Source organism: Aegilops tauschii, chromosome 7 (genome assembly GCF_002575655.3).
Source record: "Aegilops tauschii subsp. strangulata cultivar AL8/78 chromosome 7, Aet v6.0, whole genome shotgun sequence".
Taxonomy (NCBI): Eukaryota; Viridiplantae; Streptophyta; class Magnoliopsida; order Poales; family Poaceae; genus Aegilops; species Aegilops tauschii.
In genome coordinates, this window is record NC_053041.3 from 370,879,570 (window position 1) to 370,951,658 (window position 72,089).

Here is a 72,089-nt window from a genome sequence, read left to right on the forward strand (position 1 = left end):
AGATATGATCAACATAGTGATGTTCACCATTGAAAACTACTCCATCTCACGTGATGATCGGACATGGTTTAGTTGATATGGATCACGTGATCATTTAGATGACTAGAGGGATGTCTATATAAGTGGGAGTTCTTAAGTAATATGATTAATTGAACTTAAATTTATCATGAACTTAGTCATGATAGTATTTACATATCTATGTTGTAGATCAATAGCTCGTGTATAGCTCCCCTATTTTATTTTTGATATGTTCCTAGAGAAAACTAAGTTGAAAGATGATAGTAGCAATGATGTGGACTGGGTCCGTGATCTGACGATTATCCTCATTGCTGCACAGAAGAATTATGTCCTTGATGCACCGCTAGGTGACAGACCTATTGCAGGAGTAGATGCAGACGTTATGAACGTTTGACAAGCTCGGTATGATGACTACTTGATAGTTTAGTGCACCATGCTTTACGGCTTAGAACCGGGACTTCAAAAACGTTTTGAAACGCCAAGGAGCATATAATATGTTCCAAGAGCTGAAATTGGTATTTCAGACTCATGCCCAAGTCAAGAGGTATGAGACCTCTGACAAGTATTTTGCCTACAAGATGGAGGAGAATAGCTCAACCAATGAGCATGTGCTCAGAATGTCTGAGTACTACAATCGCTTGAATCAAGTGGGAGTTAATCTTCCAGATAAGATAGTGATTAACAGAGTTCTCTAGTCACTATCACCAGGTTACTGGAACTTCGTGATGAACTATAATATGCAAGGGATGACGAAAACGATTCCACGAGCTCTTCGCGATGCTAAAATCGGCGAAGGTAGAAATCAAGAAAAGCATCAAGTGTTGATGGTTGACAAGACCACTAGTTTCAAGTAAAAGGGCAAGGGAAAGAAAGGGAACTTCAAGAAGAATGGCAAGCAAGTTGCCACTCCCATGAAGAAGCCCAAAGCTAGACCTAAGCCTGAAACTGAGTGCTTCTACTGCAAAGGAAATGGTCACTGGAAGCAAAACTGCCCCCAAATACTTGGCGGATAAGAAGGATGGCAAAGTGAACAAAATTATATATGATATACATGTTATTGATGTGTACTTTACTAGTATTTATAGTAGCCCCTGGGTATTTGATACTAGTTCAGTTGCTATGATTAGTAACTTGAAACAGGAGTTACAAAATGAACAGAGACTAGTTGAGGGCAAGGTGACGATGTGTGTTGGAAGTAATTCCAAGGTTGATAAGATCACCATCGCACACTCCCTTTACCTTCGGGATTAGTGGTGAACCTAAAATAAATGTTATTTGGTGTTTGCGTTGAGCATAATATGATTGGATCATGTTTATTGCAATACTGTTATTCATTTAAGTCAAAGAATAATTGTTATTCTGTTTACATGAATAAAACCTTTTGTAGTCATACACCCAAGGTGAATGGTTTATTGAATCTCGATCGTAGTGATACACATATTCATAATACTGATGCCAAAAGATGAAAAGTTGATAATGATAGTGCAACATACTAGTGGCACTGCCGTTTAGGTCATATTGGTGTAAAGCGCATGAAGAAACTCCATGTAGATGGACTTTTGGAATCACTTGATTATGAATCACTTGATGCTTGCGAACCATGCCTCATGGGCATGATGATTAAGACTCCGTTCTCCGGAACAATGGAGCGAGCCACTGACTTATTGGAAATAATACATACCGATGTATGCGGTCCGATGAGTGTTGAGGCTCGCGGCGGGTATCACTATTTTCTGACCTTCACACATGATTTGAGCAGATATGTGTATATCAACTTAATGAAACATAAGTCTGAAACATTTGAAAAGTTCAAAGAACTTCAGAGTGAAGTAGAAAATCATCGTAACAAGAAAATAAAGTTTCTACGATCTGATCGCGGAGGCGAATATTTGAGTTACGAGTTTGGCCTTCATTTAAAAACAATGTGGAATAGTTTCACAACTCATGCCACCTGGAACACCACATCGTAATGGTGTGTTTGAACGTCGTAACCATACTTTATTAGATATGGTGCGATCTATGATGTCTCTTACCGATTTACCACTATTGTTTTGGGGTTATGCATTAGAGACAAGTGCATTCACGTTAAATAGGGCACCTTCTAAATCCGTTGGGACGACACCGTATGAACTATGGTATGGCAAGAAACCTAAGCTGTCATTTCTTAAAGTTTGGGGCTGCAATGCTTATGTGAAAAAGCTTCAACCTGATAAGCTCGAACCCAAATCGGAGAAATGCGTCTTCATAGGATACCCAAAGGAGACTGTTGGGTACACCTTCTATCACAGATCCGAAGGCAAGATATTCATTGCTAAGAATGGATCCTTTCTAGAGAAGGAGTTTCTCTCGAAAGAAGTGAGTGAGAGGAAAGTAGAACTTGATGAGGTAATTGTACCTTCTCCCGAATTGGAAAGTAGTACATCACAGAAATCAGTTCCAGTGATTCCTACACCAATTAGTGCGGAAACTAATGATGATGATCATGAAACTTCAGATCAAGTTACTACTGAACCTCATAGGTCAACCAGAATACGATCCGCACCAGAATGGTATGGTAATTCTGTTCTGGAAGTCATGTTACTAGACCATGACGAACCTACGGACTATGAGGAAGCGATGATGAGCCCAGATTCCGCGAAATGGCTTGAAGCCATGAAATCTGAGATGGGATCCATGTATGAGCACAAAGTATGGACTTTGATTGACTTGCCCGATGATCGGCGATCCATTGAGAATAAATGGATCTTCAAGAGGAAGACGGACACTGATAGTAGTGTTACTATCTACAAAGCTCGAATTGTCGCAAAAAGTTCTCGACAAGTTCAAGGTGTTGACTACGATGAGAATTTCTCACTCGTATCTATGCTTAAAGTCTGTCCGAATCATGTAAGCAATTGCCGTATTTTATGAAATTTGGCAAATGGCTGTCAAAACTGCATTCCTTAGTGGATTTCTTAAAGAAGAGTTGTATATGATGCAACCAGAAGGTTTTGTCAATCCGAAAGGTGCTAACAAAGTGTGTGTGAGCTCCAGTGATCCATTTATGGACTGGTGCAAGCATCTCGGAGTTGGAATATACGCTTTGATGAGTTGATCAAAGCATATAGTTTTATACAGACTTGCGGTGAAGCCTGTATTTACAAGAAAGTGAGTGGGAGCACTACAGCATTTCTGATAAGTATATGTGAATGACATATTGTTGATCGGAAATAATGTAGAATTTTCTGGAAAGCATAAACGAGTGTTTGAAAGGAGTTTTTCAAAGAAAGACCTCGGTGAAGCTGCTTACATATTGAGCATCAAGATCTATAGAGATAGATCAAGACGCTTGATAAGTTTTTTCAATGAGTACATACCTTAACAAGATTTTGAAGTAGTTCAAAATGGAACAGTCAAAGAAAGAGTTATTGCCTGTGTTGCAAGGTGTGAAGTTGAGTAAAGACTCAAAACTCGACCATGGCAGAAAATAGAACGAGAATGAAAAGTCATTCCCTATGCCTCAGTCATAGGTTCTATAAAGTATGTTATGCTGTGTACCAGACCTATTGTGTACCTCACCATGAGTTTGGCAAGAGGGTACAATAGTGATCCAGGAGTGGATCACTGGATGGCGGTCAAAATTATCCTTGGTGGAATAAGGATATGTTTCTCGGTTATGGAGGTGACAAAAAGTTCATCGTAAAGGGTTACGTCGATGTAAGCTTTGACACCAATCCAGATGACTCTAAGTCTCAATCTGGATACATATTGAAAGTGGGAGCAATTAGCTAGAGTAGCTCCGTGCAGAGCATTGTAGACATAGAAATTTGCAAAATACATACGGATTTGAATGTGGCAAACCCGTTGACTAAACTTCTCTCACAAGCAAAACATGATCACACCTTAGTACTCTTTGGGTGTTAATCACATGGCGATGTGAACTAGATTATTGACTCTAGTAAACCCTTTGGGTATTGGTCACATGGCGATGTGAGCTATAGAGTGTTAAATCACATGACGATGTGAACTATTGGTGTTAAATCACATGGCGATGTGAACTAGATTATTGACTCTAGTGCAAGTGGGAGACTGAAGGAAATATGCCCTAGAGGCAATAATAAAGATGTTATTTATATTTCCTTATATCATGATAAATGTTTATTATTCATGCTAGAATTGTATTAACCGGAAACTTGATACATGTGTGAATACATAGACAAAACAAAGTGTCTCTAGTAGGCCTCTACTTGACTAGCTCGTTAATCAAAGATGGTTAAGTTTCCTATTCATAGACATGTGTTGTCATTTGATGAACGGGATCACATCATTAGGAGAATGATGTGATGGACAAGACCCATCCGTTAGCTTAGCATGTTGATCATTCAGTTTTATTGCTATTGCTTTCTTCATGACTTATACATATTCCTTTGACTATGATATTATGCAACTCCCGAATACCGGAGGAACACCTTGTGTTCTATCAAACGTCACAACGTAACTAGGTGATTATAAAGATGCTCTACAGGTGTCTCCGAAGGTGTTTGTTGGGTTGGCATAGATCGAGATTAGGATTTGTCACTCCGAATATCGGAGAGGTATCTCTGGGCCCTCTCGGTAATGCACGTCACTATAAGCCTTGCAAGCAATGTGACTAATTAGTTAGTTGCGTGATGATGCATTACAGAACGAGTAAAGAGACTTGACGGTAAATGAGATTCAACTAGGTGTGATGATACCGACGATTGAATCTCGGGCAAGTAACATACCGATGACAAAGGGAATAACGTATGTTGTTATGTGGTTTGACCGATAAAGATCTTCATAGAATATGTAGGAACCAATATGAGCATCCAGGTTCCGCTATTGGTTATTGACTGGAGATGTGTCTCGGTCATGTCTACATAGTTCTCGAACCCGTAGGGTCCCCACGCTTAACGTTCGATGATGATTTGTATTATGAGTTATGTGATTTGATGACCGAAGTTTGTTCGGAATCCCGGATGAGATCACGGACATGACTAGGAGTCTCGAAATGGTTGAGAGGTAAAGATTCATATATTGGAAGGCTATATTCGGACATCGGAAAGGTTCCAAGTGATTCGGGTGTTTTTCGGAGTACCGGGGACTTACGGGAATTCACCGGGAGAAGTAATGGGCCTTATTGGGCCATACGGGAAAAGAGGAGGCAGGCCAAGGGGAGGTGGCGCCCCCCCCCCATGGGTCCGAATTGGACTAGGGGAAGGGGGCGGCGCCCCCCTTGCCTTTTCGTACTCCCTCTCTCTTTCCCTCTTTTCTTTTCTCCTACTCCAAAAAAGGAAAGGGATTCCTACTAGGACTTGCAAGTCCTAGTAGGACTCCATACTCTTGGCGCGCCCCTAGGGCGCCGGCCTCTCTCCCTCCCTCCTTTATATACGTGGGTGGGGGCACCCCAAAGACACACCAAGTCTTCTCTTAGCCGTGTGCGGTGCCCCCCTCCACAGTTACACACCTCGGTCATATCGTCGTAGTGCTTAGGCGAAGCCCTGCGCTGGTAACTTCATCATCACCATCGCCACCCGTCGTACTAAGAAACTCTCCCTCGTCCTCAACTGGATCAAGAGCTCGAGGGATGTCATTGAGCTGAACATGTGCTGAATGCGGAGGTGCCGTACGTTCGGTGCTTGGATCGGTTGGATCGCGAAGACGTTCGACTACATCAACCGCGTTATTAAACGCTTCCGCTTTCAGTCTACGAGGGTACGTGGACACACTCTCCCCGCTCGTTGCTATGCATCTCCTAGATAGATCTTGCGTGATGATGGTAATTTTTTTGAAATACTGCGTTCTCCAACACGTGACTCCACCGACCTATTTCTTTCGCCTATATGTTCTCAAATATCCCAAAACCTTCCAGGGGAGCCACGAAACCACTTTTCCACTGCCACAACCTTCTGTACCCGTGAGATCCCATCTAGGGGCCTTTTCTGACATCCTTCCGGAGGGGGATACGATCACGGAGGACTTCTATATCAACACCATTGCCTCTCCGATGAAGCGTGAGTAGTTTACCACAGACCTATGGGTCCATAGCTAGTAGCTAGATGGCTTCTTCTCTCTTTTTGATTCTCAATACAAAGTTCTCCTTGATGTTCTTGGAGATCTATTCGATGTAATATTCTTTTGAGGTGTGTTTGCCGAGATCCGATGAATTGTGGATTTATGATCAACTTATCTATGAATATTACTTGAATCTCCTCTGAATTCTTATATACATGATTTGATATCTTTGCAAGTCTCTTTGAACTATCAATTTGGTTTGGCCAACTATATTGGTTTTTCTTGCAATGGCAGAAGTGCTTAGTTTTGGGTTCAATCTTTGCGGTGCTCGATCTTAGTGACAGAAGGAGAACCGACACGTATTGTATTGTTGCCATCGAGGATAACAAGATGGGGTTTTCATCATATTGCTTGAGTTTATCCCGCTACATCATGTCATCTTACTTAATGCATTACCCTGTTCTATGAACTTAATACTCTAGATGCAGGCAGGAGTCGGTCGTTGTGTGGAGTAATAGTAGTAGATGCAGGCAGGAGTCGGTCTACTTGATACGGACGTGATGCCTATATTCATGATCATTGTCTTAGATATCATCATAATTATGCGCTTTTCTATCAATTGCTCAGCAGTAATTTATTCACCCACCGTAATATTTTCTATCTTGAGAGAAGCCTCTAGTGAAACCTATGGCCCCCGGGTCTACTTTCCATCATATAAGTTTCCGATCTACAAATTTAGTTTCCTATTTACTTTCTTTGCAATCTTTTACTTTCCGTTCCATAAACCAAAATACCAAAAATATTACTTTACCGTTTATCCATCTATATCAGATCTCACTTTGCAAATAACCGTGAAGGGGTTGACAACCCCTTTATCGCGTTGGGTGCAAGTTGGTGTTTATTTGTGCAGGTATTCGGTGGCTTGTGCGTTGTCTCCTTGGTTCTCAAAACTGAGGGAAATACTTACTCTACTTTGCTGCATCACCCTTTCCTCTTCAAGGGAAAAACCAACGCAAGCTCAAGAGGTAGCAGAGAAAATCTCAGAAAAAGGCAGATCATTAAACCTTTGGATTGTGTTTTTTGCTCTGAAGATGAAACCGTTCATCATCTCCTTTTTGATTGTGTGGTCGCTAAGTTTGTGTGGGCAATCATTAGAGAACATTTCAAAGTAGATGTAGGCACGGATTATTTGTCTGTTGCCAGATTTTGGCTCTCAAACAAAAAGAGATCCTCCCTTAATGTAGCATGTGCAGTAACCATGTGGTGCATATGGAAACTTAGAAATTCCATTATCTTTAACAACGCCATATGGATTTCTCTCAAGCAAGTTTTAGGGAAGATGCTGAGTTTGACCAAGATCTCGATACTGGTCGAAACTTTGGGGGGCTTCTTGAGGTACTTAAAGGAAGTGAAGGCGCCTCTAACCATCAAGAGTGGCTGAGCTGGGACAAGTTACACACCGCGAGCAGGGATTCGGAGCCGGGATCACCCTCATCCACTCCAAACAAGCTTGCTCTAAATGCTGGGATATTCAGCCCTTCATCAGTGCTTCAGCTGACGTGGTCCCCACAACCAGCTACAGCCCCTCCTCTGAAGGCCAGGAGGGCTCTCAGCATCTTCGAGTTATTCACCACCTGATGTGGATCTTCCCCCTCCTTATGATTTAAGATGTAATGTTGTAGTAAACTTTGTCGCTGGTTCCTAATAATGGCTTATTGTAAAACATTGATCTCGTAGTAGCTCTCTGGCAGCTTTGTGCCAGGAAAGGTGTAGCCTTTCTAGGAGTAGTTCTCTTTTGCTACTTTTTGAACATGTGGTTTTCGTTATATTCAATATAATAGAGTCGGGGATTTGGTCCATTTTCTTCAAAAAAAACTATACTCTTCATCGCCGGTGGTTGTTGTTCCGTTACGCCGGTCTTATGGGGCCTTAGCACGATGACTTCCCGACCGTCTACTACAACAAGTTTTGCCCGGCTCCGGCGAGGAAGGGGCGATGACAACATTGCGCCTTCTGCTCGCTTCAGTGTTTGTAGTCGTTGCTAGGTGGTCTACATATCTGGATGTAATTTTCATTATTTCTAGTGTTCGTTGTACTATCATGATTGAAAATGAATATATCAAAAGTTTCTTGAAAATAAAAGGAAAGTATTTCACATCTACTAGTAGATGTGACATACCAATTCCGTTTCTGTTAATCTTGCACGGCACGTCCGCACGACGCACGGAAGGCATGTCGAAATCACCTCTGGTTGTTAGGCAAGTTATATACGCGATAACTTCTTTTTTTCTTGAAGAAAATCCCCCCTCGTACACGAGTTCTAAAACTGCTGACGTGATTTATTCTAGTACTATTTGAAAGGACGCCGATAACGCCCACACGTGTGGGCGTTAAGGGGTCTGCCCACACGTTTTGTGTGGTGTCTAAGAGAATCAGCCCACACGCCTACGTGTGGGCAAAACAAGTAATGCACATACGTCTTTTTTTCCTCGCGGTCCCTCTCACACGCCTACGTGTGGGCAAAATAGATAACGCCCACACGCCCGTAAGTCAGGCCTCCTACCTCATGGTCCCGCATGCCCCGCATGACAGTCACCACGTGCCCCGCAGTTACCATGGTGCGGACCCTCTTCCATGTTCGTTTAACTGCAGTTGCCATGTCGGACAACTACAGTTGCCATGTCGGACAACTACAGTTGCCATGTCGGACAACTACAGTTGCCATGTCGGACAACTACAGTTGCCATGGTTGCTCAACTACAGTTGCCATGGTTGCTCAACTGCAGTTGCCATCTCAGATCAAGTGCCAGATGCCATTTTTGGACAACTGCAGCTGTTGCCATGTATGGTCTGGTTTACTATAGTTGCCATGATTTGAAAACTTTAGGGGTTGCCACCTACTAACACTAGGCAGTTGCCATGTATGCTCTGGTTTACTACAGTTGTCATGATTTGAAAACTTTAGGAGTTGCCACCTACTAACACTAGGCAGTTGTCGTGTAGCGCTACAAAGAGACATGGCAAAATAACATGTTTGGGTAAACAGAGAGTTGCCATCTGCTTACAAGCACACTAGGGCAGTTGCCATGTACCCTGCAAAACACATGGCAACTAACATGTTCGGGTAAAAGAGAGAGTTGCCATATGCTTACAAGCACACTAGGGCAGTTGCCATGTACCCTGCAAAACACATGGAAACTGACAGCTTTGGGTGTGGGAGAGGACACGGGCGTGTGGGCGAACTGATAAATGCCCACACACCAGCCCCTGTGCGTGAGTGAAAACTGACGTGTGGGCGAACTGCTAAACGCCCACACACCGGTCCCTTCGTGTGGTGAAAACGGACGTGTGGGCGACCAGATGAATGCCCACACACCAACCCAGTCCTACGTGGAACCACAAACATGCCAAGATTCGTGCAACCACAAACGGACGTAGATCCATGCGTGTGGGCGAGATGCAAACACCCACATGTGTGGGCGTTAGTATTTCTGATTTGGAAACGAGTTTTTTTATGGACTATTTGAAAACAAGTTGGTCCTACACAGTGCACACTCTCTGTCTCGCCGGCCGCGCTCTATCCCTAAATCCCCTCCCCACCCCCTACCCTTCTTCTTGCCGGCGGCGCTCTTCCCCGAATTCCACCCCTTCTTCTCTACGGCTGTCCTCGCATCTTTCGGAGTACTGAATCGACTCACACATTTTTCTCCATCTCAGTTCAAGAATCGGAGAGGTTCAGTGTCGATGCTAACGGCTCTATTTAAGGCGACTGCTACGAATAAGTCAAATGATTTCTTGGAGAAATCATCCGGCTAGGCAGCCGTCCGATTAGCGCTCTGGTGGCCGTTGGATTACAGCAATGCCATGACAGTATTAGGCGCACGACTGCTTCAACGCAGCGCTGCTGCACCCGGCAAGAGCTCCACTGCAGCTCTCATGGCGCACCGCCGGCGTCCGGCGAAGCTCCATTGCAGCACTGGCAGAGCTCCAACGCAGCACCGACGCGTCTAGCGAAGCTCCATTGCAACTCCGGTGAGGCTTCATTCCAGCTCCGACTATGCTTCCGGCAGCCCGGCGTTGCTTCACTGCAACTGCGACGATGCTCCCAATAGTTACAAGGCAACACCGCCGGAGTTGCAGCGCCCCTCGTGGGCCACTCGCCGCGATCACCGCCGCAGCGCTGCGCCACTCCATTGCAGCTCAGGCTCAAACATCACAGCTCCGACGCCATGCGCAGATGCTCCCCGTCGCAGCAGCAACAACTCCGACGGCCATGGCAGGCAGTGGTCGGCGTCGAAGCTTCTGCCGATTCGTCGCAGCACGGCGGTGCCCCCTTGCAGCAGTAACAACTCCGCCATAGAAGAGAAGGGCCAGCGTGGCCATGGAAGAGAAGGGCCAACGCGGCCATGGAAGTGGGCAGCAAGAGAGATCCCGGCCATGGGAGTGGGCAGCAGAGGAAAGAGGGGATCTGCAGATTGCGAGTCGAAGACGACAATGCGGTAGACAAATGAGTGGTCGTGGGCTTTTGCGTGGGATAAGGCAGGTCGTGGAGCGGCGCGTGGGGCCGAGCGAGGGGACGCGTGTCGATCGCTGGAGGAGGCTTGCGTTTTGTTCTTTTCATCCGGCTTAAAACAACGGAAAAACTAACGCCCACACGTGTGGGCGTTTGCACATCGCCCACACGCCTCCATCATCACTCATTTTGCCTCGTATGAACGGATGACATCAGCAAAAATCTTTTTGATTTTTGGCTTAAAAATATTTTATCTCCTAATTAAAAATCAAATTAAAAATCCGTTTTCACCATTAAATCCGTCTCGACGAGATCTTCAAAACTAGATCTCATGTTGATATGTTTCGACGAAATTTTTTTTGCCCAAAAGTTGCCATAATGTTTACACTGTAGTTGTCATAGTGCTTAAACTAAAGTTGCCATGTGGCAATTTTAGTTTGTAGAGCATGTCAATTTTAATTTTTTGATGATGACAATTCCAGTACTTTGACCATAAAAATATTTTTTTATGAACCATGACAATTTTAAGTGCATGTATGATGGCAATTTTGTTTATGGTGCATGGCAAGTCTAGTTTCTTAATTCTCCGTTTTATAATATGTCAAAATTTACTTTTCAATGTAGAAGAAAATAGTTGAAACATATCATGGCAACTTCAGTGTAAACATCATGACAATTCATGTGCAATAGACATGGCAACTTTTAATAAAAATAAAATTCATCGAAATATATTGATATGACATCTAGTTTCGAAGATCTCGTCGCGGGGGATTTAATGGTGAAAACAGATATTCAATCGGATTTTTCATTTAAGAGATAAAACATTTTGTAAACTGAAAATCAAAAAAGATTTCCACATGAATGCATGCGGTGATATGGCATAGTCTGTGTGTTATAGGACGTGTGGACGGATTTGACTCCCAGCACACGATATGGGCGTTAGCGTTGTCCTAAAGAACCTTGCTATGTGTACGACGAGTTTTCTGCCCAACACTGTATGATTAGAGATAATTATAAATAATTCAGTTTGTGGGCCATAGCATCTACAGATGATTTGCTTTTTGGTCATACCGTTCGGACGAGAAAAGCATCGTATGCAAAGCAGTTTCATGTCATAAAACAAACGTTTTCCCTCTATTTAATCGCAACCGCGGCCGTGAGTCGGCAACATCTACTGGCTACTCGATTCGTCACGCGGGTGGAGGTAGCTCACTCATGGCCAGGGCCAGGACCGCGATGGGTCGATGCCTTCGCCGCCGCCGGCCGCAGGCGTCCTGCCGCGACGACCGGATCAGCGCCCTCCCCGACGATCTCCTTCTTTCGGTCCTGCGCCGCCTCGACATCCGGACGGCGCTCGGCACCGCCGCCCTCTCCAGGCGCTGGGCCCGCCTCAACCGTGAGCTCCCTGTCCTCAGCTTCAGCGTCGACGGCATGCTCCCGCCGCGCTACCACCTATGGGTCCAGCTCTGCCGCAACATTGGGGGAGCTATTTTTTTCCAGTACGAAAGGCACGCAATGACACGGGAGCTCATGCCCAACATCACAAGGTACGAGCACCGCGCCATGCGCGCCATGACCAGGTCCGTCGAGAGCTTCTTGGGCACCGTCGCTCGCCGGAGGAGGGTCAGCAGGCTCAGGGTGGAGTTCTTCGTCACCCACAACACCGGCTGCCTGAACCAGCTCATCGCGGAGGCCGTCGACGCTTGGGGGGTGGACGACCTCGAAGCTGTTGCCAAGCCAATCTACAATCAACCAGGAGCAGTCCACAGCTTTGGGGGCCATGGCCTGTGCAAGGAGCACGGCGCGGCACGCCTGCAAAGCCTCAAGCTTGGAGGCTGCGTGCTCCCGCCGCTGCACGAGTACGGCGCGCTCACCATGCTCGTCCTGCAGGACATACCGGATTCGGCGCCCGAGGCGACCTACGAGGGCGTCTTCACCTCGTGCCTGCAGCTGCAGGTCCTGCACCTCATCTCCTGCAGGTGCAGCGGGAGCAGGGGCGTTGTCGTGGACGCCCCCATGTCGAAGATCAGGGAGCTCGTTGTGGACAGGTGCAGGTTCAGACGGATGCGCCTGAGGGCTCTTCCTAGCCTCGAGAGCCTTGCCTCCGAGGGGATCATAGTGCACTTGGAGGAGTCCACCTCGTTTCCCCGCCTCGGGAAATATAACCTCACCTTGTGCCTCGGGATGACACTGCAAAGGTTTCGCCAAGCTCTATCGCAGCACCTGAAGATAGAGCCTGAAACGTTCCTTCGACGCATGCCGGGCATCAGGCTCACTGGGCCTGACAGATGGATCGTGCCGTCGAGCCCCCCATCGCCGCCATTGTTGCCGAACCTGAGGAGGCTGCTGGTCGCCGACGTGCCTTCATCCTGGGATGTCTCGTGGCCCCGTCTCCTCCTCGAGGCGGCGCCTTCCCTGGAGACCCTCCACATCCACATCGCAGCTTGCCTAGAAGAGAAGCCCGGTGATGAGATACCCTGGCGACCCACCATGCTCCGGCACCATCACCTGGAGGAGTTTGTGATGGTTGGTTATGAGGGAACAAAGAGGCAGGCCTAGTTCGTCAAGTTTCTCATGGGAGCGTGCACGGTGTTGCGCAATGTCACAATGTTCAGGAACGGGCATGCTGGGAACAAGGGGCACTGGGACTGGGAGTTGGTGACACATCAACATTTGTGAACCGACGAGGAGAAGGACGACGCACTGAAGCACATCATGGATGGGGTTTCTCCCTGAGCTGCCCAAGTTCGACTAGTTTTAGGCTGAGTTTTCTCATGTTTGTGCCTTCCCTGAAACCGTCTAGTAATGCACATGCTTCTTTGTAATCTATATTTAATTCGATGGAATTTGTAATCTCTTCACCTTGCTACCCCTGCTACAACCATCTACAGTACGCAGACCATTTTGGTTCTATATGCTGATTTGGGACCTTGAGGGCCCTCATATATTCAACTAAATGAACTAAAGTTTCAGAATCAACATCACTTTTGAACTTTTAGTTCCTTTGATTGAAGTAAGGAGTGCATTCCAAATTTGCATCCCTAAGACAAACAAGATTAAGACTCTGGGATCCACAAGACAAGCAACTAGTACGAAATTAAACCCAAACCAAAAGAGCTAGTAGGTATTAATGACAAGAACTTTGCAGTTCCACAAATTTGTCATTTCACATTTCCTACTGTTTCACCTAAAAAAAGGTCAGATAATTCCACACAGAAACAATTGTAGCGACTTCCAAACTAGAAAGAAGAGGCTGATGCACCTGCCCGGCGGTGTGTGGGTTCAGCTCGATCAACTGGGATAGGAGTTTTTTCTCTATCTTGCTCCATGGTGTTCAAGCAGTGCGTCCAGAAAGCTGTGATTCATGGGAGGGAGCAGCTTCAATAGCTTTGGCAGTCAAAACTCTTGGTCTTGGAGCATCAGTGTCATCAGTTCACCCAAGATCAGCAGGAATTCAAGGATTTCAATCACAGTCATACAATTTAATTTGCAAGTGTTAATCTGATATTTTTCTTCAGTACGAAACACAAACTTGAAATGTACACAACTATGCATCAGACACATTTCAGTCACACTAAACAACTTTTCACAGTAGAGCACGGCAAATAAACAATGATGATAACGATATTAAGCTTACCAGATGCACACAAGGCAAACAAAACTAAAATATAGCCAGCTCGCACAAAAAGAAGTCTCGACTAGCATTTACCCTCCAGCAATTTGTACCAAATACTAAAGGTGCTTTGTAAGCAGGTACATATTTAACAAGCACCAACAATCACCACATAGTATATATATCCCGTAGTATCTCTTCTATGAACACATTTTCCTGAAGAAAGATCCTCTGCTGTTGCGGATACTGCTAGAATTATCTACAATAGGAGGGGGGGGGGGGGGGGGGGGGGGGGGGGAGACTCCTGTGATGATGGTTTGTTTAGGGTTCTCATTCCTCCAATGACAGCTCCTGCGCTCCAGCCTGCGTGTACAAGGATAATCATGTTAAAACAGAGGGTAATGTCAAATAAGCTACCAGCATACTGACGGAAGATCACACGCTGAAGCCATCATCAGAGTTCAGAGTGCAAGAGACGGCCAACTTCTTTTAAGGTATACAAGCAGATTAGCAGAACGGTGATCGGCACGAATGGGTAGTTACTTCATTGTTTACAGCCTTTACAATTTCAGTAATACGTTTAATGTGACATGCAGCGCACTTGTACTACAGCTAGTGAAATGAATGCTCGACCACAGTAAATTGTAGAAGGTAATTTTTCCACGGTTAAAATTCCTATTACATAAGCCACATAAGCTCTCACAGTTAAACTACTGCAGTGTAGAATGAAACATGTCCCTAGTACATCCCAATGAAGGCGTGGAGGCACATTCACTGATTCACATACCTCTTCCAGAGCAGGTTGCAGAATTTGCTCAATCCGAATCCGACTCCGACGAAACAGACAGAGATGCCCTGAAACAGCAGGGCAAAGAATCATCAATGCTTCCCTAAAACCTTTCACAGGGAAATTATTTTCACACATACCCGCCAGATCGGGTCCGTGTTTTCAACATTCTTGCTTCCTTCTCAAGTTGCTGCTCATGCTGTTCTTCAAGAGCATCAATTTCAGACTCAAGGTTATCGAATGCGGTACTAATATCCTCTCCATTGTACTCCCTCCGTTCGGAATTACTTGTCTCGGAAATGGATGTATGTAGAACTAAAATACGTCTAGATACATCCATTTCCGCGACAAGTAATTCCGAACGAAGGGGGTATATAATTGGTTGACCCTTAACACTTATCTTCTTCACATGATTCATCGCCAATTCCTTGAGATCTGCACAACAAAAATGAACTATGAAACAGAAGGAATAAAAACAAATGCATTTCTACAAAACAAATGGAATACCCCTTATTTTGGGTGTCGGAAGTTTGTTTTGAGCAATGGCCATTTGGACCCTTTCCATTCGGTAGACCATCTCCTTTCGGCTGACAGATAGCTCTCGAATCTTTTCAATCTGCTTCAGAACCTTGCATGTCTCCTGATAATAGTTCTTAGGGTCCACTGAATAGGAACACAATCAAATTACTGTACCGCAAGATGTGCAACTGTGCACAAAAGCATATGCATTGTAAAGGCATATATGTCAGGCCTATATAATATTACCTTTTTCTTTGGGATTGAATCCCACAAAATCATAGGTTAGGCGACTTTCATGAATCATTCCCTTCAGCTTCTCCTTCTGCTTCTGGTATTCCTTCTTCGCATCCTTTCTCCTGTCATCTAGCTCTGTCCGGGCCTTTTTGACCCACAAGGTATCAAGGAAATGAGGTTCGTCAATCTCAGCAGGTGTGGTGGAATCATGGACAGATATAACATAGGAGAACTTCAACATGTTCTTGAGCAGGGTATCTGCACGCCCCCACTCCAGAAACAACTCGCTACCGACATCTTTGAGCTGCAAACAAACAATGCATAATAGCGTAAATATAAGGCCAGTAAACTACCCGAAAGAGCAGAAAAAACAAAATATGCTGCTGTACCATAAAAAATCTCCTGATATATGTAGATGAAATACCATTTACTACTGAGACTAAAAGATCCCCCCCCCCCCCCCCCCCCCAAATATAGTGCATAATGAAGGCGTTCCTAAATTAACTGGATGAAATCCCGACTTTGTCAACGGTAGCAATGAAAGACTCACAGTGCTTCCAAATTTCAGCTAGATAACACAAATTCTTTACTGGGAGATATTAATCTCGTTCATTCGAATTTCAGCCATAAATAGGTTACTGAAGGTCAGAATTGTCACTGTTACACACCACAATCACCTGATTTGAAGAGACACCTAGCTAGATAACATCTATTGACCAACTATATAGATAAGGTGTACTAACACCTACAAAAGTAGATCAGTATCAATCGATCCACCAAGTTTCCAGAACACAATTGTTGTAGAAATTGGTATAATTTTTTACAAACTTAAAGATTACCTTCTTGTAGTTGGAATTGATGGTCACATCCAGAAGATCCATTTCTTTGTATAGTCGGTCCATGTCAACATCGTCATCAGACATGCAACCCATCTCAGATAACCTCTTCTTGTAGTCAGCACCGAGTACTCTGCACATTCTCCTGAATCTCTCCAGAGCTGGGATCAAGGGATCAATCAAGTAAGATACGGAGGAGAGTGTGTGTGTGTGTGTGTGTGTGTGTGTGAGAGAGAGAGAGAGAGAGGAGATGCAGGAGGGGTTCGGGTTGTTACCAAGCTTTCTCCCTTGAGCCTGAAGATCACGAAGAAGAGAATCCGCATTGGAGGTGGTGCGTTGGCTCCCATTCCCCGCTGCATTATCGTCAGAATCCTCCTCCTCAAGCACCTCCAATCTGCCAGTACTGAACGAATACACATTAAGAACAACATGATTTGGGATAAACAAAATCACTAATCAGGTACGCGAAATCACTAGGAGCACGAAGTACCTGCGGACGACAGGAACCGTGTCTGACGAGTTCGGCGCTGTGTTCTTGCCCGCCCTCACCTCCACACTGCCAGTACTGAACGAATACACATCAAGAACAGCATGATTCGGGTAAACAAAGCACAAATCGGCTACGCCGAATCACTAAGAGTGCGAAGTACCTGCGATTGGACTCCTAATCCACGACTGTAGCCTTGTGTGACGAGTTCGGCGCTGCCATCTTGCCCGCCCCCACGTCCACACTGCCGGTACGGAACGAATACACCTCAAGATTCAAGAACAGCATGATTCGGATAAACAAAGCATAAATCGCCTACGCCAAATCACTACGAGCGCGAAGTACCTGCGATGGGACCCCTGCTCGATGACTGGAGCCTTGTCTGACGAGTTCGGGGCTGTCGACTTCCCCGCCCCCGCGTCCACATTGCGAGAACTAGAACGAATGTACAGCATGATTCAGGTAAAGAGAGCACAAATCGCCTAAGCCAAATCACCAGGAGCGCGATGTACCTGCGAGTGTGACGGGACTCCTCCTGCTCCACGACTGGACCCGTATCCGACGACTTCGAGGCTGGCTTCTTCGCCGGCCCCAATGATGGGAGTCGAGGCGACCAGATGAGCTAGGAGAGCCGACGACTGGAAGGGAGGTTACGGCGGCGAGGGGCGGCGAGGGGCTTGCCAACTGGACAGGTGGAGAAGAAACGAGGGGAGGGCAATTGGGGAAGGAAAGGGGGAGAGTTTTCTGTGTGAGCGAACCAGTCCAAGTGCCGGTCTAACCCAGGTGCGAGGTGGGTTTGTGCTCTCTGACATGTGGGTCAGATCCGAAGATGGCCCACATGTCAGCGTCTCAAATTTACTTGACTAAGTCTCAGAATATGTATTTCTGTTCCGAGTACAACTGTCTCCAAACGGAACTCTTACCAACTTGCCTTCCTTACTTTCTTGCACAGTAAGTTGATCGGTAAGGTCCTGCGAAAGAAAAAGTTAAGGCCTAGTTTGGCAGCACTGTCTTTTTAAAACTGTGGTAATCCAAAACCTCAGTTTCTCAACACGAGGGCAATGAATACCTCGGTTTGTTTAAACCATGGTTTTTCTCTGTTTTGCCGAAACCACCTGTCCGTTTGGCAAATGTTGTTTTCTCGTAATTTTTGGCTGACTGCAACTAACTCAGCTATACTTAAGGAGCAGATCAACATGTAAAAGCAGCCGTCCAATGCATGCAGCCATGCCATGCAAGCCAAGTCCTCTCGCACTCTTCTAGATGCTAGCGTGACTCAATAGATGCATGCTAGATCACTGATCGAACGGAGGAATCACTGGCAACAACCGCCAGAAGAACATGGACTCGAGAGACCAATGGGACACAAATTAATCACCTAACTAAAAAAGCCTAATAAACAGGGTATAAATTACACTACGATTAACAGATAATGATGAGGAGTCGGAATCGCTTACTTTTTGCTCCGTTCAGTTTTTAAAAAAGGGGTCGGGGCCTCTTTTTTAGATACCGCAAGAAAACTATGGTATGAGCAATACCAAAACATCTTAAACTACGGTATTTCTTTCATCCAAACACCTTAAAGTATTTAATACCAAGGTTTTTTTTTTCCTGAAACCACGGTATTCCTAAAAAACTGCAAAAATACTTTACATTCAAACACACCCTAATCGGTTAGGTACTCCAATAAGGTGAGTGAATAAAATGGAAGAAGTTTGTAAACAAAAGGAAATTACGTATCCACCATGTCAGTCAAAAAAGAAAAACAGTATTACCCACGCTGTTTTTCGACGGACAGAAATACACACACTGCCACACGAGTCACATACCAAAGGCACCGCAAAAGAAAGTTACACGGATAGTCTTCTAATTTGTTTGGGGGCATGACTAATACTGTAGCGACCCGACCTCAGACGGTCAAGCCTCTGTGTTTCTGTGCCATCCCTGGATCAGTATGCTGGCACACACAGTACATCAATGTATATATCAAAGTGCAATCACATGTATAAATAACGTAAAACTGATATATACCTCATAATACTCAGCGGAAACAATTAAACGGGGGTGGAGTCCCATCAACGCCATCGGCAAGTTGAGTGTAGACCGTAACCCTGTATCATAACTCTTACTCGTCGAAGAAAATCCTGCAACATGATACGTTGCAGCCGTGTAGGTCAGTACATTGAATGTACCGGCAAGATCACAACATGAGAAAACAGATGATAAAACTATACTATATGCAATATGGCTTTGTGGCTCTGTATCTGAGTTTTGTTTGCGTAAAAGCTGGTTTTATTTTCCCTACATCAAAGGAATTAACCGGAGTCTGTACTACGGAGTTTACTATCATGACATGGTTCCGCCAACCGATGTCTCATCTCCCAAAACATCATAAGTTGCCCACAATTATGTTATCAGTCCGGTGTTGAGAGTTCCGAGATAGATCCAAGTCCAGAGGCTCAAGTTGTCCGTAACCGGGGACACGGCTAATCGATTAGGTTTTAACCCTCTGCAGAGGTTTGTACACTTTACCCGCAATATTCGACCCCTCTTTTACGTTCTCGCACTTCAGGGTGTTTGAGAACAAGATGACCGAAACATGCTCTCCCGAAGAGTTCCCCTGACCACTGTCCGGTGCTCATCCAATCCTACCGTAGTTCTACATCTGCTAGCACCGTCCCAGCCAGAGTCACAACTAAGGTCAACCAAGCCAGAGCCCATAGTGACTTGCGGTTGCACAGGTAAGCTTCCGGGCATGAAGTATTCTTCCGTCTCTTTGAGTCTGGGTGAAGCTTTCCACAAGATGTCATGGCACTTCTCCATGCATCCCGGCCATCCACTGGTTTCTCCAGGGTGCCCGTCAACCATCCTTCACCCAGTAGTGTGTATTGAATTCTTGTCTCGAGTCTTGAAGTCTTGACGCCTTGAAGATGCAGTCCTTGCAGATGCCATCATGGAGTTGTCGTCATTGACGTAGAGTCCTCCTTCTTCACACCACTCTCGTGCACTCATACCAAACCCCGTCTATTATAGCGTAGCATTAAAATAAATAACGTCCCAGGCTTGGTAACAGGGTGATGGGTTCCTACCTCATGCATACTACTCAACTACAAGAATTCAATATCACTACTGGAGGGTGGTTGCAAAGATGCCACTAAATGCAATAAAAACATAGGTATGAAAGCATGGTCAAAGTGAACTTGCCTGGTATTACTTGATGAAGATAATAAAACTCTCAGAATAATGACTTGGTAGAACTATTCGTCACTCCGTTGAAAATCTATATAGTCAAACATAGCATTCATATAAGCAAACATACTAGCAAGCAATTCTAACACTCATAATAAAACCCACAAATAAAATGCAAATCAACAAGGGACACCAAATAAAAACAAAGGAAAACTACACCACGAAACTACTAAAGAAAACTCTAAGACATAACACAAATTAGTTGTCCTAAGTAAAACTTAACAACAAATAAAACACTAAACTAATAAGTTAACAGAAAATAAAAAAACAAAACAACTAAGTTAATAGAAAGTATTTTTCATAAAATTTTATTTGTAAAAGGAAACAAATAAAAAGCTTTTATGAAACACTAACTATGACCTAAACAAGTTTTCATACAAAACTAAGTAAAATAAATTTTTAAAATAAAAACAAAATTTTCTTTTCTTGACTAACAGAAACAAAACTAAATTTTTCAAGAGTGACAAAATGAAATAATTTAAAACTAATAAAAACAATAAACAAAAGACTAAAACAAAACTATAACTAAAACAGTACTGTTTTGCTAAAAACTTAATTTAAAATAAACTAAAAATAAATCACTATATGACTCTGGATAGAAAAAACAATAACAAAACCGTAGCAAAAAGAATCAATCAAAAATATTTTATAAAACTCAAGATACGGCCAAATTAGTGATTTGAACAAATTTCATTAAACTCAAGTTTAAACTACTCAAATTTGAAACCTAAGTACAAAAACAGAAACTTAAACAAATTTGTGACACAGCACAAAAAGAATCACTCAATTTGGTTATAAAACATAAAAGTTATAAGCAATCTAAAATTGAAACTATTTCTGTTTCTAAAACAGAAACGAAAATAAACTGAAAAAAAAACAAACGGGCAGGAGCTACGCGTCGGGCTGCAATTGGGCCTAAGCAGTGGGCGCTCTGAACTAAACAACGCTCGGTTGTAACTTAACGAAACCGTGACTGTGCGGCTAAAGCAGAAAACCGGAGGAGGCCCGGTTCGATCTGAACCAATCTAAACCGTAAATAAAACCGCATAAAAACCGATCTAATACATAAAACCTACCTATTCGTTTGCATCTAATCTAGGCCGTATAATGAAGATCTAACGGCGGGGAGGGTCGTCGGAGCTTACAGCGGTGGTGGTTGCCGGCGATGCGGCTCGGACGTCGTCGTCGGCGGCGCTCCGGTCGTCGGAGAGCTCCGGCGAGGGCACGGGCAGACGAGGCGTTCGACGGCGAGTCCAGCGGTGGTCGAGGCGGTGTCGTAGGTTGACGGAGGAGGTCGGCGGCGAGGTTGAGGTGGCGGTGGCGGCGCTCCGGTCGGTTTCGGGCTCGCGCGAGCGCACGGGGAGGTGCGGACGAGCGAGGGGGTTACGGTGGTGATCCCAAGTGGCGGCTAGGTGGTCAGCGTGGTGAGGTAAGGCAACAATGGTGCGGCGGCGGCGCTCGGATCCGGCGAGAAATCGGGGAGGCAGCGGAGGTCCTTGGTGCAGGGAAAGGAGTGGAACGGGTCGAGGGGGAGAGTATATATAGGGGGGCGATTCTTGGAGGAGGGGGTCAGTCGGGGAGAGGATCCCGAGGATCACGGGATTCGGCGGCGCGGCCGGTGCGATCTGGCTCGGGCGGGGCTTGCGGAGGAAGAAGACGACGACGGGTCCCACGTGTCAGCGAGAGAAAAGAGAGGGGAAAGGGATCGGGCGACCGAGGGAGAGGGGATTCGGGTGCGGCGCGGGTGGAGCAGGCCGGTTCGGCTTGCTGGTGGGCCGCGTCGGGTGGCTGGCTGGTCCGGTTGGCCTGGTCGTGCCTGGGGTTTCCCCCTTTTTTTTAGTAGAGACTATTAGAAAAAATAAAAGAACTAAAATTATACATAGACATATAATATATCGAAATTTTCAGAATTTTTTTCCTATAGCATGGACTATTTCTAAAGTTCAAACAAAATTCACAAAATCGGAAAAAAATTCAAACAACACTTCTATTGCAATAAAACTCAATAAAATCATTTTTAAAATACCAAAATGATTTCAAATTTATTTTCTCCTAATTTTCCATTTAATGGAATCATTTTACCCTGGTTTCCATTTATTTATTTTTAGGAGAAAAATAATTTGAATAAAATCCAAATAATTCCAAATTGAAAGGGAGTTTCAAAATACTTCCAAATGACTTTCAATTTGATTCTTTGTAACTTCCAACTCGTATTGCATATAATTGAAGAAGTCATTTTATCTTCCCTCAAGAAAATCATTGAGTTGCATAAAGTTTTATAATTTGAAATATTTCCAAATAGAATTCAAATCTTTTCAAAAACCCTTTTGATTTCAAATGGAAGAAGTCATGTCATCTTTACTCTAGGGTTTTGTGTTGAAATGAATTTGAATTCATGATCATCAAATTGCAAAGATGAAAGTTTTGGGAAAGTCCTTTTATTCCCTCTCATTCAACTTTCAAAAGTTTCAAATTCCACTCACTTTCAGTCAATCAATCAAACAAACAATCATATAATTTATTTAATATAACATTCCAAAATTTAGAATTTTGGGATGTTACAAATACGTACTCGAACTTGAGAAATACTACAATACTGTTGGGGATATGACTATTAGGTATGACCCGCCCAGGAGGGTCCGGGTTATACCTATGGCGGTTCATCAAGACAAGCCCATGACGATATTGAAGATGGCGGTTCATGAAGCAGACTTACTAAGGGCCCGGAGCCCAGGAGGCGTTCTAAGGCCCATAGGTGTAAACCGCCATATATGTATGTAACACCCCAGATGTAACTTTCCATATTTGTAACTCCAACTCTTGCCATTTCCGGCTATGTGTTATGATATTCCCTTCGTGGTCGGGTTTTGTTTTCCGTTTTGCATTTTGTTCATGTCATGCATCTCATATCATGTCATCATGTGCATCTCATTTGCATACGTGTTCATCTCTTGCATCCGAGCATTTTCCCCGTTGTTCATTTTCCAATCCGGTACTCCCACCTCCTCCGGCGCACCCCTCTTGTTTCTTTTCGTGAGCGGGTGTTAAACGTTCTCGGAATGGACCGAGTCTTGTCAAGTGGCCTTGGTATACCACCGGTAGACCACCGGTCAAGTTTCGTTCCATTTGGAGGTCGTTTGGTACTCCAACGGTTGACCGGGCAACCGCAAAGTCCGTTTGTGTGTTGCAGCAAAACCCCTCTCTAAGCAGCCCAAAACCCCTCTAAGTCTCTTCCATGCTCTAGGTCGTTCGATCACGATCGTGTGGGCGAAAACCGCACTCCATTTGGAGTCTCCTAGCTACCTCTAGCTATATATATGTGAGTCCCCCTCAAATTTTTCGCAGATCAAACCCTAACCTCGTCCACTCCGCACCGCCAGACAAAACTCCCTCGCCGACGGACATGTCCGGCCGCTGCCCCGACCAGTAGCGCGCCGCCACGTCACCGACCCGTACGCCGGCCGCCGCCAAAGCCCGCGAGCCCGGGGCCGGCCCCCGCGGCCCGCAACGCCCGCCGCCCGGGTCCCCGATCCCCGCCGCCCGAGCGCCCTCTCCGCGCCCCTCCGCCGTCCGGTCGCCGCCCCGCCCTCGGTGCCCGCCGGCGCCGCCCGTCGCTGCCCCTCGGCTCCGACGCGCGCCGACGCCCGTCCTCTCGCCGGCGCCGCCGCGCCCTCGCCGCCGGGTCGCCGTCCCCTCGCCGTCCGGGAGCTCCTCCTCCTCGCCGCCTCCTTCTTCCCCTCCGTCGCCGGCTGCCGTCCCCGCCACTTCTCCGGCAGCCTCGTCCCCGAGCTCGGCCCGATCCGATCTTAGAGATCCGGTTGACTTTTTCCCCCTGTCAAAATTTCTCTTAGTCTTTTATTTCTTACAGTACATGCCCATGTTCATCGCATCATAACTCTCTGCATATAGCTCCGTTTCGCACGTGTAATATATCGAAATGTTCATCTTGTGATGCTCTTCATTTTATTCCATTGCACCATGTTCATTTGAGTCCAACTTGATGCCCAAATCTCTGGTGCAAGAGTGCTAGTTGCTGTTATCTGCTGTTACTTATCAGAACTTGAGGATTTGTTATTTTTGTTGCATTTAATCTGTACATCTTATGAGTATGAGCTCTACATGTGTTTTGTTGTATGCCATGCCATCTTTACAGAGGTGTATGCCATGTATTTTTATGATCTCTGTGGTGACTAGCACAAGCATGCAAACTAGGCTCCGTAATGTTTCTGATTTCAGGGACTGTGTTCTCTAAGTCTGTGACTGCTGTTATTTTGTTGCTTTGTATCCATGTGTCTACAGAGAGATCCATGCTTATTTTGGTGATGTTCAGTAAGGATATTTTGTAGATACTGTTGTAATTGATCCATATATTCCCTTGTTTGCAATTATGGAGTGCCATAGCATGACGCAATCTTGCTCTACTTTTGCTATAAAATATTTCTGGCAGATTCTTAACATGATATTCAAATTTGCCAAGCTTGTTGTAGTTGTTTCATACATGCTATGTACTTGCTCTTGCCATGGATAGCTTCATAAACATGCCATCTTTCCGTAGGTATTCTTGTTTGGTCATGAATTGCTTTGTTATGAGTACATCAAGCTCACCAACATGCCTTCATATTATTGTTTCTGCCATGCTCTGTTTTCTGCTAAGTCTGAAACCTGTTAACGAAACTTGCTATGTTTACATGGTTGCCATCATATCTTCTGTTCCTTTTTGGATTATATTCAGTAAGGGACTTTTGTCATATGCATTTAGTAGATTACTTCTTTTCCTTGTTTTGCTATGTTAAGTTCCTTTATCATGCTGATTTTGTGCTCTGAACATTGCTACCTGATACTGTTTCTGCCATGTCCAGTAATTTCACCAAGTCTGTGAACCTGATATCTTTTGCACTTTTGCCATGCTTGTTTGAACCTGTTATGTTGTGATCTAGACGTAGGTCAGTGTTCATCTTTTGTCAAGCATCACCTGTAGATTACTGTCATATGCTTTGTTGCTACGTTGGAGTGCTGTAGCATAGTTCTTGATGTATTCTAAGTGCTATCATGCTGTTAATCGCAGATTCGTGTCATTCTTGTTTTGCTTGCCATTTGCAAACCGTGCATCCGTTTCCGGTGATCTTTATATCGATTTCGACCGAAATCATCTCACCTTTCCAGTGGCATGCTTGGTTTGCCAAGTTACTGCCTTGTTCATCATTTTTCTTTCGGAGCACGCATATGCATCGCATATCATATCTTGCATATCATTCATGTATTGCATCATGTTGTTCGAGCATTTCCGTGATTGATTGTGGTTCCATTGCTTGTGTTCTTGTTTTGGGTAGAGCCGGGAGACGAGTTCGTGAACGAGGAACCTGTTGAGTACGCTTACGAGGATCAAGCTTTCGACAACTCTGAGAACCTTGCAGGCAAGATGACCATACCCTCGAAATCACTTCTATCTTTGCTTTGCTAGTTGTTCGCTCTATTGCCATGCTGCGCTACCTACCACTTGCTATATCATGCCTCCCATATTGCCACGTCAGCCCCTAACCATCCTTTCCTAGCAAACCGTTGTTTGGCTAAGTTACCGCTTTTGTTCAGCCCTTCTTATAGCGTTGCTAGTTGCAGGTGAAGTTGAAGTTGGTTCCATGTTGGAACATGGATATTTTGGGATATCACAATATCTCTTATTTAATTAATGTGTCTATATATTTGGTAAAGGGTGGAAGGCTCGGCCCTATGCCTGGTGTTTTGTTCCACTCTTGCCGCCCTAGCTTCCGTCTTACCGGTATTATGTTCCTTGAGTTTGCGTTCCTTACGCGGTTGGGTGATTTATGGGACCCCCTTGACAGTTCGCCTTGAATAAAAATCCTCCAGCAAGGCCAACCTTGGTTTTACTATTTGCCACCTAAGCCTTTTCCCCCGGGTTTTCGCGAGCCCGAGGGTCATCTTATTTTAACCCCCCCCGGGCCAGTGCTCCTTCGAGTGTTGGTCCGAACTGAGTAGACTGCGGGGCCCCCTCATGGAAACTCGAGGTCTGGTTTTTACTCATAGGATGTCTCATCCGGTGTGCCCTGAGAACGAGATATGTGCAGCTCCTATCGGGATTTGTCGGCACATTCGGGTGGCTTTGCTGGTCTTGTTTTACCATTGTCGAAATGTCTTGTAAACCGGGATTCCGAGACTGATCGGGTTTTTCCGGGAGAAGGTTTATCCTTCGTTGACCGTGAGAGCTTATAATGGGCTAAGTTGGGACATGCGGGGTATTATCTTTCGAAAGCCGTGCCCGCGGTTATGAGGCAGATGGGAATTTGTTAATGTCCGGTTGTAGAGAACTTGTCACTTGATTCTTTTAAAATACATCAACCGTGTGTGTAGCCGTGGTGGTCTCTTCTCGGCGGAGTCCGGGAAGTGAACACGGTTTGAGTTATGAATGACGTAAGTAGTTTCAGGATCACTTCTTGATCATTGCTAGTTGACGACCGTTCCGTTGCTTCTCTTCTCGCTCTCTTTTGCGTATGTTAGCCACCATATATGCTTAGTGCCTGCTGCAGCTCCACCTCATTACACCATCTTTTCCTATAAGCTTAAATAGTCTTGATCTCGCGGGTGTGAGATTGCTGAGTCCTCGTGACTCATAGATACTTCCAAAACAGTTGCAGGTGCCGACGATGCCAGTGCAGATGACGAAATCGACCTCAAGTGGGAGTTCGACGAGGAACATGGTCGTTACGATGTGTCTTTTCCTGATGATCAGTAGTGGAGCCCAGTTGGGACGATCGGGGATCTAGCATTTGGGGTTATCTTATTTTCATTTGGATTTGACCGTAGTCGGTCTATATGTGTGGATTTTGGATGATGTATGAATTATATTTATGTATTGTGTGAAGTGGCGATTGTAAGCCAACTCTCGTTATCCCATTCTTGTTCATTACATGGGATTGTGTGAAGATGACCCTTCTTGCGACAAAACCACAATGCGGTTATGCCTCTAAGTCGTGCCTCGACACGTGGGAGATATAGCCGCATCGTGGGCGTTACAATGTATGACTTGTGTTGTAAGGCAAGGGTAATTAGTCACCAAGCCGGACACGTTGTTTATGAGCCGGCCAGGACTCCGTGAGCCGCTGGGTGTCAACCTGTGTATATAAAGGGGCAACCCGGCGACGGTTTAGGGCAAGAGAGAACAGATCGAAAGCTAGGTCAAGCGTATTCGCTCCCTGGTAATAGAAGCATAACTAATACCACCTCAAACTTGATTAGGCCTTTACCTTCACCGCAAGGGGCCGAACCAGTATAAACTCCCATGTCATTTGTCCCGTTTAACCCCTTTAAGCTAACCTAGTGCGATGGCTCCACGACTAAGTCCTCACACTAGGACATCTGCCATGACAATTCCACGAAAGTTGGCGCCCACCGTGGGGCCAGCGCACGGTGGTTTCGAGTTCTTGAAGGGCAACTTTGAAGGGATCAAAGGATACGTTGTGTGCCGGATGACCAAGAGTCGTCGCGGCAAGCTCTACATCGACGATGCAGGCTGGGGCCCCGAGGCCGGCTCAATTGAGTACGGGTACCGGGTCCCCTTCGGCGGAATCCACGTCTTCATCGGCAAAATCGGCGAACCGGGCCCTGAGCTGGACATCTGCACCGACATCATCGAGATGGCTCAGCGTGCGAGACCCGCCCGAGTTTAGCCTGCCGTGAAACGTGCCTTCGTGGGATTTATCCATGGGGCAGAATTTGAGGAAGGATCCATGTCTGTCGATGAGACGGCCATCTATTCTGACGGTGAGTCGTCCACGGGCGAGACTACCTCGTTGTATCAACTGCAGGACGGCAGGCTTGGAGCTGTTCCGATGGCGACAGTATTCCGGACCCCTATGAGCCGCCGAACCGGGTCGCAATCTTCATGGCCGGTACAGAGCCATCGCAGAACTCTACGACTGCAGCGGCGATGATTTCCGGGTCAGCAGCAGCAACGGCAGCTGGGGCAGGATGTCCTGTGCGCCCACCAGCTCAGGTTTTGGCTGATTTGCTGGATAGTTTGACAACATTGTTAGCAGCAAATGTTAACCCGGCGAATCAAGATCAGCACAACGCGGAGGTTGCAAAATTACGTGACGAGATAGCGCAAGCCAAGGAAGACCTGCGGCGGAGGACGCGAGGATGATTGCGGAACGAGCCGCTTTGGATGCTCAGGCGCAACGGATCCAGGCTGATTCCTTCTGGCTTTCGTTGGATCAAAACGCTTCAAATGAAGTTTTGAGGAGAAGGCACCGAAGTCATCTGCCTCCGGTTTACGAGGCGAGGAACCTTTTCAACACACCTGGTGCAGGGACCAATGACCCGCCAAGGGGAAACCGGTAGGTAGCCGCGCCTCGAACTGGAGCGTCAGCTCAACCACGCACGACGGACCCGCCCCGTCAGAATAATATCCCACCACAGCACGTGCCAACACCACCGGGTCATTACTCTTACCCTTTGGACAACATGATCGTTGCGGCGTCGCGATTGGCGGCTTTCCCAGTTGAAGGCGAGTCTCCAGCTGCAGTTGAAACGCGGAGGGCTAGAGAGCTTCTTCAGACAGCATTGGTTCAGCAGGAGGCTTACTCTTACAGTCGTGATAGGATCCATTCAACCCCTCGCCCAAGCCGGAGTTATAGCAGACACATGGACTCCCCAGCGGTGTCAAGCAGTGAGCAGCGTCGTAACCCGCCCCGTGGACATGACCCGCCCCGTAATACTCAGTCCCTGATGGATCAGGATAGAGCTCGGGAGGCTGAGCTGGCGGCTCAATACACGGCTCATCAACCATCTCCGGTTCATCCGACAACTTCGGTGGAGGCAGGCGTGACCTCTCGAAGCACGGGTGTATTTAGTGCCGGCTCTATGTAATGAGCGTCTGCCCAAGGATTTTAAAGGACCTCGTAAGGTGCCCAACTACATAGCCGACTTACCCCCTGAGGCGTGGATTGAGAGTTACGAGATGGCCATGGACCTGCTGGAGGTCAGCGATGCCGCGTGTGCTAAATACTTCACCATGATGCTGGATGGGACGGCCCGTACTTGGCTAAAGGGACTACCTGCCAATTCCATTGGATGGTGGGCTGAGTTAAAGGCCCAGTTCATCCAGAATTTCAAAGATACATGCAAACAGCCCATGTTTATTGTGGATTTAGATGCCTGTGCCCAAGAGGAGGGCGATTCAATGACCCATTGGGTGCGCCGGGTCAAAGCCATCCTACATTCGTCGGATAACATCAATGCCGGCTCAGCAGTCCTCATGTTAGAGAAGAATTGCCGCTTTTTGCCTCTTAAGCAGAAGTTAGGGCGGCTCAAGCGCCACTGCAATGATATGGGGGAGCTGATGGCGGCTCTAATTAAATATGCCGACTCTGATAGTACCAAGGACCCCGAGTCTGATGATGAAAAGCTGGGAAAGGGAAAAAAGAGTGGCAACACCAAGGGCCAGCATCATAACCCGGCGAGTCAGGGGGGCAACGGTAAACGCAAGGCTGGTAATAATTCAGATTTTGTGGCCAATACCAACACGTAGAACAATGGTCAGCGTCGTAAAGGAAAGCCACCTCCCCGGGCAGGAGGGTCAGGTATAAATCTGGAGCAGCTGTTGAATCAGCCTTGCCCAAAGCATGGTTCGCGGGAAAGGCCGTCTACGCACCTTTGGAAGGACTGCTACATTATGAAGGAGTTCAAAAATTCGGATTTGTTCCAGAACAATCATGGACCAGGCGGCGGCTCAGGTTCCGGTTCTCATGGCCCGGGTTACGGTGGTGGCGGTTCTAATTCCGGTTTTCAGGGTCACCTAAGCAATCAAAGCAGTTAGGGCGGCTATCATCAACAGTCCGGTCAGGGGAATCAGGAACAGCAATCTGGATATCAAAGTAACCCAAAGCAATTGAATAGTGGGCAGTACCACGTCTTCACCACAAGTTTATGCAAGCAGGATCAGAAGCTCCATAAAAGGGTTGTGAACACCGTTGAGCCGGCAGTTCCCCATTACTTGTGATGGTCTGAAGAGCCCATTGTGTGGAGTCGTGAGGATCACCCACCCCAGGTTGACAATCCGGGTCACTTGGCTTTGGTGGTAGCGTCTCAGGTTGGAGGATATAAATTCACTAAGGTACTCATGGACGGAGGTAGCAGCATCAATATCCTTTATTATAGAAACCTTCCGTCGCATGGGGTTGACCGATAAAAATCTTAAGCCATCAAACACTGTCTTTCACGGCGTGGTGCCTGGTAAGTCGGCATACCCAGTTGGTAAAATAGCTCTGGAGGTTGCATTTGGGGATGATTATGATTCCAGGTCTGAGACGTTGACCTTTGAAGTAGTGAAGATCAAGAGCCCTTATCATGCTCTGTTTGGACGGCCGGCTTATGCTAAGTTCATGGCAAGGCCTTGTTACGTCTATCTGAAGCTCAAATGCCGGGTCACAAGGGGACCATCACGGTGCATGGAAGCTGGAAGATAGCTTTGGAGTGTGAAGAAGGTGACGCGGCTTACGCTGAGTCGGTCTGCGCAACAGAGGAGTTGAAGTTTTATAAAGACAATGTTGACCCGGCAGATATGACATCTTTGAAAAGCCAACCACGGAGCATGACCCGGTCTTGAAGTTTAAGTCGGCAGACAACACCAAGCTGATTGACTTCGTTCCTGGTGATTCATCCAAGCAGTTCAGCATTAGTGCTGATCTGGATCCGAAATAGGAAAGCGCGCTCATCGAGTTCATCCGTGAGAACCGGGACATCTTTGCATGGAAACCTTCTGACATGCCGGGTGTACCGAGAGAACTCGCTGAGCACACTCTTAATATTGATCCAAAGTTTAAGCCGGTCAAGCAGTTTCTTCGTCGTTTTAATGAAGAGAGGCACAAGGCCATTGGTGAAGAAGTGGCCCGGCTCTTGGCGGCTGGGTTCATTGTTGAAGTGTTTCATCCTGAGTGGTTGGCTAACCCGGTGCTGGTGCTTAAGAAGAACGGCACTTGGCGTATGCGTGTGGACTACACGGATTTAAACAAGGCTTGTCCGGCTGATCCTTTCACTCTCCCTCGTATCGACCAAATTATTGATGCTACGGCGGGTTGTGAGCGTTTGAGTTTTTTGGATGCTTATTCTGGTTATCATCAGATCAAGATGGCGGTTAAGGACCAGGAGAAGACATCTTTTATCACTCCCTTTGGAGCCTTCTGCTATGTGTCTATGCCTTTTGGGGCTCAAAAGTGCCCAGGTGACTTACCAACGGTGTGTGCAAAACTGTCTTCATAATCAAATCGGGCGTAATGTTCATGCTTATGTGGATAACATTGTGGTGAAATCCAGAAAGAAGGAGACCCTGATTGATGATTTGAAGGAGACTTTTGACAATCTCCAGGTTTATAAGATGATGCTTAACCCGGCCAAGTGTGTTTTTGGTGTGCCAGCTGGTAAGCTTTTGGGTTTTCTGGTTTCTAACAGAGGCATTGAAGCTAACCCGGAGAAGATCAAGGCCAACACTTCTTTGGCTAAACCGGCGTGTGTCAATGATGTTCAATGTCTGGCAGGTCGTATTGCGGCCTTAAGCCAGTTCATAAGTCGGCTGGGTGAAAAGGCTATACCGCTGTACCAGATGATGAAGAAAACAGATCACTTTGTCTGGAGTGATGCTGCTAATCAAGCATTTGAGGACTTGAAGAAACAGTTAGCTGAGCCGCCCTTTCTTGCTGCTCCCATCGATAAAGAGCCTTTGCTGTTATATGTGTCTGCCAATTGCCGAGCTGCTAGTGTTGCCATTGTAGTGGAAAGGAAGGAAGCAGGCAAGGAATATCCGGTTCAGAGGCCGGTTTACTACATCAGTGAGGTGCTTATTGAGTCCAAGCAGCGGTATTCGCACTGGCAGAAACTTGTATATGGGGTGTTTATGGCCAGTCGGAAGCTTAAGCAGTATTTTTTCGGTCATCCCATCACTGTGGTCAGTTCTCCTCCTTTAGGAGATATTATTCAAAACAGAGAAGCCACAGGTCGGGTAGCCAAGTGGGCCATTGATCTTGGACCTCATGGTTTGAAGTATATGCCTCGCACGGCCATCAAGTCTCAAGCGCTTGTGGATTTCATCAATGACTGGACAGAGCTGCAGATGCCTGAAGAGAAGCCGAATAATACATATTGGACAATTAACTTTGATGGGTCCAGGCAATTGGAGGGCTCGAGGGCTCGAGTTGTCTTAGCTTCCCCTCATGGTGACAAGTTTTGTTATGTGTTAAGGTTGATGTTTCCCTGTACTAACAATGCAATTGAGTATGAAGCCTTGCTTCATGGTCTTCGGATGGCTAAGGAGATGAATTTAAGCCGGGTGAGATGTTTCGGCGACTCGGACTTAGTGGCTCAGCAAGTTTCAGGCAAATGGGATTCTAAGGATCCACTCATGGCGGCTTACCACCGCGAGGATGATGCTATTGCTGGGCACTTTAAGGGTTATCAAGTGGAACATGTTGATCGCAGGAAAAATGAGGCGACTGATGCCTTAAGCCGGTTAGGATCCCAACGTAAGCCGGTGCCGCCTAACACTTTCCTAGATATTCTGCATAACCCTTCTATCAAGTTGCCTACAGAGGAGGATCTTGCTATTCCTGACCTGGAAGCACAATTGGTGGCAGCTCTTCATGCTATTCCTGATTGGACAGTGCCTTACTTGGCTTATATGACCCGGGGCGAGTTACCTGGAGATGAAATTTTAGCCAGGCAGATAACCCGGCGGTCTAAGTCGATGACAATTGTCAATGGAGAGCTACAACATTGCAGTGTCACAGGCGCGTTTCAATGTTGTGTTTCTCCAGAAGAGGGCCGTGAGATTCTTCGAGAGATTCATGAAGGAGATTGTGGTCATCATGCCGGCTCTAAATCTCTCGTGGCTAAAGCCGTTCGTCATGGGTTTTATTGGCTGACGGCTCATGCTAATGCGGAGGATCTGGTCAGTAAATGTGATGGTTGTCAAAAAAATTCACGGCGAGCTCATGTGCCGGCTCAAGAATTGAGGATGATTCCAATTACTTGGCCGTTTGTAGTCTGGGGGCTTGATATGATTGGGCCTTTCAAAAGGTCCAAAGATAAAAAGACACACCTCTTGGTGGCGGTTGACAAATTTACAAAGTGGGGTGAGGCAGAGCCGGTCAGCAAATGTGACGCGGCGATGACAGTTCAATTCATCAAGAAGGTGATTTTCCGTTTTGGTTTTCCCCACAGTATCATAACTGATAATGGCACTAATCTATCCAAGGGTGCTATGAAAGAATTTTGTCAATTTGAGCATATCACGCTTGATGTATCATCAGTGGCTCACCCCCAGTCTAATGGTCAAGCCGAGAGAGCCAATCAGGAGATTCTGAGAGGCATCAAGCCCCGGCTTATGGTTCCCCTACAGAGGACGCCGGGTTGTTGGGTGGAGGAGTTACCCTCAGTGTTATGGAGTATCAATACCACCCCCAACAAATCCACGGGCTACACGCCTTTCTTCATGGTTTACGGAGTAGAGGCGGTTCTCCCTAGTGACGTCCGTCATGATTCTCCTCGTGTGGCGGCTTATGTTGAAGCTGATAATGAAAGGGCACGTCAGGATGCACTTGACTTATTGGATGAGGAGCGTAACCTTGCAGCGGCTCGTTTGGTGATTTACCAGCAAGATCTGCGTTTTTATCACAGCCGCCGGGTTAAAACCAGAACTTTTCAAGAAGGTGACGTGGTGCTCCGGTTTATCCAGGATCAAACTGATATGCACAAGCTATCCCCACCTTGGGAAGGACCCTTTGTGGTCAGCAAAAATCTGAACGATGGATCGTACTACCTTATCGACGTTCGAGAACACAAGGATTCACGTAAGTCGGAGGAGGAGACCCACCGGCCATGGAATATTGCTCATCTTCGGCCTTACTATACTTGAGCCACCGGCTCTTACAATGTACATATTTTGACAATGTATATATTGTGATGATTATAATAAAGCCGGCATCCCTGATAAAGCAGGGCCTCTGTCGTTTCATTTCTAAGAGTAATGAGTCTTCGTCATTTCCAATGGTCACTTGGGGGCTTCCTGTTCAAACATAGGTGTATTCACCAAAGAGAACATAGCGTTACTACCCTCTTGATCCGGCGCAACACCGTTCTTATAAATCACTTGGGGGCTTCCTGTTCAAACATAGGTGTATTCACCAAAGAGAACATAGCGTTACTACCCTCTTGATTACCTTGGTAATTGGGCTATCAAGCCAATATGATAAATTCATAAGAGCACAGCTCTGGTTATCTTGGTAATTCAGCTATCAAGCCAATATGATAATTTCATAAGAGCACAGCTCTGGTTATCTTGGCAATTCGGCTATCAAGCCAATCTGATAATTTCATAAGAGCACGGCTCTGATTACCTTGATAATTCGGCTATCAAGCCAACATGAAAATTTCATAAGAGCACAGCTCTGATTACCTTGATAATTCGACTATCAAGCCAATATGATAATGTCATAAGAGCACAGCTCTGATTACCTTGGGATTTCAGCTATCAAGCCAGTATTATCACTTCATATGAGCATAGCTCTGACCTCCTTGGCAGGTTAATGACCGGGTTACACAGATCAAAGAGAGTCTGTTGCACAGCACAGCTCAAACATAGGTCTATGGTGAACCGGCAGCATATGATAACATTAAGTACTTGGTAGTATTATCTTCTAAGTTTTGGGTCATCACCCTAACTGCTTTGGCATGGTAATCCAGCAGTGTTCAATCACATATCACAGGTATGATATTATATATATATATATTTACTCATGGTTAACTGGCCCTGGTTATGACCTATTTTAGTTGCCAGTGGTTTATATAGGGTATCATGACCCGCCCTGCGGTAAACCGTCGGGGCTCTTGTGATTTACTTGTGTGCATGATAATGATAAAACTCCTCTGCATATATTGATGTTATCATAAGTGTCAAAATATAGCTTTTCAAATGGCGGGTCAAGCATTGTTGCACAAGACTAAAACGTGCACGATGGCACGGCAGATCAAAGTTTTGCTAGCCTATTACATGACTCAATGAGCCCAAAGGATCAAGTGTGTTCATAAGTTCAAATATTCAAGCCGCCCGGTGGATCAATCTTCCTGGTCTTGATGACTTGAAGCTTCTGGATCATCCTTCTCCAGTTCTTCGTCCTCCGCCATCTGGAAGTCGGGTGATGACCAATCAATGCCACACAAAGCTTGGAATTCAGCTTCATCATCTATAAGGTTGGACGGATCAACTTCAGGGGCGAAAGTATGCTTACGGATTGGGGGAATCAGATCCATCACTTTATAAGCCAGCGTGGACATCTTCTGGTTTTTTGCATCATACGCCGGCTGATATTTTGATAGAGTCGTTTCATCAGGAATCAGAGTCGCTAGAGGGCGTATCTCTTTAACACAAGCAGCGAAGTCTTTCTGGTCAAAGGAAGTGCCATCCTCTTTCAAGCTTGGGTACCCAGTGGCTATCTCAGCCGGGTCTAGTTCTGGTAACCATGCCTTAGCACGGCTCAAGGCCGTCACTCTACCGGCTCTTGCACAAGACCGTTTTATCTCTTGAATCCTCGCAGGCAGAATTGACAATTTCTTCAAGACGTCACTCAGCAGATTGGATCCTTGATTTGTTGGAGACATCGTGGCTAGCGTGCGCTGAGTTCCGGTATATAACTGTTCAACATGCGTATATACGGCTTTAAGTTTCACCAGCATGTCTTGACTAAGATTGCTGCTCCTTGGATCTGTATAACAATTGTGGGATGGTCAGTGGCGGTTTATGATATAAAAAGAAGAGATTCAATTTTCATGGTGATGAGGTGGCTCACCAAAGATAGCAGAAACCATCTGGGATACACGGTGTTTTAAACCGGTCAGCTCAGCTGTCACCTCTTGAAGAGCCGCCTCCGCCTTTTCAGCCCGTTGCGTTAAAGTAGTTTTTTCTTCAGCCCAGGCGTTCTTTTCAGCCTCAAAATCGGTCTTCAGCTTCTCCGTTTCAGCCACACTAAATTGGAATTTTGAATCGGCTTTCCGGGTCTCAGATTCTTGATTCTTTAGCCGGGTCTTGGCATCATCCAGTTGAGATTGCAGTTGAGCAGTGGCGTTCTGTACAAGCACAGATTTGGAATCACATTCATATCCGGGTATAAGAATATAAGTCCCAAGCCTTTTGCAAGCAATAACACTTGGCACTTGGGGGCTAATGCATGCCAAAACAAAAATACTTCCTACAACGGATTATCTGGTTAAGTCCCAAGCACTTTGCAAGCAAGAGTACTTAGCACTTGGGGGCTAATGCATATTTGCTCGTGTTTTATTAACTACTTTATGATGACCCGGTTGTGCTACAGACAACCACAGCCGGCTCATGGGGGCTACACAAGTTGATGCGGAGCATCCCACGTTCATCCCCATGTACACTCCGACTACTCTCCAAGCCCCAAGGATACATATGACGAGACCTCGAATATACGCCATTGGACACAAGGTGAACTCGCTCCTCTCCGAACCTTCACTTTCTACATGTGAGACATGGCTACTACCTCAAACATATGTGCTGTGCATGACTAGGAACCAAGAGGGAGACCATGGACAAGACGGCGAGTACACCAAGCGCGAGGAGCAAGAGAAGGAGCTTCTCAGAAGCTTCAGCCACCGGACGACCGGACAATGCCGGACGTCCGACGCCTGGACACTCAGCCAGCCAGAAGGGCTAGCCGACGAAAGCTATAGCGGCCGGACGACCGACAAGTACCGGACGTCCGACACACCCCAGGCCCCGGACGACCGGTGCCACGGTGACAGAACGCTATTTACGGAAGTCTGAAGACTTCCGGACGTCCGGACCGTCCCGAGCCTCCGGATGTCCGACACCCACCGGACATTCGACGCCTGTCTGCGCACAGAGATCGGGCCCGAGGCCCATGTACCCCTTCACCCCTCACTTACCCCTTCGTGGATCTAGACTATAAATAGACGCCCCCCTCATCCTTTCTAGGGTTAGCATTGGTTTAGCTCATATGTGAGATAGAGCTGTGCTCATCCATTACGGATCTACTCCACGAGAGAGACCGCGACCCCTCTACGGAGAAGATCCCCTTGGATTCAAGACCCCCTCTTGGGTGGCCCCATCAAGACCTCCTCACGGAGAAGAACCGGTTACCCTTTGTATCGTCCTTTGTTGATCGTGAATCTTGTATCTTCTCTCGTGTTTCAAGGATCTAGCATATGTGTGACCTAATCTCGTTGGTTTGAGTGTTTCTCTTGTGTTTTCCCTTGTGTTTCCCCGTGTGTTCTTAGTCGGGATCCGCTCCTTTCGTGAAAGATCAGCCGTATAGGGTTCCACCCTACATCATCTTGGTATCACAAGCCATGTTTATCACGATTTCGGAGCCCCCCGTTGTGTTTTCTAGCTTGATTTTGTTGTGTTCTTCCCTAATTCGAAAATTCCCACCAAAAATAGCCCCAATTGTTTTTGTGATTTGTTGGTATGATGAAGTTTTGTTGATTTTGATCCATGGATTTGCTTGGTTTCGAGTGGATCTAGCATTTCCCCAAGTTTCCGCACTTTCCATCCACAAAATCGCCTCAATTTTGACCCCCAAATCCCCATTTTCCGCCCAAAATCGCATCCCGAAACTCGCATTTCGCGTTGACCCCGACCCACCGGACGACCAGCGTTTTACGGACGTCCAGACACCCCACGAAGCACTGGACGTCCGTCATCCAACGGACGACCGGAACCAACCAACAGAACAGAATTTATGAATTTCCGAGCCCAACCGGACGTCCGGCGACCGGACATCCGTCCATTTACGGGTGTCCGTAACCTCTAGTTTCAGACTTCGGCTGATTTTTTGTTTTGTCCATAACTAATTCATCCGAACTCTGATTTTGACGTTCTTTAGCTCATTTTGTAGCTATTGACACCCCCCTTCCCAAAACAAATACCACCAACATCATTTGACTCCATCAAATTTGGTGAATTTTGGCATCTTTGCCTAGGGCTTCCACCACATCAATCCGCTACACCACCACCGACTTCCGCAACCTAACCCATTTTGTTCCATATCGAATTAGTGGTTGTTTGAGTTGTGGATTGAGTCTCCTAAGGTGTTTCAGCTACTTAGGGACGGTTGCTTCTTCATCAACCACCACCACCACTACCGCATAGGCTTGCCCACCATACACTTCCGCCACCCCAACTTAACCCGAATTTGTTTGAGCTTGTTTGAGTTGTGGCTTGCGTCTCCTAAGGTGTTTTGGCTACTTAGGGACGGTCACTTCAACATTGACTCGCATAACCCTTCATTCCACGTCCGCATTGCCAAGTGCAAAACTACCACCGCATTCCGCTACCGCCATTTGACTTTTGTCCTTGAGATTTTGAGTTTGCGGTTTTTCCGTTTCCTAAGGTGTTTCGGCTACTTAGGTACGAGTCTCCATCATCTTGATATCTATATCAAGAACACCGCCACTCATCATCGACACGGACGGTAACCTCGACGACATCATTGTAGATTACCCTTGCAATTGCATTGATAACCCCTAGCCCATTTTGCGTCACTTGCCTATCGAGACTAGCCATTTGAGTATTGCCGGCAACGTTACTTGTGCACATTAGTGATCATCGATACACCTTCCAATGCATACTTACCATATCATCTTGGTATCATCATATCATCTCTTGTGTCACAAGTTTGTTCCCGCATATACACTATTGCTATCTTCGTTTGTGCATTGTGCAAAAGTGGCCATACCAAAAAAAAGAATAAGCTTTTAAGCAAAAGGAGAGAGCAAAGAAGCTTGTAAGTAAGTGCCATAGCATCATACCACATTGCATATAAGATTGTCATATCTGACCATCTTGGATCAAACACTGGGAACAATACATATATAGCATACTTGGGATAGAAAGTTTATCCTTTTGCATCTTATAGGTTGTGCACAAGTGTCGTACCCGCCTATAGAGCAATCGTGCTAGCGTCTCTCTTGAGTTGTGCAACATGAGCGTTTTCCGTGGATTCCACATTTTGAGCTCATTCCTTGGTTGCACGACCCCATTTATCTATCCGTGTGTGTGTTTCCGTGTGCCACAATTTGCTATTGGTCTACTTGTTGCACTTGCGAATTTGTGAATCTCTTTCAACATTATTGACTCTTGCTAACACTTTGCATCAAATTTTTGTGCCACTATCCTCACCGAGCTCCACCATAAGCCTTATTTGTGTAGGTGTGAGAAATCGACGAGATCGGTACCAATTGTGCTATTTCCTTGTTACATCATTGAGTGATCATTGATCCATTTTCAACATCGGTCAAGGTACATTTGGTATAGTTCTTCTCTTTCTCCCACTCATATTTGCTCTAGTCTTGTGATGGATAGGCAAGGCATTTCATCTCCGGTCTTCGACAACAACGATGGCGCGAACAACTACATCACCAAAGCGTCCATCTTCGATCTACAACGACAAATGCAAGGCGCACATTCTACCTTGCGAAAGCGCATCGAGAACCTTTCCATCGACATTCGTCACTCCGAAGCAAGGAAAAGGGACTACATCGACAACAAGCTTTCCGCACAAAAAGAGGAGCAAGATGCAAGGATGGAGGAGATTCGGACCTTGTTGATCAACCGTTCTTCCCCTTCATCATCCTCAAGGCGGCGACGTTCAAGTCACAAGTCTTCGGAGCACAAACAAGATGCAAGCGCAAGTCGTCCACGTCCACATCTCCATGGCGACCACCATCACGTTCATGATCCACATCGTCATGAAGGGCAAGTCACCTCCAAGCATCATGTGCACGACGACGACGAACGACATCTACTACGAGCTCAAGCACGACAACGACATCATCAACATGAAGATGCTCAACAAGTGCAAATGCACAAGTCCCAACAAGCCATACTTCACACCAAGTCCAAGCTTCATGAGCAAAAGAGAAGACCGCGAGACGAGCACCACCAAGACGAAGCTACAGCTACCACCACTACTTCGGCATCTTCGCCAAGTGCTATCAAGGCATCTTCGCCTTTGGACGTATGGCATCTTCGCCTACTTCCCGTGAGTTCGCCTACATCGACATCATCAACAACAAGGCGACCACCTACGAGCGAGGGCGACACTTCCATCTTCGGAAGCCCCTCAAAGAAGATGGACGGGCATGGGAAATTCCCTTCGGTCATGGAGACGAGCTACGAGGTGCCACATCATATGGGCCTCCAACAACAAGACGGTGACAAGAAGGTTGAGCATGGGACTATCCCTTCAACCAAGGCAGCGATAGGAGTTGAGCATGGAGATGTTTGCACCTACACCTCTCCGACACCCACATATGACGAGATGTCCCAATTCCCATGTGAGGAGAGCCACCCCACCATGAGTGATATGAGTGACTCCACCATATGTGACATTGAATGCATTTCCTATGAGAGGATGAGTGTGACCACCACTAGCCCCACACTTGAGAGCATGCCACACATCCTATGTGAGGTTGAGAGCCATTTGAGTGACTCCACCAACCATACGAGTGAGAGCATCCAAGAGGGAGGGAGTGAGCCAGAACATTTAGTGAGTGAGGTAGTTGACACGGCATGTGAGGCCACTATGATTTCTAACGACTTACCCTCTACTCCGAGTGTGTTTTGTTCTTTGGTGCTAGGTCTCCTATATGACGACATGCCTATTCTCGACGAGTCCATACCTCCAATGGAGAAGACGATGACCATGGTGGACGATGATGCACCCCCCACATGGTTCCATCAAGATGAAGATGACAACGACTTGTTCTTCACCACCTCACCTACAACACATGAGCGATGTTCCGAAGGCAACATAGGTGATGGTGCTTCTCTTGTCCCACTAGTGGACTATCTTACCAATGATTGCTTGCCTGATGTTGACACACCTATTTCCATGCTTCATGCTAGTGTGACTTCCTCATGTCATGATTTACCAATTTATGATGAATATGATGATGAGCATGTTGAATTGCCTAGTTGTGATGCTATGCTCCATAGGATATCATGTGAAAATTCTATTGGTCACATCATTTTTGACAATCCATTGAACTTGTCATATGCTATGAGTGAGATCTCCCATATTGCATCATTTCAATATCAACATAGTAACTATGCATGCCCCATTAAAATAAATCATATTTGCACATATGGCATAGATGAGGAGATGATGGTCATTGGCTTTTGTTTTTCTTGTGATGATATTGCTAAGCTTCCTTTACATGATTTGCGCAATTCATCTACTATGCCATGCCATGACCACATTGTTCCAAATAGCTTTGTTTTGGATGTTGTCAATATTCTCCATGTGATGTTTCCACTAATGCTCATGAGGAGACCCCCATAGTTTCCTCATACATATTAGGAGATTTTGATGCATTCCATACTTTGCATGATTCCCATAATTGCGTGCACCATATGCATTCCATGAATAACAATGTTCTACATATTTCTCATGATGCATTACATCCTTTGAGTCTCCATTATGCTATACATAACACCAAACCTATCGTTATGGATGACATGTTTCTATATCACGCATCTCATTTATTTGAGCATTGGATATTTTGCGCTGACCAACACAAGCACGTGCGCATCATGATGGATGATGTGTACATATACCACGCACACACAATTTTCCCTTTGTCTTTGTTTTGTGTAGATACTCATGTATACTCGTCAACCTCCCGATCCCAAGAGTTGACGAAACGAGCTCTTGAGAGCAATGATGATTTGGGATCCCGTGGACTATCCTTACCACCATTCCCTTCGCGCAAGGACTACGCGCATCTCTTTTACTTGTGTCTCACACGGCTATGGGCTATTTACCATTTGTCACCTTATGCTCATTTTCCTGTGTTCACTTTGCATGTTATGCTTGCTTCTATGCCTTTGCCATGCACTTGTGACCCTTGCTTGCACTTACCCATGATTCATAATTCTACTACTCCTATGTGTATTTGCATGTTTGGTGGAGATAATTGTTGATATTGCCATGTTTATCATGTGCCTCATGCTATTGTTGATTCTTGTGTTGGGAGAGTCATGATGTTCCATTGCTATTTACATAGGAATTCTTGCCAATACAATGATGATACTTTCCTCATATCTTGCTTTCATGCTTGTGCTATGTCATGTGAATTATTCATGCACACTATTTGCACCCATGACATGTTTGCCATGATTCCTTCTAGTGCGTTGCATCTTCGCACTACTAGCTTGCTTGACTTGACCACTATGATTACTTGCTTGGTTGCATTACCCATGTTCCACTCTTACTCGCTTTCTTGGGATGATGACATATATGTTGATGCCTCTCACTTGATTCACGTTGATCATTGTCTCTTGTCTCCATTAGTTGCCTCTCTTATATCACCTTGTATTGAGTGCCAGCTTGCTATGCTTATTGATCGTGGAGACTTGGACATATTACTTCTGAAGCATGCTTATTTGATTGAGCCTATTGTATTTGGTTGTTATCGCATCATATGCCTCCATACTATGAAACGCTCCCTTGTCCTTTCTTATGATGAGCATGATGCATACACTTGTTGGGTATTTCACCACACGAATGCTAGGTTTTGCATTTTCGCTAACCTCATTTGTTTTTCCGAGTGTTTGTCATGTTCTTTTGTTTTGAAGGATTCACAAGGCGGCACCATCACGAGACAACTTGGTCATGTGAAGGCATACGTGATGCGCAACTCCAACATCCTTGAGAAATTCTTAAAGGTGAATTCCTTCCATTTGAGCCATCCTCAAATATGCATATTGGATGGGTCATTCTTTCATTGTTGTTTCCTTCTTGTTGTTTACATGATACATCTCGCGCACGGAGGAGCGACATTGGAGATTCGCTCTATGGACCTTCACATTGAGGAGCGCTCGGACTTATTGGATGTACCTCCGGAACCCCACTCATGCCACGACATCGAGCATTGGTACATCAACACTCCTTTGACACATTGCACCAACACATACATATTTGTTGATTGTGCTTCCTCATGTCATGCTCGATGGACATATCATAGTCACCACAAATTTGCATCTTATGCATGGATTGACTCACATTATGATTGCTTTGTTGCATCTTGTATTCCCATGTCATCCATGATATATGAGCTTGTGCATTTCCTTAGCAAATTTGTTGTGATCTTCCTTGATGGCATATTCTTACATCATAATCATATTGCCCACCATCAATTGCATGATCACATAGCCACATTGAGCACCAATTACCATGTTCATGCTTTTGATAAACCGTCCCATTATGACATCATTTTGCACAATGGTAGAATTTGTCGCTTTGTGCACCATGCTAATTACCCCATGAATGCTTTGCACATCATTCTAGATCATCTTGATAAGCTTCATGCGCTTTATCACGAACAATCTTGCCGAACGGACACATTCTTCTATGATGGTCACTTTGTGTGTGCTAACCATTGTATTTCCAAGTGTACTTTGTGTTTGCTCATTTTGCATGTACCACATACCGGAGACACCTTGGAATACTTGGATTGCGCAATGCCTTCAACTCTGTCCAACTACAAGTCCGTCCACGACAACCGTTTCCATGGTGATGAGGATCACGATCCGAGGTCGGATCTTTCCAGGGAGGGGGGAGATGATGCGGAGCATCCCACATTCATCCCCATGTACACTCCGACTACTCTCCAAGCCCCAAGGATACATATGAAGAGACCTCGAACATACGCCATTGGACACAAGGTGAACTCGCTCCTCTCCGAAACTTCACTTTCTACATGTGAGACATGGCTACTACCTCAAACATATGTGCTGTGCATGACCAGAAGCCAAGAGGGAGACCATGGACAAGACGGCGAGTACACCAAGCGCGAGGAGCAAGAGAAGGAGCTGCTCGAAAGCTTCAGCCACTGGACGACCGGACAACGCGGACGTCCGACGCCTGGACACTCAGCCAGCCAGAAGGGCCAGCTGCTACCTCTTGAGCACTGCGTTGGTTTTCCCTTGAAGAGGAAAGGGTGATGCAGCAAAGTAGCGTAAGTATTTCCCTCAGTTTTTGGGAACCAAGGTATCAATCCAGTAGGAGGCCACGCACGAGTCCCTCGCACCTACACAAACAAATAAATCCTCACAACCAACGCAATAAAGGGGTTGTCAATCCCTTCACGGTCACTTACGAGAGTGAGATCTGATAGAGATGATAAGATAATATTTTTGGTATTTTTATGATAAAGATGCAAAGTAAAATAAAATGCAATAAAAATAGCTAAGTGTTGGAAGATTAATATGATGGAAAATAGACCCGGGGGCCATAGGTTTCACTAGTGGCTTCTCTCAAGAGCATAAGTATTACGGTGGGTGAACAAATAACTATTGAGCAATTGACAGAATTGAGCATAGTTATGAGAATATCTAGGTATGATCATGTATATAGGCATCACGTTTGAAACAAGTAGACCGACTCCTGCCTGCATCTACTACCATTACTCCACACATCGACCGCTATCCAGCATGCATCTAGAGTATTAAGTTCATAAGAACAGAGTAACGATTTGAGTAAGATGACATGATGTAGAGGGATAAACTCATGCAATGTGATATAAACCCCATCTTGTTATCCTCGATGGCAACAATACAATACGTGCCTTGCTGCCCCTACTGTCACTGGGAAAGGACACCGCAAGATTGAACCCAAAGCTAAGCACTTCTCCCATTGCAAGAAAGATCAATCTACTAGGCTAAACCAAACTGATAATTCAAAGAGACTTGCAAAGATAACCAATCATACATAAAAGAATTCGGAGGAGATTCAAATATCGTTAATAGATAAACTTGATCATAAACCCGCAATTCATCGGTCTCAACAAACACACCGCAAAAGAAGATTACATCGAATAGATCTCCATGAGAGAGGGGGAGAACATTGTATTGAGATCCAAAAGAGAGAAGAAGCCATCTAGCTAATAACTATGGACCCGAAGGTCTGAGGTAAACTACTCACACATCATCGGAGAGGCTATGGTGTTGATGTAGAAGCCCTCCGTGATCGATGCCCCCTCCGGCGGAGCTCCGGAAAAGGCCCCAATATGGGATCTCACTGGTACAGAAGGTTGCGGCGGTGGAATTAGGTTTTTGGCTCCGTATCTGGTAGTTTGGGGGTACGTAGGTATATATAGGAGGAAGAAGTACGTCAGTGGAGCAACATGGGGCCCACGAGGGTGGAGGGCGCGCCTGGGGGGTAGGCGCGCCCCCTACCTCGTGCCTTCCTGGTTGATGTCTTGACGTAGGGTCCAAGTCCTCTGGATCACGTTCGTTCCGAAAATCACGTTCCCGAAGATTTCATTTCGTTTGGACTCCGTTTGATATTCTTTTTCTGCGAAACTCTGAAATAGGCAAAGAACAGCAATTCTAGGTTGGGCCTCCGGTTAATAGGTTAGTCCCAAAAATAATATAAAAGTGTATAATAAAGCCCATTAATGTCCAAAACAGAATATAATATAGCATGGAACAATCAAAAATTATAGATACGTTGGAGACGTATCAAGCATCCCCAAGCTTAATTCCTGCTCGTCCTCGAGTAGGTAAATGATAAAAACAGAATTTTTGATGTGGAATGCTACTTGGCATAATTTCAATGTAATTCTCCTACTTGTGGTATGAATATTAAGATCCGAAAGATTCAAGATAAAAGTTTAATATTGACATAAAAGTAATAATACTTCAAGCATACTAACTAAGCAATTATGTCCTCTCAAAATAACATGGCCAAAGAAAGTTTATCCCTACAAAATCATATAGTTTAGTCATGCTCCATTTCCGTCACACAAAAATGCTCTCATCATGCACAACCCCGATGACAAGCCAAGCAATTGTTTCATACTTTAGTAATCTCAAACTTTTTCAACCTTCACGCAATAGATGAGCGTGAGCCATGGATATAGCACTATGGGTGGAATAGAATATAATGATGGGGGTTATGTGGAGAAGACAAAAAAGGAGAAAGTCTCACATCAACGCGGTTAATCAATGAGCTATGGAGATGCCCATCGATTGATGTTAATGCAAGGAGTAGGGATTGCCATGCAACGGATGCACTAGAGCTATATATGCATGAAAGCTCAACAAAAGAAACTAACTGGGTGTGCATCCAACTTGCTTGCTCACGAAGACCTAGGGCATTTGAGGAAGCCCATTGTTGGAATATACAAGCCAAGTTCTATAATGAAAAATTCCCACTAGTATACGAAAGTGACAAAACAAGAGACTCTCTATTATGAAGAACATGGTGCTACTTTGAAGCACAGGTGTGAAAAAAAAAGATAGTAGCATTGTCCCTTTTTATTTATATTTTTTGGGGCCTTCTCTTTTTTATTTGGCCTTTCTCTTTTTATTGGGACAATGCTCTATGAATGATGATCATCACACTTCTATTTATTTACAACTCAATGATTACAACTCGATACTAGAACAAAGTATGACTCTATATGACTACCTCCGGCAGTATACCGGGATAGCAATGAATTAAGAGTGACATGTATGAAAACATTATGAACGGTGGCTTTGCCACAAATATGATGTCAACTACATGATCATGCAAAGCAATATGACAATGATGAGCGTGTCATAATAAACGGAACGGTGGAAAGTTGCATGGCAATGTATCTCGGAATGGCTATGGAAATGCCATAATAGGTAGGTATGGTGGCTGTTTTGAGGAAGATATAAGGAGGTTTATGTGTGAAAGAGCGTATCATATCACGGGGTTTGGATGCACCGGCGAAGTTTGCACCAACTCTCAATGTGAGAAAGGGCAATGCACGGTACCGAAGAGGCTAGCAATGATGGAAGGGTAAGAGTGCGTATAATTCATGGACTCAACATTAGTCATAAAGAACTCACATACTTATTGCAAAAATCTACAAGTCATCAAAAACCAAGCACTACGCGCATGCTCCTAGGGGGATAGATTGGTAGGAAAAGACCATCGCTCGTCCCCGACCGTCACTCATAAGGAGGACAATCAAAGAACACCTCATGTTTCAAATTTGTTACATAACGTTTACCATACGTGCATGCTACGGGACTTGCAAACTTCAACACAGGTATTTCTCAAATTCACAATTACTCAACTAGCACAACTTTAATATCACTACCTCCATATCTCAAAACAATCATCAAGCATCAAACTTCTCTTAGTATTCAGCACACTCATAAGAAAGTTTTTACTAGTCTTGAATACCTAGCATATTAGGATTAATTTCCCAATTTAAGAAAATTACCATGCTGTTTAAGACTCTCAGAATAATATAAGTGAAGCATGAGAGAATAATAGTTTCTATAAAACAAAACCACCGCCGTGCTCTAAAAGATATAAGTGAAGCACTAGAGCAAAAACTATATAGCTCAAAAGATTTAAGTGAAGCGCATAGAGTATTCTAATAAATTCCGAATCATGTGTGTCTCTCTCAAAAGGTGTGTACAGCAAAGATGATTGTGGTAAACTAAAAAGCAAAGACTCAAATCATACAAGACGCTCCAAGCAAAACACATATCATGTGGCGAATAAAAATAGAGCTCCAAGTAAAGTTACCGATGGAAGTAGACGAAAGAGGGGATGCCTTCCGGGGCATCCCCAAGCTTTGGCTTTTTGGTGTCCTTAGATTATCTTGGGGTGCCATGGGAATCCCCAAGCTTAGGCTCTTGCCACTCCTTGTTCCATAATCCATCAAATCTTTTACCCAAAACTTGAAAACTTCACAACACAAAACTTAACAGAAAATCTTGTGAGCTCTGTTAGCGAAAGAAAACAAAACACCACTTCAAAGTACTGTAATGAAATCATTCTTTATTTATATTGGTGTTAAACCTACTGTATTCCAACTTCTCTATGGTTTATAAACTATTTTACTAGCCATAGATTCATCAAAATAGGCAAACAACAGACGAAAAACAGAATCTGTCAAAAACAGAACAGTCTATAGTAATCTGTAACTAACGCAAACTTCTGGAACTCCAAAAATTCAGCCAAAATAGGAAGACCTATATAATTTGTTTATTGATATTCTGCAATTGGAATCAATATTGTATCACGTTCTGGTGATTTTTAACAATTATTTTCGTGAACAGAAAGTTTCTGGAATTTTCAGCAAGATCAAATAACTATCATCCAAGAAGATCCTATAGGTTAAACTTGGCACAAACACTAATTAAAACATAAAAACACATCTAACCAGAGGCTAGATCAAATATTTATTCCTAAACAGAAGCAAAAAGCAAAAAACTAAAAATAAAATTGGGTTGCCTCCCAACAAGCGCTATCGTTTAACGCCCCTAGCTAGGCATTTGATAATTTTAATGATGCTCACATAAAAGATAAGAATTGAAGCGCAAAGAGAGCATCATGAAACACATGACAAACACATCTAACTCTAACATACTTCCTATGCATAGGCATCTTATAGGCAAACAAATTATCAAGGCAAGCAAAAACTAGCATATGCAAGGAAGCGGAAAGAAACAATAGCAATCTCAACATAACGAGAGGTAATTTAGTAACATGAAAATTTCTACAACCATATTTTCCTCTCTCATAATAATTACATGTAGGTCATAAGCAAATTCAACAATATAGCTATCACAAAACATATTCTTAACACGATCCACATGTATGCAAAGTTGACACTCTTCCAAAATAGTGGGATTATCATTAACTAAAGTCATGACCTCTCCAAACCCACTTTTATCAAAAATACCAGAAGATTGAACATTCTCCAAATACGTGGGATCTAAAGTCGACACTCTTCCAAAACCACTTTCAATATTATTGCAAACATTATTATCAATCTCATATTCATCATGGGGCTTGAATAAATTTTCAAGTTCATAAGAAGAATCACCCCAATCATGATCATTGCAACAAGTAGAGGATATAGCAAAACTAGCATCCCCAAGCTTAGGGTTTTGCATATTATTTGCACAATTGACATCAATAGAATTTATGATAACATCATTGCAATCATGCTTTTCATCAAAGGAACTACCAAGTATGGGTGCAATAGCAACGATCTCATGTTTAACATAAGGAACTATAGCAAATTCATCTTCATAAATATTGGCATCATGGCCACAAGAATAGCAAGCATCATGTTCATCAAGGGATATTTCAATAAAATAACCGGAATCATCATTATCTATAGATTCATGCATATCATTATTTTCTTCCAAAGCAACGGTCATTCACTCAATAAATTCTTTGACATAGACATTGTGAGCATAGTTTTCATAGCAATATTTAAGTATGTCAAAATTTTCAGATTCGTAGAGAGTAGTAGCATACTTTTCAATCAAAGAAGCAACTTCATAAGCACCCTTAAAAGCAACAAATTCTTCAATTTGTTCGATATCATAGTAACTACAAACACCCTTTGCATAAGAAGATAAGATTTCATTATCATTAAACTCACATAGGTAGGGAAGGTGTTTTTTAGGGTTCTTAGAGCAACAAGTAAAATCATGAATTTCACAAAGATTCCAAGCATAACACAGCAATTTGTTTATTTGATTCCATAAGAGTTTCCCTTTTTCAGACAAACGGTGACGCACAAAATGAGCATGCTCATCTAAAGATTTCCCATCAACTAGGCTAGTTGGGGTTTCAGCATGAGCGCATAAGGATCAAAGATGATCCAAGTTGAAAACTTTAAGTGGATCCATATTAATAGATTTCAGCAAGCGAAGATGCAAGCATATAGAAGGCACATGGCAACACGAGCAAATAAAAGGACGAACGGAAGAAGGGCGAATAAAACGACAAAGGTGAAGTGGGGGAGAGGAAAACGAGAGGAAAATGGCAAATAATGTAATGCGGGAGATAAGGATTTGTGATGGGTACTTGGTATGTTGACTTTTGCGTAGACTCCCCGGCAACGGCGCCAGAAATCCTTCTTGCTACCTCTTGAGCACTGCGTTGGTTTTCCGAAAGGGTGATGCAGCAAAGTAGCGTAAGTATTTCCCTCAGTTTTTGAGAACCAAGGTATCAATCCAGTAGGAGGCAATGCACGAGTCCCTCGCACCTACACAAACAAATAAATCCTCGCAACCAATGCAATAAAGGGGTTGTCAATCCCTTCACGGTCACTTACGAGAGTGAGATCTGATAGAGATGATAAGATAATATTTTTGGTATTTTTATGATAAAGATGCAAAGTAAAATAAAAGGCAATAAAAATAGCTAAGTGTTGGAAGATTAATATGATGGAAAATAGACCCGGGGGCCATAGGTTTCACTAGTGGCTTCTCTCAAGAGCATAAGTATTACGGTGGGCGAACAAATTACTGTTGAGCAATTGACAGAATTGAGCATAGTTATGAGAATATCTAGGTATGATCATGTATATAGGCATCACGTCCGAAACAAGTAGACCGACTCCTGCCTGCATCTACTACTATTACTCCACACATCGACCGCTATCCAACATGCATCTAGAGTATTAAGTTCATAAGAACAGAGTAACGCTTTGAGTAAGATGACATGATGTAGAGGGATAAACTCATGCAATATGATATAAACCCCATCTTGTTATCCTCGATGGCAACAATACAATACGTGCCTTGCTGCCCCTACTGTCACTGGGAAAGGACACCGCAAGATTGAACCCAAAGCTAAGCACTTCTCCCATTGCAAGAAAGATCAATCTAGTAGGCCAAACCAAACTGATAATTCGAAGAGACTTGCAAAGATAACCAATCATACATAAAAGAATTCAGAGAAGATTCAAATATTGTTCATAGATAAACTTGATCATAAACCCGCAATTCATCGGTCTCAACAAACACACCGCAAAAGAAGATTACATCGAATAGATCTCCACGAGAGAGGGGGAGAACATTGTATTGAGATCCAAAAAGAGAGACGAAGCCATCTAGCTAATAACTATGGACCCGAAGGTCTGAGGTAAACTACTCAGACATCATCGGAGAGGCTATGGTGTTGATGTAGAAGCCCTCCGTGATCCATGCCCCCTCCGGCTGAGCACCGGAAAAGGCCCCAAGATGGGATCTCACGGGTACAGAAGGTTGCGGTGGTGGAATTAGGTTTTTGGCTCCGTATCTGGTAGTTTGGGGATACGTAGGTATTTATAGGAGGAAGAAGTACGTCGGTGGAGCAACATGGGGCCCACGAGGGTGGAGGGCGTGCCCAGGGGGGTAGGCGCGCCCCCCTACATCATGCCTTCCTCGGTGATGTCTTGACGTAGGGTCCAAGTCCTCTGGATCACGTTCGTTCCGAAAATCACGTTCCCGAAGGTTTCATTCCATTTGGACTCCGTTTGATACTCTTTTTCTGCGAAACTCTGAAATAGGCAAAAAACAGCAATTCTGGGCTGGGCCTCCGGTTAATAGGTTAGTCCCAAAAATAATATAAAAGTGTATAATAAAGCCCATTAATGTCCAAAACAGAATATAATATAGCATGGAACAATCAAAAATTATAGATACGTTGGAGACGTATCACCAGCCGACAAAAGCTATAGTGGCCGGACGACCGGCAAGTACTGGACGTCCGACACACCCCAGGCCCCGGATGACCGAGCGCCACCGGACGACCGGTGCCACGGCGACAGAATGCTATTTACGGAAGTCCGAAGACTTCCGGACGTCCGGACCGTCCCGAGCCGCCGGACGTCCAACACCCACCGGACGTCCGATGCCTGTCTGCGCACAGAGATCGGGCCTGAGGCCCATGTACCCCTTCACCCCTCACTTACCCCTTCGTGGCTCTAGACTATAAATAGACCTCCCCCTCATCCTTTCTAGGGTTAGCATTGGTTTAGCTCATATGTGAGATAGAGTTGTGCTCATCCATTACGGATCTACTCCACGAGAGAGAACGCGGCCCCTCTACGGAGAAGATCCCCTTGGATTCAATACCCCCTCTTGGGTGGCCCCATCAAGACCTCCTCATGGAGAAGAACTGGTTACCCTTTGTATCGTCCTTTGTTGATCGTGAATCTTGTATCTCCTCTCGTGTTTCGAGGATCTAGCATATGTGTGACCTAATCTCGTTGGTTTGAGTGTTTCTCTTGTGTTCTCCCTTGTGTTTCCCCGTGTGTTCTTCCTGTTCTTAGTCGGGATCCGCTCCTTTCGTGAAAGATCGGCCGTATAGGGTTCCACCCTACATCACAAGTGAATTTTGATCTTTAATTAGTGATAAGTACCGGTTCATTCATGCTGATTAAACCGGCCCTTGGGGGCTACGGATACAATGTTGATCATTAAGATCTGGGTTAAATGCTGAAAGTGAAAGATGGCTTTTGAAGGATTTTTTGTCAAAGATACTTTATAATCATCGCTATTCTAAGTCTACAGCCTATTCAATTCTATTATACACAGTAGACTTGGGGGCTGACAGGATATGCATAACTTATTTAAGCCGGAATTCATACCTCATATTTTTGGTGCATCTGCTTCACCATGTCCATCTCAAGATCTCGGCTGGTATGAACTTGGTTGAGATAACCAGAGAATACTTCATTGACGCTCAGTTGAGAGTAATCAGCAATGTCAAATCTCACTTTCCGCCTTTCAAGGAACTCGTCTTTGGCGGAGTGCTTGGCTAAGACGGTAGGTTGTCCCGGTTCTCTGAAGCTGCTACCAGTAATCATAACATCTTCATCATGCTCTTCTGACGGTTTAAGTGGGCTTGAGGATTCAGTGTTCAATGGATTGATATATGTATGTTCATGGGAGAGCTCAGGAATTTCTGGAGGAGCCTCATGAGCAAGTTCGTCTGGTAGTTTTTCAGAAGCGTCTGATGCTTGGACTTGTTGCTCCGATTCATGGACTTTAGGATCTGTAGCCGGTTTGGTCACTCTTGCCTTCTTACCACGCTTTGCTTGTCCACTGCACCATTTATGACAAGCCAGTATAAGTATAAAGAGCATAAAAAGGTTGAAGATACAAAGTAATTGTTGTTACCCAGGGGCAGTTTTGAAAGCCGACAGCTGGGTTTGTGATGAGTCGCCAGAAGAAGAGCGGGAAGCCTCCTGATAAGTTGAAACAAAAGAATTAAGTGGCTGGCAAATGTGACCCGCCAGTGAGTAAAAAGAATAAGTTTGGAAGGACCTCATTTCGGCGTTTCCGCGGAATTGGAGTATTCGGTAAACCGGAGGATAATTCTTCACCTTCGCTGGTCCGAGTTTGTCACCGGTTCTCGTGCTGCTGTCGCTTCAAAAGAAAGTGAGGATCCAAATGAGCTATGGGGTGTGAAAAGCTTAGTTTCTGGGTTACCCGTCGAAATTTCTGTCTTGGAAAAGGCTCTGAGTCGGGGGAAATAATCATTACCTCTTCTTCAACTGCTTGGCTGGCCCCCGTGTCATCCTGACAATAATCAGTGTCAATAAGATAATGGAAAAAGGAGCCAAGGGAGTCAAGGGCTACCTGATACGTCTCCAACTTATCTATAAATTTTGATTGTTCCATGCTATTATATTATCTATTTTGGATGTTTAATGGGCTTTATTATGCACTTTTCTATTATTTTTGGGACTAACCTACTAACCGGAGGCCCAGTGCAAATTGTTGTTTTTTTGCCTATTCCAATGTTTCGTAGAAAAGGAATATCAAACGAAATCCAAACGGAATGAAACCTTCGCGAGAGTTATTTTTGGAACAAACGTGATCCAGGAGACTTGGAGTGGACGTCAAGGAAGCAACGAGGCGGCCACAAGGCAGGGAGGCACGCCGAGGGGGGTAGGCGCGCCCCCACCCTCCTGGCTCCACCGACCTACTTCTTTCGCCTATATATACTCATGTACCCCGAAAACATTCGAGGGCACCACGAAACCCTATTTCCACCGCCGCAACCTTCTGTACCCGTGAGATCCCATCTTGGGGCCTTTTCCAGCGCTCCCCCGGAGGGGGAATCGATCACGGAGGGCTTCTACATCAACACCATAGCCTCTCCGATGATGTGTGAGTAGTTTACCACAGACCTTCGGGTCCATAGTTATTAGCTAGATGGCTTCTTCTCTCTCTTTGGATCTCAATACAAAGTTCTCCTCGATTCTCTTGGAGATCTATTCGATGTAATTCTTTTTGCGGTGTGTTTGTCGAGATCCGATGAATTGTGGGTTTATGATCAAGATTATCTATGAACAATATTTGGTTCTTCTCTGAATTCTTATATGTATGATTGGTTATCTTTGCAAGTCTCTTCGAATTATCAGTTTGGTTTGGCCTACTAGATTGATCTTTCTTGCAATGGGAGAAGTGCTTAGCTTTGGGTTCAATCTTGTGGTGTTCTTTCCCAGTGACAGCAGGGGCAGCAAGGCACGTATTGTATTGTTGCCATCGAGGATAAAAAGATGGGGTTTATATCATATTGCTTGAGTTTATCCCTCTACATCATGTCATCTTGCCTAATGCATTACTCCGTTCTTATGAACTTAATACTCTAGATGCATGCTGGATAGCGGTCGATGTGTGGAGTAATAGTAGTAGATGCAGAATCGTTTCGGTCTACTTGTCGCGGACGTGATGCCTATATACATGATCATGCCTAGATATTCTCATAACTATGCACTTTTCTATCAATTGCTCGACAGTAATTTGTTCACCCACCATAGATTATGCTATATTGAGAGAAGCCATTAGTGAAACCTATGGCCCCCGGGTCTATTTTCCATCATATAAGTTTCCGATCTATTTTATTTTGCAATCTTTACTTTCCAATCTATATCATAAAAATACCAAAAATCTTATTATCTCTATCAGATCTTACTTTTGCAAGTGTTCGTGATGGGATTGACAACCCCTTTATCGCGTTGGTTGCAAGGTTCTTATTTGTTTGTGCGGGTACAAGGCGACTTGCGTGTAACCTCTTACTAGATTGATACATTGGTTCTCAAAAACTAAGGGAAATACTTACGGTACTTTGCTGCATCACCCTTTCCTCTTCAAGGGAAAACCAATGCATGCTCAAGAGGTAGCAAGAAGGATTTCTGGTGCCGTTGCCGGGGAGGCTTACGCCAAGTCAAGTCAAGATTTGATATCCCATCAACTAGCCAATTTTGGCACCGTTGTTAGGGAGACCTATGCACAAGTCAAGACATACCAAGTACCCATCACAAACTCTTATCCCTCGCATTACATTATTTGTCATTTGCCTCTCGTTTTCCTCTCCCCCACTTCACCTTCGCCGTTTTATTCGCCCTCTTTTTCCGTTTGTCTCTTTTCGCTTGCTTCTTATGTGCCTGTTTGCCCTGATGGCCTTGCCTAAAAACGTTGTTCCTCACTTTAGAAGGTTGGAAGAAATTGAAAACATGTTAGAAGCTTTATGACTTCGCAATTTGAGCATAGTAATTTCTTTAGAAACGAGCTTAAAGAACAAAAAAAACTTTATGGAGTACATGAATAAATAGCTTGATGATATGTCTAAGGAATTTTATGGTTTGAAATCTCAGTTTGCTCATCTTGAAAACTTAATAGCCCAAATTTCGGATAAGCAGGCCACCTTAGTTAATAAGATGGCCGCCAAACCGGAAGAGCTAGAAGATAATAAGGATGAAGATCTAAAAGTGATTGATGTGTCTCCTATTAAATCTTTGTTTTGCAATATGAATCTTGATAATGATGGGACGGGAGATGAGTCAACTTTAGTTAGAAGGCGTCCCAATGATTCGGAGTTTTTAGATCTCGATGCAAAAATTGGTAAAAGTGGGATTGAAGAGGTCAAAACTTTACATAGCAATGAGCCCACTATTTTGGATTTCAAGGAATTTAATTATGATAATTGCTCTTTGATAGATTGTATTTCCTTGTTGCAATCCGTGTTAAATTCTCCTCATGCTTATAGTCAAAATAAAGCTTTTACCAAACATATCGTCGATGCTTTAATGCAAACTTATGAAGAAAAGCTTGAACTAGAAGTTTCTATCCCTAGAAAATTTTATGATGTTTGATTTGGGTGCTAGTGTTTCCACGATTCCAAAGACTTTGTGTGATGTGTTAGGTTTCCGTGACGATTGTTCTTTAAACTTGCATCTTGCGGATTCCACCATTAAGAAACCTATGGGAAGAATTAATGATGTTCTTATTGTTGCAAATAGGACTTATGTGCCCGTAGATTTTATTGTTCTTGATATAGATTGCAATCCTACATGTCCTATTATTCTTCGTAGACCTTTTCTTAGAACGATTGGTGCAATTATTGATATGAAAGAAGGAAATATTAGATTCCAATTTCCGTTAAGGAAGGGCATGGAGAACTTTCCTAGAAAGAAAATTAAATTACCTTACGAATCTATTATGAGAGCCACTTATGATTTGCTTACCAAAGGTGATGATACCTAGATCTATTCTCGCTTTTATGCCTAGCTAGGGGCGTTAAACGATAGCGCTTATTGAGAGGCAACTCAATTTTTTTTGTTTCTTGCTTTTTGTTCCTGTTTAGTAATAAATAATTCATCTAGCCTGGTTAGATGTGGTTTTATGTCTTAATTAGTGTTTGTGCCAAGTAAAACCTATAGGATCTTCTTGGGTGATAATTATTTGATCTTGCTGAAAAAGACAGAAACTTTCTGCCCACGAAAACAATTGTTAAAAATCACCAGAAAGTGATAAAATACTGATTCCAATTTCAGTAGATCAATAATCAAATTATCTAGGTCTTCCTATTTTGGTAGAATTTTTGAGTTACATAAAGTTTACGTTTGATACATATTACTACAGACTGTTCTGTTTTTGACAGATTCTGTTTTTCGTGTGTTGTTTGCTTATTTTGATGAATCTATGGCTAGTATCGGGGGGGGGGGGGGGGGGGTATGAACCATAGAGAAGTTGTAATACAGTAGGTTTAACACCAATATAGATAAATAATGAGTTCATTACAGTACCTTAAAGTGGTGGTTTGTTTTATTTCGCTAACGGAGCTCATGAGATTTTCTGTTGAGTTTTGTGTTGTGAAGTTTTCAAGTTTTTGGGTAAAGATTTGATGGATTATGGAATAAGGAGTGGCAAGAGCCTAATCTTGGGGATGCCTAAGGCACCCCAAGGTAAAATTCAAGGACAACCAAAAGCCTAAGCTTGGGGATGCCCCGGAAGGCATCCCCTCTTTCGTCTTCATCTATCGGTAACTTTACTTGAGGCTATATTTTATTCACCACATGATATGTGTTTTGCTTGGAGCATCTTGTATGATTTGAGTCTTTTCTTTTTAGTTTACCACAATCATCCTTGCTGTACACACCTTTTGGAGAGACACACATGAATCTGAATTTATTAGAATACTCTATGTGCTTCACTTATATCTTTTGAGCTAGATAATTTTGCTCTAGTGCTTCGCTTATATCTTTTTAGAGCACGGTGGTGGTTTTATTTTATAGAAATTATTGATCTATCATGCTTCACTTAAATTATTTTGAGAGCCCTTTATAACAGCATGGTAATTTGCTTTGGTTATGAATTTAGTCCTAATATGATAGGCATCCAAGATGGGTATAATAAAAACTTTCATATAGAGTGCATTGAATACTATGAGAAGTTTGATACTTGATGATTGTTTTGAGATATGAAGATGGTGATATTAAAGTTGTGCTAGTTGAGTAATTGTGAATTTGAGAAATACTTGTGTTAGAGCTTGCAAGTCCCGTAGCATGCACGTATGGTAACCGTTGTGTAACAAATTTGAAACATGAGGTGTTCTTTGATTGTCATCCTTATGAGTGGCGGTTGGGGACGAGCGATAGTTTTTTCCTACCAATCTATCCCCCTAGGAGCATGCATGTAGTGCTTGGTTTTTGATGACTTGTAGATTTTTGCAATAAGTATGTGAGTTCTTTATGACTAATGTTGAGTCCATGGATTATACACACTCTCACCCTTCCATCATTGCTAGCCTCTTCGGTGCCGTGCATTGCCCTTTCTCACATTGAGAGTTGGTGCAAACTTCGCCGGTGCATCCAAACCCTGTGATATGATACGCTCTATCACATATGAACCTCCTTATATCTTCCTCAAAACAGCCACCATACCTACCTATTATGGCATTTCCATAGCCATTCTGAGATATATTGCCATGCAACTTTCCACCGTTTCATTTATTATGACACGCTTCATCATTGTCATATTGCCTTGCATGATCATGTAGTTGACATCGTATTTGTGGCAAATCCACCATGCATAATTCATCATACATGTCACTCTTGATTCATTTCCCATCCCGGTACACCGCCGGAGGCATCCATGTAGAGTCATATTTTGTTCTAGGATCGAGTTGTAATCTTTTGAGTTGTAAATAAATAGAAGTGTGATGATCATCATTATTTGAGCATTGTCCTGGAAAAAAAGGCCAAATAAAAAAGGGAAGGCCCAAAAAAATAAATAAAATAAAATAAAAGGGACAATGTCACTATCCTTTTCCACACTTGTGCTTCAAAGTAGCACCATGATCTTTATGATAAAGAGTCTCTTATTTTGTCACTTTCATATACTAGTGGGAATTTTTCATTATAGAACTTGGCTTGTATATTCCAACAATGGGCTTCCTTAAATGCCCTAGGTCTTCATGAGCAAGCAAGTTGGATGCACACCCACTTAGTTTCTTTTGTTGAGCTTTCATACATTTATAGCTCTAGTGCATCCGTTGCATGGCAATCCCTACTCCTTGCATTGACATCAATTGATGGGCATCTCCCTAGCCCGTTTATTAGCTGCGTCAATGTGAGACTTTCTCCTTTTTTGTCTTCTTCACACAACCCCCATCATTATATTCTATTCCACCCATAGTGCTATGTCCATGGCTCACGCTCATGTATTGCGTGAAAGTTGAATTTTTTTTGAGATTACTAAAGTATGAAACAATTGCTTGGCTTGTCATCGGGGTTGTGCATGATGAGAGCATTTTTGTGTGACGAAAATGGAGCATGACCAAACTATATGATTTTGTAGGGATGAACTTTCTTTGGCCATGTTATTTTGAGAAGACATGATTGCATAGTTAGTATGCTTGAAGTATAATTATTTTCATGTCAATATTAAACTTATATCTTGAATCTTTTGGATCTGAACATTCATGCCACAATAAAGAAAATTACATAGAAAATTATGTTAGGTAGCATTCCACGTCAAAAATTCTGTTTTTATCATTTACCTACTCGAGGACAAGCAGGAATTAAGCTTGGGGATGCTTGATACGTCTCCAACGTATCTAAAATTTTTGATTGTTCCATGCTATTATATTATCTATTTTGGATGTTTAATGGGCTTTATTATGCAATTTTATATTATTTTTGGGACTAACCTACTAACCGGAGGCCCAGTGCAAATTGCTGTTTTTTGCCTATTTCAGTGTTTCGTAGAAAAGGAATATCAAACGGAATCCAAACGAAATGAAACCTTCGGGAGAGTTATTTTTGGAACAAACGTGATCCAGGAGATTTGGAGTGGACGTCAAGGAAGCAACGAGGCGGCCACGAGGCAGGGAGGCACGCCCAGGGGGTAGGCGCGCCCCCCACCCTCGTGGGCCCCTCGTGGCTCCGCCGACCTACTTCTTTCGCCTATATATACTCATGTACCCCGAAAACATCCGAGAGCACCACGAAACCCTATTTCCACCGCCGCAACCTTCTGTACCCGTGAGATCCCATCCTGGGGCCTTTTCCGGCGCTCCGCTGGAGGGGGAATCGATCAGGAGGGCTTCTACATCAACACCATAGCCTCTCCGATGATGTGTGAGTAGTTTACCACAGACCTTTGGGTCCATAGTTATTAGCTAGATGGCTTCTTCTCTCTCTTTGGATCTCAATACAAAGTTCTCCTCAATTCTCTTGGAGATCTATTCGATGTAATTCTTTTTGTGGCGTGTTTGTCGAGATCCGATGAATTGTGGATTTATGATCAAGATTATCTATGAACAATATTTGGTTCTTCTCTGAATTCTTATATGTATGATTTGTTAACTTTGCAAGTCTCTTCGAATTATCAATTTGGTTTGGCCTATTAGATTGATCTTTCTTGCAATGGGAGAAGTGCTTAGCTTTGGGTTCAATCTTGCGGTGTCCTTTCCCAGTGATAGCAGGGGCAGCAAGGCACGTATTGTATTGTTGCCATAGAGGATAAAAATATGGTGTTTATATCATATTGCTTGAGTTTATCCCTCTACATCATGTTTTCTTGCCTAATGTGTTACTCCGTTCTTATGAACTTAATACTCTAGATGCATGCTGGATAGCGGTCGATGTGTGGAGTAATAGTAGTAGATGCAGAATCGTTTCGGTCTACTTGTCGCGGACGTGATGCCTATATACATGATCATGCCTAGATATACTCATAACTATGCGCTTTTCTATCAATTGCTCGACAATAATTTGTTCACCCACCGTAGATTATGCTATCTTGAGAGAAGCCATTAGTGAAACCTATGGCCCCCGGGTCTATTTTCCATCATATAAGTTTCCGATCTATTTTATTTTGCAATCTTTACTTTCCAATCTATATCATAAAAATACCAAAAATATTTATCTTATTATCTCTATCAGATCTCACTTTTGCAAGTGGCCGTGAAGGGATTGACAACCCTTTATCACGTTGGTTGCAAGGTTCTTATTTGTTTGTGCAGGTACAAGGCGACTTGCGTGTAACCTCCTACTGGATTGATACCTTGGTTCTCAAAAACTGAGGGAAATACTTATGCTACTTTGCTGCATCACCCTTTCCTCTTCAAGGGAAAACCAACGCATGCTCAAGAGGTAGCACTACCTCTGACTCAGAACTGTCGTTCAGTTCAAACTTACTGGAAGCACTTGGTTTCTTCCTATTTTTCTTGGCAGTTTTCTTGGCGGATTTCTTGGCAGCCCTGGCCTTTTTGGCAGCTTCATGATCATATTATTTTTTCCAAAAATCAGATTTAGCCTGTGAAATTCGTCAGAGTTGAGTTAAGAGAATATTTGAATAATGAGGTAAAAGTAAGAGATTTAGAAACTCACATCTGGTGGCGGGTTAAGTTTGCAGAAAGGGTTCAGACCTACTTTGCTGCAGTCTTCCAATTTTTCATTCAATAGGATCTTTGTCATTTCAATGATTACTTCATCACACGGTGTTATGGCACAGTGGATCTTTTACACCGCCCGTGTAAGTACACATTAAGCCGGGTCGGTGACTTAAGGGTATGATCCGCCAAGAAACCCAGCACCGAACCAAATCAATGCGAGTTGACCCGTTTCCCAGCAGAGCTTTGACCTTTGCAATGGTGGGGGAAAGCTTTGCACGTTCAGCAGCGATGAGCTTTTCGGGAAGATGATGCTTTGGGTCAAGGCGCTGGGCACGATAACCCAACAATGGATTCTCATCAGCCGCAGAGGTATCTTTGTAATAAAACCATGTCTGGTTCCAATCTTTGGGGTGACTCAGCAAGCAAGCATAGGGGAAGATAGCACCTCTTCTTCATTGAATCGAGATCCCATCGAGTTCCAAGTTGGGTCCGTTCGTAAACTCATTTTGGTGATTCAAGTAAAAATATTCTCTAAAGAGTTCAACACTGGGCTCCTCTTAAAGGTATACCTCACAGAAAACCTGGAAGTTGCAGATGTTTGACATGGAGTTGGGTCCAATGTCTTGAGGATGAAGCTGAAAGAAGTGCAGAATATCTCGAAAAAATTTAGAACCGGGAGGTGAGAAGCCCCGATTCATATGATCAGTAAAAACAATGACTTCGTCATCTTTGGGCTGAGGTCTTTCTTCGGCCAGATTGGGGGCGCGATAATGCATGACATATTTTGCTGGTAGAAAGCCGATTTTGATGAAGTCTTTGAGCGTGTTCTCAGTGACAATGGAGGGAACCCAATTACATGAAGTGACTGTCTTTGGCGGCATTCTGAAGAAAAAGCCTAAAAGAAAGAAAACATTGCCGGTTTAAGTTAAACCGGAAGTAAAGCACTGCAGCATATATTCAGAGTGGCGGCTTAGATTGGGCCTAATGATATATGGATAATTATAAACCGGTGATGTAAGCCAGTGATTTAAGCTGCCATGACAACAATGATATTCAAGATCTCTCAAGAGCGAATTCTACTAAGTATTGAAGCAAACAAGTTTCACAAATTACTGCTAGGATTTTAGATCTGCGACAGTTCGGATAATGGAAAATATTTCTGACCTAAATTATAGTACTTGAGCAGTTCATATGTTCAAATTAGGTTTTTCTTGCACGAAGGAGGTGGTTTATTAACAAAAACAAGTATCACGACTGCCGCTGTGCAGGAGAGTGCTAAGTCTGAATCGAAGTTACAAGTTACAGCGAAGAACATGGATGAACTCTGAAGAACGAGGATGAACTCTGAAGAACTTTGAGAAACCCTAATGGAGATCTACAGTGGAGAAAGAGGCACTTACTGGATCCACTTAGCAGAGGAGAGGCACCGCATTTTTCTCTGGTCACGTTCAGGTTGATGCAGCAGCCGAGGTTGAGGAAGACTATGAGCTCCGCGGCGGCGTCAGGGCTCAGGTGTGCATATGCGCTGCGGAGAGAGGTGGAAGACGAGAAGGAAAGAGGGGAAATGGAAAGAGGGCTGCGTGACCCTATTTATAAGGAGAAGGGTAACAGGTGGTGCGGAAAACAAGGAGGCCAAAGAATGATTATCCAGCTACTCGGACGCCTCGATTTTTGGGATGGTTATTAATGATAAGGATCTGTTAAGATATGTTGGGTATTGTGTGAAATTAATGGCAGATGACGTCATCGCGGGTTTCCGTAATTCCAGGAAATGACGTCATGGCGGTTTACAGTATCTAACAAGAACAAGCGAAGAAAGATTTTTTTCTAAATGTTGAAGATTGACATGAACAAGTTCAAATCAATCTGGGTCCTAATGTTGGGGATATGACTATTAGGTATGACCCGCCCAGGAGGGGCCGGGTTATACCTATGGCAGTTCATCAAGACAAGCCCATGACGATATTGAAGATGGCGGTTCATGAAGCAGACTTACTAAGGGCCCGAAGCCGAGGAGGCGTTTTAAGGCCCATAGGTGTAAACCGCCATATATGTATGACTTGTGTTGTAAGGCAAGGGTAATTAGTCATCGAGCCGGACACGTTGTTTATGAGCCGGTCGGAACTCCGTGAGCCGCTGGGTGTCAACCAGTGTATATAAAGGGATGACCCGGCGGCGGTTTAGGGCAAGAGAGAACAGATCGAAAGCTAGGTCAAGCGTATTCGCTCCCTGGTAATCGAAGCATAAGTAATACCACCTCAAACTAGATTAGGCATTTACCTTCACCGCAAGGGGCCGAACCAGTATAAACTCCTGTGTCCTTTGTCCCGTTTAACCCCTTTAAGATAACCTAGTGTGATGGATCCACGACTAAGTCCTCACACTAGGACATGTGCCGTGACAATTCCACGACAAATACGGTATGTACACATGAAAATAGGTTGTATGTAAGGTTCTGCATATGGTCCTATCTAGGGTAGAGAGATGACGTGTCGTCGCGTGGCTTCTTGCAGAAATGCCACTCACTTTGCCGGTAATCAACCCGCGCCCCACGCCGTCCACTGGTCAAACGTGGCACGCGGTGCCTCAAAGTTTTTCCTTGTCTTAGGGCATCTCTGGCCCGTAAACCGGACACGCATCTATCCGCGGCCATGGATGCGGGAGCCAGCAATCCAATGCTATTCGCACACATTTCAAATCGGGTTTCAACTTATCGGACGAATTTCATCAAATACGACAGAATTCATCAAAGTTAGGATAGAAGATAGCACAAATCATCCATACATAGCATGCAAATAACTATAGTACAACAACAGTTTGAATTCACCGAGACTAACCAGGTGTTCAACAACTTTTTCTTTAACATTCTGAACCGATAGGGTCCAAATCTTCTGAGCTTTTTGTGCTATCCCTAGATCAAAAGCTAACACACCTGGCACAAAAATGAATATCAAACACAAACTTCATTTTATTACATTAAAGATCCAAAGTTCAAATTATTACATCTGCTCAGCTAAGGCTGAGTTACATAGCGGAAGCAAATAATATAATAGCAATCTTGAGACCATCAATCGCCACAAGGCTGGGTGAGTGTAGCTCTGTAGCCCTATATCGTCACTCATTAACATGATCATCTGCACATGACAAGTTGCAACAGAATAATCATGCTGGGAGGATGTCTAGGGTTTATTTGTGGAAAGCCATTTTTTCCTAGACTAAATGGAAAAAGAAATTGGGTTTTGACAAATAATTTTTGTAAGTTTAAAACATAGAGTCATAGTGAATACTTGGATATACGCACCAAGATTCACTCAAAATATTTTTCATGCAAGGTTGGAGTAAAACACGCCCTTGTGGTTAACTTTCACCTAACCCCTTTAAAAAATAGCTTTGAGAAAGAAGAGGGGAGATTCTTCTTCAGTCCAAGTCTTCAGTTACTCAAATTGCCTGTAACCGGGGGCACGACTAATCGAATAGTTTACACTCTGCTGAGCTAGTACACTTTACCCACAGGACACAAACCCCATTTGTTCGTTACACCACTTTGGTGCACGAGAGGGAGGAAATTGTGACTAAGCCTTTCATAACAGCCCCCTTGACTTAGTTCTAGCACACCTGCTCCCTTGGCAATTAAGGCCCATTATCGATGGCAATACCAAAGCCAGGGTTTCATGTTAAGAAAGAACTAAGCCAGAGCCATGGTAGCATGTGGTTGCACTCGCAGGCTACTTTGAACTGTAGTTGGAAGATCTCATTCTCCTGGACGGCGGTCCCAATCATAATACCGTATGCACGTTCCCATTCGGGCGCATTCACTTCAAGACCATGATCGTGCGCAATCACTTGTAGATGCTCCGGTTCGTCTGTTCCGCCTAGGAAGTTGAAGTTGAAAATAGTATTGTTTTGTTTTTCAAAAGATTTTCTAAATCATGGTTCCAAGGGAACAAGTTTGTATATTCTAAATATTTGGTATTTGGTCGACCCCAATTACAAGCGTGGCTAAGCGTATAGTCCAATAGCATTGGATCCTAGGGCTTTACTACTACCAATGTATTGCAAAAATAGTAACATAAAAAACCTACACATGCATACTACTTGATTTGAAAATCAATGCAAGATAAAAACATAGGTTAACCATGGTCAAGGTTGCAACTTGCCTTCTGATTCGCAGCAACACGGTTCTACCTCCTCGTAGAATTCACCTTCGCAGTCGTCGCAATCTAACGCAAAAAACTTAAGTAAGACACTCAACATATCAACAAAACAGAGCAATAGTTCAAGCAATCCTCCAACACACAATTCATGCCAAACAATTCTAGACAGTTATTTTCATATGACTCAAGTTTATGCAATTGGCTCATGCAAATAAAGTTTGAATGATGTAAATTAAATTGTTAATTTATTAACTCCAAATTTTTATGGTGGTAGCAAATGATCAGAGAATTTTTCTAGGGTTCTTCTAAGAAGATTTATCTAAGAGTAAACTTTAATTTCATGAAGTTATTAAATTATCACTAAGGAAAGTCAAATTAGGGTAATGATGCTAAAACAATGACTAAGCCTTGTGAAAAATTATTCCATGAGTTCTAACAAATAAGTATGGTTCCAAAGACCAACTTTCATATAATAATCATTTTCATATGATTCCCAAAATAAAAGATATAAAAAATACTCACATTTTATTTAAATCAAAACTAAATTTGAAAGTGGTCAAAAATGAAATTTCTTATTTTTATAATAAACTAGATGTTCTCAGTAATCCAGTGATATACTCCCTCCTTCCCAAAATATAAGGCGCAGATTGACTTTTCCGGTCTTTGTTTCACAACTTTGACCATGATTTTCATGTATTGTATGTTTATAAAATTAATATACATACATATGATATAAAATTGTTTTGCAAGACAAATGCGACGATGCCATTTATACATGTTCAATTAATGTACTTTGATATATATTAGTGGTCAAAGTCGTGCATCAAAGACCCTGAAAAGTCATACGCGCCTTATATTTTGGGAAGGAGGGAATATTATTTATCAAAAACAAAGTTCTAGTTAAAAGCTATGATTATTATAACTTTGGCTATTTTTCTGTGAAAGAAAATAATTTTTTTAGATCATGAAAGAAAAAGAATTAATAGAAAAGAACTACGCTGCCATGTGGCGCATTTTTACTGGTGGATACCCCTTCGCAATTTATTTAACAGGGGAAGGCTGAGAACCTCCAAACCTCTTTTGTAAAGTAGCACAGGGCTCTAATCCCTTAGGCTTTGTTTGGTTAATCCTAACCCCACGAGGTTTTGGGTCTAATCCACACGGGTCTGCGGGGATTTCCTCCGCCGGGGAATAAACTTGTCCCACCCAGTTTTTTCCGTTTGGTTAAGCCCCGTGTGGTATTTCCCCGGCCCAAACCTCCCCAAACCCACGCAGAAAAAACCATCTACTGGCACCCCATGGAAGCAATCCCTGAACGAGGCGCTCGTATCGTCTCTCCCGAGCGAGGTGACAGAAGCGGCGACAAGCAGGTGGTGGCGGCGAGTGGAGGGCGGTTGCAGCGCAACCTACGCAGAGGAGGAGGGTGTCCCCCTGGTTCAACGGCCTGCCATGAAGCCCTGGCAGAACTCTAGCCTCCGATTGACCCATCTCCCCCACCGTCCCCTTGCATGGCCGGAACCCTAGCTCTGGAGAAGTGGTTGCTGCAGGCGACAAGATCTTTGGTTAGTTCTCTCTTCGCCCTCCCCCTGATACGTCTCCATCGTATCTACTTTTCCTAATGCTTTTGCTCTTGTTTTGGACTCTAGTTTGCATAATTTGAATGAAACTAATCCAGACTGGTGCTGCTTTCAGCAGAACTACCATGGTGTTATTTTTGTGCAGAAATAAAAGTTCTTGGAATTGGACAAAACTTTTTGGAGAATTATTTCATAATATATAAAAAAAATTGGAACCAAGAACCACCGGAGGGGTGCCCTAGATGGCCACAAGACACCAGGGCACGCCACCCCCCGAGGCGCGCCCTGTTGGGTTGTGGGGCCCTCGGGTCTCTGCTGAACCTAATTCCAACACTATAAATTCCTATTTTTGGAGAAAAAAATAAGAGAGGAAGTTTCATCGCGTTCCATGATACGGAGCCGCCGCCACCTCCTGTTCTTCATCGGGAGGCCAGATCTGGAGCCCGTTTGGGGCTCCGGAGAGGGGAATCTATTGGTGTACAAAAGTAGGGGTTCCTTTTTGCACCCCTTTACTTGTGCGCGGGCAGTTGCAGCCCCACGCCCCTGGCCACGCTTGGCGGGGCAGAGGAAGCAAATGCACAAGACGATTAGACCAACGCCAAGCTGGAAACACAAAGAGCAGAAGGGCAAGGTGGAATCCCCCGGCAAGGCCCGTGCCGAGGGGGCCTCCACAGCCCCGGTGATGCGGAGCATCCCAAGGCCATCCCCATGGACCTACCTACATCTCCCACGACACCACTTGGACCAATGACAAGAGCCCGTGCGAGAGCCATCGAGAACGAGGTTAACTCTCTCCTTGTTGAACTTCCCTTTGACCCACTTGAGACATGGCTACTACCTCAAACGGCAATGCTTTGTGTGCTTAGGTACAATGTAAGCAACCAAGGAGAAGGAATGGTGCAAGATGGACACCAAGAGCATGGACAGGGATTTTCCCAGCACAGAGATAGAGGTACCACTAGTCAACTACCGCCCAACTACTGGTCGGCCGGTACAACCGCCCAACTACCGGTCAAGCTTCTGTGATGAGACCGATGCAAGGCCGGAACAGCACCGAAACAACCGCTATATCCGCTAAAACCGGTACTAACGGCCCCATGACCGGTACTACCGCCCTGCCTGGGCGCAGTTGAAGGGGTTTCACCCCATGTATCCCCCAACTTACCCCTTGGACTATATATACTTGTCCCTTAGCTCCGTACTAGGGTTAGCAAAGGATTAGCTCATGTTTGTGTGAGAGCTTTGCTCATCCACTTGGTTACCTTCTCCTTGGAGATTGTGCCTCCTCGGAGAAGATCCTTCCAAGCGGATTCAAGACCCCCTCTTGGGTGGCCCCATCAAGACCTCCTCGCGGAGAAGAACCGGTTACCCTTTGTATCGTCCCTTGTTGACTTTGGATATTGCATCTCCTCTCGTGTTTCGAGGATCTAGCACATGTGTGACCTAATCTTGTTGGTTTGAGAGTTCCTCTTGTGTTTTCCCTTGTGTTTCCCCGTGTGTTCTTCGTGTTCTTAGTTGGGATCCGCTCCTTTCGTGAAAGATCGGCCGTATAGGGTTCCACCCTACATCATCTTGGTATCATGAGCCACGTTGATCATGATTTCGGAGCCTCCCCTCTTCATTTTCTAGCTTGATTTTGTTGTTTTTGTCCTAAATTCGAAAATCCCCACCAAAAATAGCCCCATTTTTTTGTGATTTGTTGGTGTGATGAAGTTTTATTGGATTTGACCCATGGATTTGCTTGGTTTCGAGTGGATCTAGCATCTCCCCAAGTTTCACCACTTCCCATTCATGAAATCCATCCATTTTTACCCCGAAATCATCCATTTCCGCCACAATTTCATCCCGACACCAGCGGTACTTCCGCCCACTCCAAGCGGTACTACTGCTGAGCTCCAGGAGTGGTACAACCGCCCTCCCAAGCGGTACTTCCGCCCCTCCAAGGTTCAGCCTCGGCTGATTGACAGTTTTGACCATAACTTCCACATCCGGAGTCCGATTTTCGCGTTCTTTAGCTCGTTGAGTAGCTATTGACATCCCCCATCCATATAGATAGGTTCCAACGCAATTTGACACCTTGAAACTTTTGTAATTTTGGCATCTTTGCCTAGGCCCTCCACCATATCATCTGCATACCACCACCGGTTTCCGCAAACAATCTCACTTTCGCATTGCCAACTTCGATACCACCATTTTGACTTTGGTTTTGACACTTTGAATTGTGGTTCATCGTTTCCTAGGGTGTTTCGGCTAACTAGGAACGGTTCGACATCGACATCACCGCCGCTCATCCTCGCAAAGGACTCGTCATCAACGGTAACCTCATCTTGGTATCGTGATATCATCATACTTTCTTGCAATTGCATTGATAACCCCATAGCCTTACTTTTGCATCACTTACCCATCGAGACTAGCCTTTGAGTATTGCCGGCAACATGACTTGTGCACATTAGTGATCATACTTCCCATAGCATACATACCATATCATCGAGTTGCATCTCTTGGTATCATCTCTTGTGTCACAAGGTTGTCATCGCATACACAATTGCTATCTTGGTTCGTGAAACATTGCATGAGAAAAGAGCTCCAAAGAGAAAGAGCCAAATGAGCTTTTAAGCAAAAAGGAAAGATAAGCAAAGAGCTTATAAGCAAGAACCATAGCATCATACAACATTAAGATAGTCATATTCGATCATCTTGGATCATATCATCGGAATACCATACATATAGCATACTTGGGATAGAAGTCGTTGCATTTTTGCTTAGTAGGTTGTCCACAAGTTCGTATCCGCCTATTGTGCAATCGTGCTAGCGTCTCTCTAGTGTTGTGCAACAAGAGCATTTTCGTGGATTTCACATTTTGGCTCATCCCTTGGTTGCACGACCCCACTTATCTATTTGCGTGTGTATTTCCGTGTCCCTTATCTTGCTATTGGTCTACTTGTTGCATTTGCAAATTTGTGAATCTTTTACAACATTATTGAGTCTCACTTACAATTGCATCAAATTTTGTGCCACCATCCTAACCAAGCTCCACCATAAGCTTCTATTTGTGTAGGTGTGAGAAACCGACAAGAATTGGTACCAATTGTGCTATTTCCTTGTTACACATTGGAGTTTTTTTTTGACTGGAAACTGTAGGGAGAACCCCCCACAGCATTTAACTTTTATTCAAAATAGATAATACAATGTACAAAGATTACAAGTGGTAATCAGAACATAAAAAAGAAAGAAGAAAGGGAACTGAGCTACTAGTAAAACAAAACGAACCTCAAGGGGCTAAGAATGAAATCCACTTTAGCAGGTCCTCCTTGTATCTAGCCTTGACTCTGTGCTGCATGAGTGTAATATCATGGATAAATGCACTTCTCCATTTATTAAAACTTTGCCTCTCATGCATGAACACTCTTGCATTCCTGATTATCCAGATGTTCCAGCAAGCAACAAAAACAACTTCAGTAAAAAAAGGCTGAGCAAAATCCTGTTTAGCTTGCATAACAATAGCAGACATGTCATCCCCAGGTGACCATGTAATTTGCAGATAGTTCCATATTCTCACACTGAAGTTACATTCAAAGAACAGGTGGTTTCTAGTCTCTCTAGTCCTCAAGGGACAAAGAAGGTAGTTAACCCCATCATCAAGATGCCAATGTCTTCTTTCCACCATATCCTTGGTATTGAGCCTATCCATGATTAACATCCAGGCAAACACTTTGATTTTCATTGTGCAGGAGGATTTCCATATCCAGAGAAGAAGAGGGTTAAAAGACATGTTAGAATGCATGGAAGAGTAGAACAGGTTGGGCTTGAATGCATTACATGTCCCCTGCCAGAACCAAGTGTCCTTTTGCTCCACTTCTCTACTACAGGAGACCATAAGATCTTGTACAGTCAAAAACTCCTGATATGCCTGAGCAGATAGAGGTAAATGGAACATATTAATCATATCCTGCGATCGGAAGGCCTCATAGACTGTGATCCATGGATCTTTCACATAAGAGAAGAGCCTAGAGAACCTTAATTGCAAAGGTGCAATTGAATCCCCAATCTTCCACTTATCAGACCAAAAGAGAGCAGAGTTCCCAGAGTTGACTTGAATCCAAGTTGTGTTCCTGTAATGATCCAACAACTTGCAGGTATCCTTCCACCAAAAGGAACCACAAATGTCAGTCCCTGAGGAACAGAAGAGTGATAGTATGTGTCCCAAATAAGAGAGACCCATGGTAGGTCAACTCTATTTAAAAATTTGTGCAAATGTTTGAGCAATAGAGCCATGTTCTGAACACCCAAATTCAAAATTCCCAGCCCACCTTTATTTTTAGGCCTACAAATGAGGTCCCAAGCTGCCAAGGATGGTGAAGGCTCATCCCTGTGCTTTCTCCATAGACACTGCCTCTGAATTCTCTCCAATTGCTTTAATATTCCTGCAGGAGCAAGCAAGCTACCAAGATAAAAGATGGGCAAGGAAGACAGAGCAGAATTCAGGAATTGAAGCCTTTCCCCTTGATTCAGAAAGGAAGAACTGGTTGTCATCCTTCTTTCCATACAGTCAACAAGTGGCATAAAATCCACCATTTTAGGCCTGGTAGTACCAACAGGCAGGCCAAGATAAGTGAAGGGCATTTTACCCACTTGACAACAAAAAAGCAGCAGCCAAACCAATGATAGAGTCCTCATCAACATTTATGGGCACCATAGAAGACTCGTGATAGTTGACAACTAACCCAGTTGATGTGGAAAACACTTGCAACATGTCTTTCAGAGCCAAAAGCTGATTTTTATCTGCAGGTAAGATGATTAGGGTATCATCAGCATATTGCACTATTGGATAGTCCTGATCATGGCATGGTATAGGCAGCTGTAAAATTCCCCTCCTGAACATATCATTTACCACTGACTGCAGCAGATCAGCAGCAATAACAAAGAGTAAAGGTGAGAGACAATCTCCTTGCCTAACCCCTTTCTTACAAAGAAACTTCCTACCAGGCACACCATTTAGAAGAACAGATGATGTCCCAGTAGAGAGCAACTGCTTGACCCAGGAAATCCATTTCTGATTGAAACCTTTGAAC

At 44.2% G+C, this 72,089-nt stretch overlaps 1 protein-coding gene and 1 pseudogene across 4 annotated transcripts; one reads left to right on the top strand and one right to left on the bottom strand.

Moving 5' to 3' along the window:
- Positions 1–11,623: 11,623 nt before the first annotated feature.
- Positions 11,624–13,515, top strand: LOC109769253 (uncharacterized; annotated as a pseudogene).
- Positions 13,516–14,173: 658 nt separating this feature from the next.
- On the bottom strand, positions 14,174–17,749 carry LOC109769254 (uncharacterized). Of its 4 annotated transcripts, none has more exons than XM_020328005.4 (11): positions 17,535–17,749; positions 17,368–17,457; positions 17,186–17,266; positions 17,026–17,091; positions 16,811–16,929; positions 16,539–16,696; positions 15,712–16,003; positions 15,454–15,609; positions 15,087–15,381; positions 14,947–15,014; positions 14,174–14,522 (listed from the first exon to the last, which is right to left on the bottom strand). In XM_020328005.4, the coding sequence occupies exons 6-10, from the start codon at positions 16,674–16,676 to the stop codon at positions 14,975–14,977; spliced, it is 921 nt and encodes a 306-aa protein (XP_020183594.1). In that variant the 5' UTR covers positions 16,677–16,696; positions 16,811–16,929; positions 17,026–17,091; positions 17,186–17,266; positions 17,368–17,457; positions 17,535–17,749; the 3' UTR covers positions 14,174–14,522; positions 14,947–14,974. The 4 variants fall into 4 exon arrangements, with proteins under 4 accessions (XP_020183594.1, XP_020183592.1, XP_020183593.1 ...); XM_020328003.4 differs by having other exon boundaries at positions 16,811–16,938; XM_020328004.4 differs by having other exon boundaries at positions 17,026–17,100.
- Positions 17,750–72,089: the final 54,340 nt, after the last annotated feature.

Coding starts and splice junctions, on each gene's coding strand:
- LOC109769254 (XM_020328005.4), bottom strand. CDS start 16,676: ATGTGCAGAGTACTCGGTGCTGACTACAAGAAGAGGTTATCTGAGATG. Junction 15,610..15,711: donor ATTCAATCCCAAAGAAAAAG/GTAATATTATAT, acceptor GTTCCTATTCAG/TGGACCCTAAGAACTATTAT. Junction 15,015..15,086: donor ACACGGACCCGATCTGGCGG/GTATGTGTGAAA, acceptor CTGCTGTTTCAG/GGCATCTCTGTCTGTTTCGT.